We start from the raw sequence: 70,130 nt of genomic DNA, 5'->3' as shown, positions 1-70,130 counted from the left end.
GGGATGAAGAGCAGCATGGAGAGAGGTTGTGGCTTCTGTCAGGCTTATGACAAACTGATATCAAGGTGATTATTGATATTGAATAAGGAAATTCTTACAACATGGCAAGCCACAACTACATAGTAGCTGAAAGATGTTAGCTAAGTAGTAGAACATGCATCATGTGTAGGGATGCGTTTTCTACACCATCTTTTCTTCAGAAAAATATTTCAGGCTTGACCGTTTTTGGACAATTGCAAGAACACAGCAGCATACTGTACAATGGTCGTACTGAATATGGAATGAATATGACCTCAAATGGGAATTTCCAGCAACATGAAAGTGAGTATGTATGTATTGAACAGGCCAATACAAAGAAAAGTCACTCAGATTCTTCTCCCTGGAATCATATGCTCTCTTTGGAACATTTCCTGTTCCATGGCAATAGACATTTTCCACAGCTAAACGTTTCTATTGCATCACAACTTAAGACATTAACCCTCTAGAGGTAAATGGGTTGCGCTTTTAATAGGATTTCTTTCTTTTCCAAGTACTGTACACATTTCGAAAAGTACATCAAGAGTACTTCAAGTTAAATATACTTAATCAAATTTTAAGATAATAGCTTCTCTCTAATGATGTCAGTAACATAATCAGAGAAATCTGACAGTAGTTGTGGAACGCAGTTCATTTCTTTCATCTGTGCTTAGCGATCAGAGAGGCACCAGTACTCCCCGTGTCTTCGACTATCCCACCACGAACAGCAGAGCCCATCTATGTCAGCAGAGCCCATCTGTGTCAGGGTAAATACTTCTCTCTGGGATTTGTGTAATGGGGTTTACAAAATAAATCAAAGGTCAACAAGGATATTTCATTCTCCAGCTCCACATTCTCTTTACTGCAGCACCTCTCACTGCTGTTCAGACCCACGCAGAGAAACTGCAGCGGCAACCAAGCTTGTCTCTGACACCGCTCCACACACACTGAGCCCCCATCAAGACTCCACACACACTGAGCCCCCATCAAGACTCCACACACACCACTGTGGAGCTCTCCCATCACCCCAGAGTCTGCTGCTGTAGGGGCTGTAGTGGTCAGACTGTTGCTGTAGGGGCTGTAGTGGTCAGACTGTTGCTGTAGGGGCTGTAGTGGTCAGACTGTTGCTGTAGGGGCTGTAGTGGTCAGTCTGTTGCTGTAGGGGCTGTAGTGGTCAGACTGTTGCTGTAGGGGCTGTAGTGGTCAGACTGTTGCTGTAGGGGCTGTAGTGGTCAGTCTGTTGCTGTAGGGGCTGTAGTGGTCAGTCTGTTGCTGTAGGGGCTGTAGTGGTCAGTCTGTTGCTGTAGGGGCTGTAGTGGTCAGACTGTTGCTGTAGGGGCTGTAGTGGTCAGTCTGTTGCTGTAGGGGCTGTAGTGGTCAGACTGTTGCTGTAGGGGCTGTAGTGGTCAGACTGTTGCTGTAGGGGCTGTAGTGGTCAGACTGTTGCTGTAGGGGCTGTAGTGGTCAGTCTGTTGCTGTAGGGGCTGTATTGGTCAGACTGTTGCTGTAAGGGCTGTAGGGGCTGTAGTGGTCAGTCTGCTGCTGTAGTGTAGTGGTCAGATTCACAGACCTGTATATGGAAGCAGGGAGCTCTCCAAAATGAGTTTAAACACTTCCATGTCCTTTTACTAGGTTTCTTTACAGGACCAAAACGCTTTGAATCAAAAAATTGTGTTAAAAATGTTTTAAGAATATTGTACATTTGATCATAGACACTCCAACAGTTAGTCATGAAGAACTGAATGACACAGTGTATTTTGTGTATCTACAGACTGATTTATCTACTGTATACATTTACATTTAATTCATTTAGCAGGTTCTTTTATCCAATGGGATGCACAATGATCAGCCCCACAATCTGATCTACAACCATCTTTGGCACGTTAGCACACGCATGTCACTGAACTGGAACTGGACGCTAGCACAGTGAGCATCAGCCGTCAGTCACATGCAGTGTCAGAACAGCCTCACGTCAGTCACATGCAGTGTCAGAGCAGGTTAGGGTTAGGGAGCATGGCGCCAACGCAGCCATGCATCAGCTGCACACGCATGAAAGTCAAACAGCGTTCAGTGAGATAGAGCTGCTTGCCATTAAGCTCTGAGTTATACGCACCAGAGATCAGGGAATCCCTTTCAGCTCCAGCGTCAAGGTTTAATCCAATCATCTGGAAAACATGCTCTACAAATATGACTGATCATTCAAAGGATGCACATTCTGTCTGGGGACAACCAGAGAGGATCCCTGCTGAGACCCCCTCAGCTGTCCCACGACACCAGAGTTCAGGAGGTTTGGAGGGAAGATAGGATTTGAGGCTCAAATTGACTTACTTCTGAGATTGGGTTAGGGTTACTTCTCCAGGGTTAGGGTCCGGTGTATTCCTCCCTGCACTCTGAGAAACATGTTGAGTCCAACTGTAGAGAATGATGTTTGTGTAGAGAAGTTACTGATTCAAACCATTTATGACGCATTAAGTTCAGGTTTTAGCATTGAAACTATACACTTTTCTTTAAAATCCCTAAAATTCTAGGTGACTACTGGGAGGTACTCCTCATAAAGCCGTGTAGATCATGATAGACCTGCGACTCGGTGCTCAGCACTTAAACACTTATTTGTGTCTGATATTCTTGTACATGAACATGATTCAAGTCATTTAAACACTTCAGCTACTAGCTTGTTTTTCCTGAACTATCCTATTGTGCACCACAGGAATGTCAATAGTTTATGAAACTTCAACAGTTTAAATTCCATTGTCTTTCTTTTTCAAATCTAGTTCAAGTTCTGTAAAGTTGTGTGTAGGATTTGTCTTCCCTCCCAGCTGGTAGGCTGCAGCCTGTGGGGACTGTGCCATCCCAGCCATTCCTAAACCTTCTTTACTGTCAGGTGCCAGTAAAGAAACTAATTAATGGGTGTGCTTTTATTATCTTATCTTGGTGTATAAAGCAAAACCCTCCTTATTTACTGCCTGTTGTCACCAGTCCTTCCAGGCAATGTGTTTGCCAAGCTCTTAGTGCGCAGCATCAAAGACGAGATCTATAAATCAAAAGAGTTATGTTGCCACATGGCAGAACAGCACAATGTAAATACATGGAAAATGTTCCTAAGGCATTACTTGTGGATACTGTCAGTGCGTTAGAACCAATTATACATAAAACATGTTGTTGATGATCTGAAGCTATGGAAGCATCTTGTATTCTGACATAGAGAACATCATGTACGATACAGTACATTGATTGAAGCTGTGGGGGACACATCCTCTCCTTGCTCCCTCGTTGCTGTGGTAACGCTAAACACGTTCCAGGAGCCACAGCGCAAGGCAGTGTTGGTGTCTGGGAACACTGGAATGTTCCCAAAACACAGACGTCCAGACCTCTGCCTCCGACCAGCGCTTCAGCAGTCTGCCAGCGCTTAGCAGTCTGCCTGCCAGGGCCCACCAGCAGCTTGGAGAGCACTTAACGGGAACTGCTGACTACTGTTCATGCTCCGACCGTCTGGAACATCTATCAAGTCTTTGCTCTCCAATTCCCCTCAACTGCAGGGGGCCGGTCAGGGAGATGCAGGGGTTAGGGTTGGGGAGATGCTGAACCGCAAGTGAAGCAGAACCTTTCCTCAGTAAACATCGAAGTGGAGATTAATCCTTTCTACACGCAAAACAAGAGTTTTATTTTCAGAACATTTTGAGTATGATTTGCTTCTGAGATATGCACTAGCATGCTCACTGACAAATTGTTCTCAAATGCCTTTTCATTTAAATCCCCTGTGTATGAAATATAACTGTGTGTATAGTACAGGATTAATTACAGTTATACCCACAAGAAAAATACAATTGAACAATAAAAATGTGGTAGATTTTTATGTTGATCACTTTTGGTCAGCCTCAGGGTCATCCATCCAAACAGGTGTACCGTTAACCACAACACTGTATTTATGTTCCAGTGATAGTACAGTGACTCTCTCTGGACACAGATTAATCACACCTACTTCCCAGAAAAGGTACTTCCCTGGTATGAAACATAGTTCCTGTCCTCAGCCATCCATCACAGCTGACTGCTAAAGGCGCTAGACTGGAGTTCATGCATGTTCTGAACGTGATTCATGCTAAAGCTCAGAAAGGTCGCTATGGAACTTAAACAGAGACTGTGTCTCACCTCTAGTCATTTGTTAGGCAGAGAAGCAAGCTGGTGGAAGCAGATGTTCCCTGGATGAGCTCTGGGACTCCACAGAGAGACGCACAGGAGTGATCTAGCCCACGAGCTTGTTCTGGGATTTTAAACGTACATTCTAAGATACAAGATAATCCTAAACAGGTGCTCCTTGTGGCTTATACACATGTGACAATAAGGCTCAGTTGGTGAAGTTCCTTGTTGCTCGGCCTTCCAGCTAGTGATTAGAAATGTTCCTCTGTCAACACATCTATTAAATGCAGACTGTTAGTCACGAAAAACCCAGAATTGTCTCCAAGATCTTACTGACACACATATCAGCTATTTCTCCATCCCCACATTGGCGTGCTTGGTTTTCCTACACTCCGTGTTAGGAACAACTTGTGCTTTGCCTAGTTATGTTTCAAAACATAAACCCTCATATTAAGTCATCATTCCAATTGCCTCTGAAGGTATCATTCTCGTCATTTTTGTGGGATGATTCAAGGAATAGTTGCTCAGCATTGTTTGTACATTTGTAGCTCAAAGAAAGAACCTGAAATCCGACCAGGTGCTCTTCATGTGTAGGTTAAATGATCCTTTTATTCTGACTCTGAAATGTCCTGATTTCATGATTTTGTCCGGACTGTCATGCTGAGTGACACGGTGGAAAGAAATACGAGAAGCTGCGTTAAAAACATGTCCGATCCCAAAGACAACACACGGAACGCAACAATCAGATACCCTGCTGGTTTCACTGGAAGAAGCTGGAATCTGAGGAATTCTTCATGCTTTTGGTTGCTCACTTCCCTGAATGCTATAAAAATGGAGTAGTGAAAGAGTAATAGCTGTAGGGTACCGGGGACCCCTTCCTTGTTCCTGTCTTGAATCCCCCCCAAGTCTGCTCCCTAGAAGGAGACTGCTACTCCATTGGTGGAGAGGATGGAACCATTTCCTTCTGTCAGAGGTCTCAGTATCCCCCCCCCCTCTCTCTCTCTCTCTCTCTCTCTCTCTCTCTCTCGTTTCGGCATAATTCTGACGTAGGTCTGTGTTTTGTGGTTGATGGTGTTTTAGATTAGACGGATTTCTTATAATTTCTCGGATGTTTTTACAGTCTTCATCAAACCATTCGTCACCTTTGGGCTTCTGTTTTGTCTCATAACAGTTTTTAGTAACACCTGCTTTATTGTGGATTTGTGAAAGATTTTAATAAGTTCTGTAACAGCCCTATTTATTCCCGATTGATTTGTTTAGAAAACAAACCATGAATTATGTTGGTAATTTTAGGAGAAGTGAAGATATTTTTAAAAGTGTCGTCACTGTAGGCTGTGCTGTAACTGGTTCTGCTGTCCGGGGGCTGGAGAGTTGTTTGACTGTTTCATTAAAGGTGGACCTAAAGTACCACAGGAAACGTTGTTTGGTGAACAACCGGCGTTCATCTTAGTTTTGGTGCCCTGGAAATGTCATCAGCCTCGGCTCACGTTCTGCTTCCCTACCCCCCGCCCCCTGCCCCCCCTCACGCTCAGAGGGGATAGATGGTTGAGGAAGCTTGACTTTGAGAAACAAGGTTAGTGGTTGATCCTCTTGGACCAATATATCACAGAAAAGCTGTGTGGGGGATTTGTTTAGCAGATGATTCTTGCCTTGACTGACCAGGAGTCTGTGAGGGTCTCAGGAAGGGTGACGGATGAGCTGTGTTCTAAATCAGCTGTGCACCACAAGGTCAAAGCCTCTCTCATCAAGTTGCTCTAGCTCGCCCGATGAAGACAAACTGGTGAATCAATCAGGGAAATCTCTCCTACCTGGGAGCCTGCTGATGTTCCCTGCAGGCTCCAACACTGATTGGACTTTGGATTCGCCAGGAAACATTTAAAACCACTGTCAAAATGATTCATAAGATTCCCTGGCAAACTGGATCATGGATCTGCTCATCAAACCACCTCAGTCTGGCAGTGGACATGGAGGAGCATCAGATCAGCCCTCGGAGTTTGACGTTTCTATCGCCCGGGCTGCTTCGGTCGCCACAGAGCACCGTCTCGACCGCCAGGTGAACCGAGCGGGCTCGACTTCGGAACCCAACACACTGCGCGGCGAGTCGCCTCTCTGGAGGTGGCCCGTTTGCAGGTTAGAAGACTGTTCAGAGGAGGTAGGAAGGGTTAGGGTTAGACAGTGAGAAGTGCCTGGTGCCCCACAGCTGCCTCCAGACCCCCGGGGTCGGGAGTCTTGGCCCCCTTAGACATGTTGTTCCGCTGAAGGGAAGTGGTGGTGGGAGCCAGTGGAGGCTGATGGATGAGGCCTGCAATATGACGTGACACAGCGCAACAGCTCCTCTGAGCCAGCCAGTCCTATAATTACCTACACATTCATTTCCAAGTCCCACAAGGTTCGCAAGCTAGCGCTCTCCTGCTCTCATTCACTCACGCACACACACATGCACACACACACACACACACACACGTGCACGTCCCAGCAGTGGGCATGTGCCCTCTGAGTTATGCTGTGTCAGTGAAAGTGAAGAAACAGACATGGGTTGTTTTAGTTCTTTCAGGTTGCAGACCGACACTTCCCTGTGGTCCTGGAGGAGCTAGAGCAGGGGGGGAAGGGACTAGGACAGGGGAGGTAAAACTAGTCACACTTACTGTACAACATTTCCATTGTAGACATGGAAGAAACATAATCCATCTTCTTTCTTAAAGATCACCGTTATTGTAAAACAAACCCATGTCACACTTGTGAGGAATGCATTGATAAAAAGCTTTTCTGAGCAGTTCAATGATCAAGATAAGAACGTCCTTGTAGGGAAGGCATCCTAGACTCAAAACCAACCAGCTGCCAAGGTTTAGTTCATTACTAACCCTAACCCTCAGCGTTTCAGGATAACCACTTACACCTGAAGGTTGTTTGCTGTTCACGGGCCGCAGACACATCAACCAGGAAGCACGTGTGAAGGGGCCCCAGTGAGTTTGTCCCCTGTCCCTGTCCCCTGTCCCCTGTCCCTGTCCCCATCTCTGTCCCCGGTCCCTGTCCCTGTCCCCTGTCCCCTGTCCCCTGTCCCTGTCCCCTGTCCCCTGTCCCCTGTCCCCTGTCCCTGTCCCCTGTCCCTGTCCCCTGTCCCTGTCCCCATCTCTGTCCCCGGTCCCTGTCCCTGTCCCCTGTCCCCTGTCCCTGTCCCTGTCCCTGTCCCTGTCCCTGTCCCTGTCCCTGTCCCCTGTCCCCTGTCCCCTGTCCCCATCTCTGTCCCCTGTCCCTGTCCCCTGTCCCCTGTCCCTGTCCCTGTCCCTGTCCCTATCTCTGTCCCCTGTCCCCTGTCCCTGTCCCTGTCCCCATCTCTGTCCCCGGTCCCTGTCTCCTGTCCTCTGTCCTCTGGACCCAGCTCCATGGTCTCAAATGAACATTTCATCAAAGATCTCATCACAGAGAAAAAGTCTGAGAACATAGAAGCCTGTAGTTACAAGCAACACATTGAACCCACAGATAGAACAACCTAATGGGATGATTACAAAGAAGACAACCATTAGCACAGTAACCCAGGGGTAAAGAGTTGACGAGCCACCTCAGTGGTGGTTCTGGAAGCACGCATCGTGTCCTGTCAGCTGGGGAATCTTTCTTTGAGTGGGAGACGGAAAAGAACATATTTTTATCCCCATAGGATTAGGGAGTCAGACAACGTAAGCTGAGCTCAACACTTCAAAAGACTGCGCTGACTTTTGAAGTGTTGGGCAAGCCAAGAGATCTGGATGGTGCTGAGTTTGTTTTCTGATTAAAATACAGATCAGAGGATTGTTTATGTGTTTTGTCAGCATGGCGGTATTGAAGACAGCTTTGTCTACAGCCTTCATCAGCCTGGTTGTATTGTCACATTAATTATACAGGAGCAAGTCACATCTAGACGACCCTCAATTGTACAATGAGGGTGTTTGTACCTTGTTTTCAGTGATGCAAACAGTAGGGTCTAGCCATGGCAGAGTAGCTAGGAAGACTCGTTTTATATTTAGAGAAAAAGAGTTTTTAATTCATCATCAAACACACACACTTGTATAAACACAGCAAGGCTGAATCATGTGTGTTGGATGTTTATGTGTATCTGTGGTTTTGGGAAGATCAAGTGCAATCAAGGAAATAGAAAGTAAAGTTTGGCCTGTGTTTGGTTTTCTGATTATTCTTGACTATGATGGCTTTAGGGTTCATTGCACTATTAACATCGTGGATTTACAGTAGAAACCAACTAAACTCAACGAAAACTATTCAGTAATATTGTACTTTGAAACCAAAGTTTTTTTTTTTTACATTTTTGCCCTAGGAAAAGCAATAACAGTCAAAGTCTTGACATCCGGATCCTTCACTGTGCTGAGTACGAAGGTTGGCCAGGACAGCAGAGGGGTTTATAGACCTCTCTCACTCCTCACTCTCGCCCTCGTTGAAGGATTCATGGGTCCCTCTCTCCTCCTCAGGGGCAAGCAGTGCTGCTATAGGAGCACGCCCTCATGTGCTGCTTTACTTCTCCTCTCCCAGTCGCACACACTCTCAGGGGGTCCTGCTACTGTAAGACGACCCTATAAACAAAGAAGCCTCTGTTCATCGTGAACCTGAGACGACAGGCCTGGGAAGTAACAAGGCCAAACCACAGCCCACTTCAGGCAGTGATGCAGTAACACAGCACACATTTCTACAGCAACCGCTAAGGGTTCTCTGTCTTTAGCATTCACACCATTCAGAGCCTGATGAGTGAGCTCTGGGGACGAGGTTTTTGAGGCTGGGTCTGGGAGGATCTGGTGTCTGCACAGAAACACAGCTCTCTGAGCTCTAGACCAGTTCTGTTCCACTGGTTGTTAGAGGGCCATCGTGTTAGAGACTATCTGTCTCCTGTCTTTGTTGTCTGTCTGTGTTGCGTGCAGTCTCCCTTTGGTTGTCTTGTCAAACAGCTCAGCTCAGTCGTGTGTGTGGTGTGGGGTCCTCTGGAAGGTGGATGTGATGGTAGATTTGACACCGATGACACTACCGATGACACCACAGAAAGTCAACACTTCACTTTGGGAACATGATTCTAATGGAGCTGTATTTCATCCATCAACTCAACAGCAAGCCTGGGTAGGCGAATCAAACAGAACTGGTCATCAACAAATGTTGAAGATAATAAAAAGCTATCATGGGTTGTTCTGGTTTTAAATCTAAAGTTGTTCTTTACAAAAGCTAAAGATGTGGTAGTCTATTTGCCTAAAGTGTTTGGCATGATTAAGGATTTAACACACTAAATACAAACAATCACAACTAGCTGGGAGTGTCCTGTGGATCTGGACATCTGGAAGGTTCTATCTCTTCTCTGGTCCTTTGAAAACACTGAGCTGCTGGATCTCACCCAAACACAGGAGGGTTCCACACAGCTCAGCACGCCAAGAGAGGACAGAGGAGGATTGAGAGTGTGTGTGCAAGTGTGCATGTGTGCTTGGTGTATGTGTGTATGTGTGCATGTGTGTATATGTGGTCTTGAACAGAACTCTTCACCACTTCCAGCCATGCAGGGAGACAAGGCCAGTCACTAACTGATGTCCTTCCCACCCCTGACCAGCAGACCAATCACATGCTGGGGGAAGATCTTTTGCTGCTGTGTGATCTCCTCCTGCCCTCCTCCTGCCCTCCTCCTGTCCTCCTCCTGTCCTCCTACTGTCCACCTCCCTCCTCCTTCCTCCTGTCCTCCTGTTTTCTGAAACGACCCTCTCTGGAAAATAAACAAAGCCATCTATCTGTCAGAAGCTGGCTAGTTTAAAAGGCTGTGTTGTGAAAACCAACATTGATGGTCTCCTTTAACGGGCTCTAAACAGTTTTGAAACTAACACTTTGCCTCACTTTGTGGTTTCTAGGAATAAGGTTTCTCTCTGACACACAGGTGTTTAGTTTGTTTGGATATTTTTTGCATGTTTCATTTCCTTTGCAGATGTGTGTAAACAGATAGATGATGATTAGAGCTTTGGTGGTGGTACTGTTTACATCATATACATCTATTGGCAGTGAGAAATATGTCAACCTGAATGTATTCGTGAAAACAGACAGAGCATGTTTTGATTGGAAATCTCTAAAAAGAACAAAACAAACCTTATATTTGACTGAAGATTAAATCACTCAATGTTGCCCAATGTCTGTCATAATAGTATTATATGGGTTTCTCAGAATAACTAGACTGCACACTCTACTCCGAACCAGCGGAGCCAGATCGCCAATCACCTGGGCACACATGACATCCTGAACACACATCACCTGGGACAACATCCTGCTCAGAACTGTAGAACCACTTACGGATTTGGACTCATGGAACAGAATTTTTATATTGACAAGCCCACCACATCCACACCACTAGTAATCCAGTTGGGATCCAAACATGGTGTGGTTGTGGTAGAGACCGAAAGTCTGGGTCTCCACTAACCTTACCCCTAAAGTCTGGGTCTCCACTAACCTTACCCCTAAAGTCTGGGTCTCAATAACTCAATATCTAATATGAGATATCAGAGGCATCCCTCTGAGAGAGCCAAGGAAATCTCAATGTTGAATTGTCCAGTTCTAGAGTGGCCAACTGAATGATGCTAGGCCTCGTTTTCTGTCTTTCTTTTGTTGCTCAGAAAATGTTGCCAGGTGTCCAGAATATCACCTGGTTCGTGCAGTATTCCTCAGCCTCATGGATCATGTTACACTGACATAGATCTGCTTTATCTATACACTCTTTATTTTTTTATAATGATTATAAGTGGTTTTAAATCTGCATCCATTCTGGGATCTGTGAAGGAGGAGTGGGGAGCGGCTATCCTGCTGAGGCTGCAGTGTGAGGCTGCAGTGTGAGGCTGCAGTGTGAGGCTGCAGTGTGAGGCTGCAGTGTGAGGCTGCAGTGTGCATGCGTGTGGGGCTCAGGGGGGACTCGAACCTTCCCACCCCAGCCTCTGAATCCAGGAGAAAGTGACCCATGCAGAAACCTGCTGACTGCTGCAGAGGGCAGATCCGTCTGAGCAGAACGGCTCTCCTGTTCTGCAGAAGCGTTCAGCGTGCTGCAGCAGCATGCTGGAATCCCATCAAGGCAGTGTTGACTTAAGAGTTTGGATATGTACCTGAGACATAGGACTGGTAATGTAAATCCTTATCCTGGAGTATGCTGTGAGCCCTGTCTTCTGAAGAGTGCGTACTGTAACTCATACTGTACAGAAAAGATTTAATTGAATAAATACACACGTTGTCTGTGTGGAACGTAATTTATTACTTTATGTTTAGTTTGGACATTGTGTGTTGTAAAAAGATAAGGAATATCACACAGGAAGTTGTGTTGGAGACGGGATAGTCTGTTTGTAGCTGAGATGGGTGCATGGTCAGCCTGGTACAAACCCCATCACCATGACAACACCATGCAGGCGCTATTTACCTACTGACATTAAATCATCAGCTAGCCTGAGAGCTGGGTCTGAGCAAAAAAAAAAAACTAAATGATAAATAAAAATAAACCCAGACCATGTTGAAAGAAAAATGAGTTAAATTAATGCTGTGATCAACTCAACAGCTTCCAATGATTTTGTACCCGCTTCACACCTGATCCCACAATCCTCCAGAGAAGGCTGAGTCATAAACTGAATGTGGATCATTCATCCCAGCTCAGGATCCCGGCCTCTTCCTGTAGCTGTCTGAGATGACTTAACCCATCTCATGTTTCAGATGCAGTGGTGAGGACATCAACACCCCCTGTGGTCCGGCCTGAGCCTGGGCTGGGCTGATAGTGTGGGGAACTGGACGACAAACCAGGAGCAGCACCCAAGTGACCAGTCCTGGATTATGTTGCTCTCAGGTTAAGAGACCTTGTCTGAAAATCTACCTAGAGAGAAACTGTTTTTTTAGAGATGTGCAAAATTATACATTCACCTCATAACACATGTTTATCTTGAGAAACATTTAACTAATATCACATCAATACCCCTGCCTTAACTTGCAGCCATTAAGTTTGTCCTGGGACAGTATCCAGGCAGTATTCAGGCAGTATCCAGGCAGTATCCAGGCAGTATCCAGGCAGTATCCAGGCAGTATCCAGGCAGTAGCTGAGTCTGATGCACAAGCCAGGTGGGAACCAGCAGGGAGGTAAGGCCATGCTGTGTATTTTCCCCAGAATGCATTGCAAATGTCCCCACCGCAGTGATCGCCCCATGGTCCTAGTGCACGTGAGGGAAAGATGAACTAAACAGCACACTGTGGAGCTGTGCTGCTCGTCACAGGAGACAGTAAAGGTTGCTGACTAGCCATGATCTGGATGCTATTCTCATGGCAGAGAATATGCTTCCATGCAAGTCATAAACAACGACTATTAAATTCGTGTTTTCTCTCTGGCTTTCCCCTGTCCACTTTTGTCGTATTTGGAAGCATGTAAGGTGACTACATTTCATCAAGTCAACAGTGGATTAGGTGCCAGATGTAACAGGTCACTGAGTTCACAGTAAGCCTTCAGACTTGCTGAGGAAGTGAGCTCTGTCCTCATTGCATGGCAGTTATCATCAAGTGCAAAAGCAAACACCAGAAGGGTAAAGTGAAGATCATGGATTTATCAACAAGTAGGATGGTGCCACATGACATCTGTTTAGCTCAGTTTGCTCATGGTGAACAGAGACCATCACACAGTGTTTTCCCTGCATGTCCCTACTTGTTGATAATGCACCACCTCCAGCTGAACCTGGCCAAAACAGAACTTCTCATCCTTGGAATCAACTCCCCACCACACAGACATGCACCAGACACAGGCATGCACCAGACACAGGCATGCACCAGACACAGGCATGCACCAGACACAGGCATGCACCAGACACAGGCATGCACCAGACACAGGCATGCACCAGACACAGGCATGCACCAGACACAGGCATGCACCAGACACAGACATGCACCAGACACAGGCATGCACCAGACACAGGCATGCACCAGACACAGGCATGCACCAGACACAGGCATGCACCAGACACAGGCATGCACCAGACACAGGCATGCACCAGACACAGGCATGTACCAGACACAGGCATGCACCAGACACCTTTGCTGAGTTAGCTTTGCTCTGAACTGCAAATATTGATACATTTGTATATGTTAATGTGTCTTGTGGATCAAATCTTTGATCTTTGATCCTTTCATGGTCAAAATGTTTATACGTGTAAAACATGTTCCTCAGGTTTTATGAGAGTTCAACATGGCCACCTTTACCTAACAAAACTGTGTCATAGCCTTCTCTGTCAGGAATGTAATCTGCTTTTCAGAAGCATTACCACCAGCTGGCTGTAAATCTACAGATGTAAACTCAGGTGTACTTCTGTTCCTGTCAAGCATCTTCTCTGGCCTCTGCAAGCCAGGAATACATACCTTACCCTGCCTGAAGGAATACATACCTTACCCTGCCTGAAGAACAGGGATCCACATGTGCAGAGCACCTGTCTGAGAAGCACCAAAAACACTCAGGTGGTACGAGGAGAGTTTGGACACTTGAAGCAGCGTTTCACTGCAAGCTCGGAACGTGTGGTTCCCAGAACTACTTTTCATGGAACCAGAAGGTTCCTGCAGCCTGTTAGCTTTGTTCCCACCGCAGGATCTTTCCTCAGAAGTATGCTGACGAATGCTTCGTACAGGCCTGCATGAATATGATATAGATATATTTTGTGGTGTGAAAACTCTTCTGTTCCCTTACCATGCCAGAGATTTCAGAATACACTTTCATTGTGTGTCACAATGACAAATAAGAAAACATCAGTGTAATTTAGCTTAATTGATATGAATGCCGTATTGTGTAAAGACTGTCCACCCACATGAACAAGTAACAGCTTTTTCAGTGGTGTTGCTGGTTAAAGTGATGTCTGACGACATATGGTTGACGCGAGTCTGGATAACTGAGTTCACGCCCCAGTGCAGGGCACCTCAGACGTTATTCTTTAACTTTACTGTGAGAAAGTAACACAATTCTAACGGCCTACAGATGTATCACAACATTTTTATATGTGAGCACTAATATCAGATCAAAATGAACACATGTAGCCTTAATTAAAATATTAAATAACATAGGGTAGTCTACCGTCGGAGACAACCACTATGCCTCATTCAGCAAGTCTAAACGGCTGCTTGATGATGTTGTTTATTTTCAATGCGCCAATAGTTCAGCTCTTTGGGCCGGCACAATCCGGAAGAAACCACCAAAGCTTCACAAGGCATCGTTCTCCCATCCCTAGACAACGAGTACCCTGCAGCCGTCTTGTCTCCTTGCCGTAATTTCAGCAAACTTTCGCCGGCCCCATGGCCCTCCTCAGGGTGATTAAACCCTGCCCCAAACTGATCCATGAACAGGGCATAGTTATCTGTCTCCGAACCCTGTTGTTCCCATACAGCCGTTGCCCACTCAAGCACCTTGCCAGTTAGTAAAGAAATTAGGAAAGTCACCTTTGCTGTCTCGGAACGAGACTGAGCAGAGTCCTGTGAGAGGTATAACGCGCATTGCAGGAGGAAACCTCTGCATCCCTCCGGTGAGCCGCTATACCTCTCCGGTAGAGCTATTCGATTCTCTCGGTGTAAAGGTGGCACATGACTGCAGGGCTGTATTTGCCTGGGCCCTTTTCAAGACAATGTAAATAACAATTGCATATGGGGAACTTCTACGTGATCATACAAAACCATTGTGGCATATCTCTGTAGACAAGTAACTTCCTTCTGCTGAAACACTTAGCATATAAATAGCCAATAGACAGAATGTTGGTGTTGAGCTGGCCCTGGAGAGTGACAAGGTAGACAGACAGGCAAACCACAAGCTGCAGTTTACCCCCATGGATGGATGAGACTGAATTCTAGAATGCTGTTCCTCAATGATATATATCACCTGGAAAAACTAGTGATGCTGGTAACAGACGCTCTGGATAAGAGCGTCTGCTAAATGACTAAATGTAACTGCCACACAATTCAACATGTAAGTCTTTGCGAAAAGCAACCTCTCTTTTATCTGACGATGATATCACTAAGTGGTCTCCTGGCTGGGCAGTGTAAAACTTTGACCTGACAGGCAAGAAAATGTTAGCGTGTTAGATCATGTCTTTATTCTCCAACAAATTCCCTGTGGTCAGCCAGAGGAGCTTGTTAAAGGAGATTTAAAGTATTCTGCGTGTCCAGGTTCTCACCAAGCAGCCAGGTCTGAGGCTAAGACAGACTGCTTCATACCGGCGACTGTTTGTGAGCAATCTGGAAAGCAGCATTCCCCTCACACGGCCAGTCCTGGCCTCCTCTTTTTCCATCCTGTGGTTTCTATATAAACAGTCTGGAGAAAGGACACCACGTTTGGACGGCTTCAGTGTTTGGTTGAGACGTCTTCAAGTTGGCTATGAACGGAGAATATCAAAGGTGGTAATGTTATCATCTTTTTGATATTTTAAACATATGGTAATGTCATAGTTTCAATATCACGAGTATGTGACTGAAAATGCTCTTAAGATGTCACTGGGTAGCATCATCTTTGTCCTGATAAAACACCAAGTATTTCTAAATGGAAGGAAGGGTAGGGATGAAACTGGCTGCCAGTTCTTCAGTTGAAGCATATGGTTGATCTGATTAATTTAGGATGTTTAATCAAATCGAATTGAAACAAATGTGTACCTCAAGTGACATCTTGGCCAGATGTTTTGAGTGATTTATTCAAAAAAATCCCTCAAATGGAGATCATGAGATCACGTAATCAGGAGATCAAGATAATGACAAGGGATTGATGACAGCTCCCTACTGTGTGCATTAAGTGTGAAAATATTTTTCTCCGAATGGAGGGTAATTGCGAGTTATTCCCTTTATTAACCCAGTGGGATATTCAAGAACATTACATTCTGACAGAGGAGCGGGAAGATGGAGCAAATCTTCCAGGAGTTACTGTGTCAGTAAAGCTCTGCAGGTAAACAAGCTGCACCGTGGAGAAGAATGAGAGCACTATGACCGCTGAGGGCCGTTAAGAGAGAGTTTCCATGGCTTAACAGGCTTTTGTTAAATCACACCCAATTTTATCAGGAAAATGTCCTTGGCATGCTTCGTGTCTCTAGTGGGACTAAAAATAATGAGCAGCTTCTGAGGAATTTAAATGAGAAGTCTGGAGGAATCTATTACATAAGTACTGGTTTCGCAGAAGCTTTTGTTTTAATTAGAAAACATTGGTTTAACAGAAAGTGCTGAATAAAGTGTTAACCAAGTGAAAGTAATGACTTATGTAAACCTATCCGCTTCTCCTTCACCCCTGCACCTGAACGAGCTGCTCATCTCATTAATATTGAAGTCTTCACTGCGTTGGAGTCTTCACTGCGTGGGAGTCTTCACTGCGTGGGAGTCTTCACTGCGTGGGAGTCTTCACTGCGTGGGAGTCTTCACTGCGTGGGAGTCTTCACTAAGTGGGAGTCTTCACTAAGTGGGAGTCTTCACTAAGTGGGAGCCAGTAATGCTCATCTCAGTACTGGTGGACTTTTACTTTCTAGCATGATGCAAAAGTGTTACCAAAAATGTATATTCTTCTGATTATTTCTTAGTTATTACTGACTAATCTTCGTAGCAATACAGATAGAAGACATCATCTTGTATCTTAGTAGGTAAGTGCCATGTAGGCTACAGTGAGTGTTTCTTATAATAACACATACAGGGAATATTAAAAAAAGGCCAATAGACATCTGTGCTTCAGCTAAACCTGATACCCTGCTTGACAATTTCACTAAGGTCGATATGTTAGAAAGTCATTAGTGTCAATAATATTAAAACAATATAAAACTTACTTTTCAATAGCACGTGTCCCTTCATTGCCTGGCAACAAGCACAACAGTCTTTTTGAAAGTTAAATTTGAAACATTTTTCATTCTTTTATAACACTAAGTGAGGAATAAACATGTCACCCTGCTCTAATTTAAATTTAAATCATGAACCTCACTCTTAGTATAACTGAGTCCTCAGTGAAGCATTGACTGAAAGAATACTTAAAGATTTTTAGTTATTGCAACCTTCCATCTCGATTGCCTAAGTAAATATTATGGATACATGAAATAAAAGGGTTGTATTACTTGCATAAAAATACCTCAGTGACATCTGTTACTCAATCCTCTTTATGAAATATTCACATTTCAGAAACCATTGAAAGTCTAAAATGCTTATTTTGGCAAATTTCTATCTAACATATCAAACAGCAGTCTTTTCAGGGTCCATTTCTATTAATTGTCAGAAGTGCCCATGATCACACACAGGAAGTCAGGAACCTGTGCATCGCTGTTGATCCACCAAAAGCAGGTTCATCGAGATGCTTCCTCTCTGGGAAGACAGTTGGACATCAAAAACATGATTCAGTCTGAAGCATATTTATGCTATGTTGCTGATCCAACATCCCCATCAAAGCACCAGTGTCAAAGACAGAAACTTTACTCACAATTCAGCTTTGAAGAAAGTGTCAAGGTGCATACTGCCACCCTCCCCTGAAGGAGGGCGTGGTGTCTGCTGGGAGGGCATGGTGTCTGCTGGGAGGGCGTGGTGTCTGTTGGGAGGGCGTGGTGTCTGCTGGGAGGGCGTGGTGTCTGCTGGGAGGGCGTGGTGTCTGCTGGGAGGTGGTGGTGTCTGCTGGGAGGGCGTGGTGTCTGCTGGGAGGGCGTGGTGTCTGCTGGGAGGGCGTGGTGTCTGCTGGGAGGGCGTGGTGTCTGCTGGGAGGGATATGACGCTGAGAAGCATATTTTCACACAGGACCAGATCTGACCAAGGGCTGTATTTCCCCCCATAATGTTCTCTAATAATCTCTATAAAAATCTGTTACAACAATGATAATGTCAAATCTGCTTTTTCAATAAATTAAGATTACTTACATTTAGTCATTTAGCAGACGCTCTTATCCAGAGCGACTTACAGTGAGTATGGTGCCCTCCCAGCAGACACCATGCCATAATCAGAATCAGAATTCAGTTTATTCGCCATGTATGTTATACAAAAATTGAATTTGTTGTGGTAGGGAGGTGCAAAACACGAAACATATACAAATCTTAAATAAAGTGAAGTACAAAAGTTAAACGCTTTCTAAGAACTAAACAATCAAAGAATACAAATATTTGAATATAAAATACATATAAAAGTAAGAATAACAATGAACAGCATGAGTGATATTATGGCGATTCATACAAAATAATGAAATTAATAACATTCAAGGCTTTCAATCGGATGTAAGAAAATAAGAAAATGATGGTAAATGTTTATAAATCCCTGTTGTGATCATTTCTGTTCATCTGGTGTGTTAGTGGGGATATTGAAAGGTGCATACATCTGGACTGACTGAAAAATATTGTCAGCTTCAGTAGTGGCTGCAGACCTGCAGATATGGGCTGCAGACCTGCAGATATGGGCTGCAGACCTGCAGATATGGGATGCGTGTGCTTCCAGCATGGGGACTGTGGTAACCCACAGTTATGAAAACAGACAGACAGGCTCAAGATAAACAAATCTTCCATTTGAGTCCAGATCACTAAGGTTTGTTTTATTTTCCTCTCACAGTCCCATTGCAGAGTGCAAAGTCACAGGTCTGGGTTTGTAGTACATTCTGTGTCGGGAAGCCACAGCACACAACACTGACTCACTAAAGACAAATACAGTTGAACTATTGAAGTACTTTCCATATATTCCAGACGTTACTATTTTACGTTAGGTATTTTCTGCAAAATCCATGCTGACTCCCTACGCAATTTTCCTGTGATAAACTGCAATTATTACAATTCTTTGAAAGGTGAGTTATTTAGTTATTTTATTATTCAGTTATTTTGTCTGAAGCAGAAGAAGCTCTCCAGAAAGGCCCAATCCCAACCGACAGCACACAGCCAGTTCCACCAGTACCAGACAGCCGGTTCCACCAGCACCAGACAGCCGGTTCCACCAGTACCAGACAGCCGGTTCCACCAGCACCAGACTGCCGGTTCCACCAGTACCAGACAGCCGGTTCCACCAGCAGTAGATAGGATCAAGACAAAAAAACAAACCTGTCACAAACACTTTATTTTACTTGCAACTTAAAAAGACTGGGAGTCAGATGGCTGAGCGGTGAGGGAGTCGGGCTAGTAATCAGAAGGTGACCAGATCAATTCCTCGCCTTGCCAAATGATGTTGTGTCCTTGGACAAGGCACTTCACTCTACTTGCCTCCTGTACTTACTGTAAGTCGCTCTGGATAAGAGGGTCTGCTAAATGTAAATGTAACTCCCTGAAAAGTTTGGCCTGACTTAGTTCAGTTTTCTGTACTGTATCTAATGAAAGACAGTCCTTCATCCCCGCAACCAGATGAATCAGCATTAGAAGAACAGTGTGACCTCTGACTGACTTCTGGTCCAGTCTGTCTAACTGGAGGATGTGCATTTCCAGTCATCAATAAACACTGGACAGAAGGCCTGCTTCACTCTCTCTTTCCAAACACTTGTGTGTGTCATGGCAAATTCCAACAGAATGACTATTGAATATTGCACATAAAGATTTAACTGTTCACTGACAGACTAGTTGGGTAACGTTGCGCTTCCAGGACAGCTACTTGCTCAAACACATGAAACCTCGTTATGTCCAATCTAGTCTGCTTCTGATTACAGATTCAATAAAACGTTTTTGGACAAAAGAAAGCCATGTTCTGACTGACAGCATGTACAGGGCCGTACACAGTACCAGAGTATGGCAACATCGATGGGAAGGACTGAGTGGAACCTAGTAGGCAAGCACACATTCCCATTGTCCTTCCTGACCAAGGGTTTCCATGGTTTGGAAAACAAGATGCAAACAAACTATTCCAAACATAAACAGGAAGCAAAAAAATACAATTATCACCATTGGAGGCCTAAAAATCAAATCAAAATGCTTCAACTTGGCACCTAACAAAGGTTTAAGGGTTGAAGGCCTCAGGCCACAGTAAATCCTACTAGCAGTTCAACATACAGTGCCGGTCTACACTGTAGTTTAATCAGGAGAGACCTGGTATGAGTGAAAGATGTTTATTTACAGAATGATAAATGTACTACAGTGTTTAAAGCTTAGACCCCGGGGAATTATAGATCAACGGGCGCCTGCCCAACATCTGAAGAAGAATCCCCCATGGAGTCCAGACACTGGTGGCGGTGGCGGCAGCCGACGACCAACAAGTCGAAGAGCAGACGAGGAACAGGGTGGTGACGGGGTGGAGGGTCGCGCACTTGATAGAATGGACAAATTACACAGGGAGAGACTCGTATTTAAAAGGCGCGGGATCATGTGACAGCGTTAATTGATAGACGGGAGCGCAACTTGAATTGAACCCAGATTACTGCCCGACAGAGGAACAGAGGAAGTAGAGCGCTCTTAGCGGGAGGAGTGAGTAGTGTACATTATTGAGTTCGCCCGAGTGCAGGGATCGGTCTTGCCTGACTGAACTTGCGCTATGCTTCATTTTCGGATGGTATTCAGGGGAGAGGCTGGTATTGTGGGCCAAAAACAGAATTTTACAATCCTTAACTGGGATGTTTCCCAGAACACAAGGAGTGTGTGTCATTAAACAGGTTTACAGGATTCATTCTCCTGGTATGTTTGTATTTCCTGTTACAGTAGATCTTTTCTACTTATCACTTTTAATGTTGGGATTCTGTGCATATTGTCTGACAGACACTTTCTAACTACACACATTATTTTTATTGATGCAAAATAACAGATGAATGATGCAACGATAGACTGTTGTCACTAACAAACTAGCAAGGCCCCCATTTTCTGCATGTATATATATATATATATATATATATATATATATATATAGATATACATATGTATATATATACATCCATTTTCTGCATATATATATATATATATAGATATATATATATATATATATATATATATATATATATATATATATATATATATATATATATATATATAGATATACATATGTATATCTCCCAGAATGCAGCAGCACCCAACCAGGTGTAGGTGCTTAAGGCACCTGATGGAAGAAGCATTTAACACAGGTGGTGCCTGTTGTGAAGGGGTGAGCCACGAGAGCGGAGAGAGCCAGGAGGGAGAACAGAGAGCACTTGACTCGCGGGTGAAGCCTCTGTTGAGGTGCTTGCTGAAGCGCTTGCTTAAGCCCATCCGGAAGGGGGAAGGCTAGCCCCAAGCCGGGAAGGACCTGGACGGACAAGCTTTGAGTTTGCAACCACAGTTGGTAGGACTTAAGTTAGGAGCAACTTTATGAAGCCTATGTTTTGCCTTTGAAGAACTTTATTGTTTGCTTCCTGAAATACTTTGTGTTGGTGAATAAACCGGATTCCTCGTTTTAAAAACACTTTTGCCTGCTCTGTCCTGTTGATTATGCACTTCCCTGCACCCAGCTCAGTGGTAAAGCCTCCCATGATGCCACAATATATATATATATATATATATATATATATATATATATATATATATATATATATATATACATAAAATGATATTGTTGTTCTTCTAAAATGACAAATCCCTTTCTCAGGTCCATGAAATACTGGAGCTGAAAATGGCCGTAAGTGTTGACCCAAACATTGAACAATAATCAAAGAAACTAAACTTCTAATCAAAACCAGACTCCTGTTTTTTGGCAAGATCTCTTGGCTTGTGTATTTATGTAACTTTTTCGGCAAACAATCAGACACACAGAAAGCCTCATAAGGGGGAGCCAGTTGTGTGGAATAAGGTCGTTTGTCTTTTGACAACTTTGATCTTACAGGAAGCTCTAAAAACCTGTGATCATGTCATAATTGCACTGCTGAACTGACATGACTTCACAATAACACCGCATCCATGCCAACATGACCAAAGTCAACATACAGACACATAATGAACTGTGTGATCATCCTCATGTTCACAGTGTTCTGATTAAGTAGAGCTGAAGGCTCACCAGGGAGAACAATACTGGCTTGTTGGTTCCCGTGGATTAACAAACAGCAGACTGTTCTTAGAGCAACTCTGAAGTACAGTAGCCAAGCCATGCTACGCATTCCAACCCACTCCATTGACAAATCCCACGTCCAAGGTTCAGATGAGGGCTTTAGCAGTTCCTTCCGTAGCCAAAGTTGTTGTGTATGTTAACTGTTCCCCAGGATTCTCGTAATGCTGCTCAGCACTGGCTGGGTCTGTCAGAGGGGTTTCAGCAGCGAGGAAGCGAGCTGCCATATAAGGGAAGTGTACCTCGCCTCGTCAGAGCGCTTCCTCGAAGAGTCCCAGGGCAGAACTGGTATCTGGTCAGTGACTCACAGTCTTTCTTCTTCTGACCCTCTCTATCAGTGCTGTTGTACATCGTGTGTGTGTGTGTGTGTGTGTGTGTGTGTGTGGCAGAGGGATATACTTTGTTTAGTTTCAGATCCACTACTGTGTACGTTGTGTTTCTTTGGCTGTTGCTGAGTTACCATGACTGTTTATTTGATGGATTCCTAAGATTCAGCTCAAGGGAAGGGATATACTTAATATAAACAGGGTGTACAATGCTAAGAGTGTTTTAGCAATGGCTTGTTTCCCAGAGGGCTGTGTTTGTATCTGTGTTGCACACATCAGAGGGATGACATCTAAAATGATCTCAAATCTAGATGGAATCATGCTGCAGGGGAACGCTTGATGAATCCAGGAGCTACAAAATGCTTCTGTCATCCAAGTCCTTTTACATGAGAGAGAGAGAGAGAGAGAGAGAGAGAGAGAGAGAGAGAGAGAGAGAGAGAGAGAGAGAGAGAGAGAGAGAGAGAGAGAGAGAGAGAGAGAGAGAGAGAGAGAGAGAGAAAAAGAGAGAGAGAAAGACAGAAAGACAGAAAGACAGAAAGACAGAAAGAGAGAGAGAGAGAGGCCCAGGACCAAGGATGTTTGGGGCCAGAGTCTTGCTCTTCTGACTGATGGTGTTAGTGTGTTAGGGTTCATCAGGGTTCAGTTGCTGTGTCTAGTTAGGGTTCCTGATCTCTACCCTGAGAGGACAGAGACCCCAGTCTGCCACTTGTTATCTACAATTACCACACACACACACACATACAGTAGAGAGGCGTACACAGCTGAGGAACAGGCTTCTGCTCGAACACAAATGTGTGTCTAACTAGGCTGGTGTCCATGTCAAGCTGGCTGCGTCTGTCTCCTGTCTGGAGCATAGCTGGTCTCCTTCCATCGTCCTCCTCCTGTCTCTCTTCCTATCTCTATCCCCCTCCCTCCCTCCCTCCCTCCCTCCCTCCCTCCCTCCCTCCCTCCCTCCCTCCCTCCCTCCCTCCCTCCCTCCCTCCCTCCCTCCCTCCCTCCCTCCCTCCCTCCCTCCCTCCCTCCCTCCCTCCCTCCCTCCCTCCTCTTCCTCCCTCCCTCCCTCCCTCCCTCCCTCCATCCTCTTCCTCCTGTCTCTCCTCCTCCTCTCCTTCTCCTCCCTGCTGATTGAGTCACTCTCAGCAGCTGTGCTCCATCGCCCCTCACCTCATTCCACAGAAGACTCTTACAGCATCGTCACTTCCTCTTCTTCCTTTTATGGACGTGTCCACAACAGACTTCTCTGTAGGACTGAGGATCCAGACTCATTATTCAGGACTGCAGCCTTCTGGTACCATGTTTAAAGTCATGGAAATGTAAGGCGAGGACCAATAAATCAGTGTTCTTTGTTATTTTTCTGTGAGATCTCGACATTTTAAAGGTTTGTCTAAACAAACCCTGTGTTCCATGAAGTTAGAAAAGCACAATGCTGCACATTCTTGTATCCTTAGATTTACCATCTCTTTTGAAGACCTGCGTGCCAGTGTGTTTTCTCTGCTGCCAGTTCTACATCATGGAGATCACATGTGTTTTCTCTGGGAAACCCACCACAAGACCAGACAGGCATTAGCAGTAGGGCATGTCCCCAGGAAGAAGAAGAAGAAGACAGACACTCACTAACACAGCAGCAGTATTATGAGCAGTAAATGTTCCTTTGCTGAATCTTTGTGCACTCTGTACCCTGTATGTTTGGATTGTGATTACATACTCGATTTGAGGTGTTCAGGAGGAATAGATAACCCCACTGTTTAAGCAGTGCTGTTGAAGACAGCAGATCAAATCTGAGCATATGGTCAGGCTGTGAGTGGTTCACCCCTCCAGGTTGCTGGGCAGGGGGAGTGTTTGAGGAGGGACAGCCCTAGGGGGGAGACAGCCCTAGCTTGGCACATTATCACTGGACATGGAACTCAACTACCTATTTATAGGTTTCATCAAAAACCCTGAAAACCTTTCTAATTTATAGCATTTTTTATATCTTGTTACAAAGGAGGAAAATCCTCTATTCAACGTTTAAACTTACATATTTAGCTTTCCCATTCCTCTCTTTCCATCTCCTCTTCCTCCCTCTCTTCCTCTCCTCTAAGAAAGAGCTGCTTGTTCTGAGAGCCAGATTGGAATCCTGTCCCTTCTATTTGGACCTGGCATACCACTGAGGTGAGGTCAGATCACTGAGGTGAGGTCAGATCACTGAGGTGAGGTCAGATCACTGAGGTGAGGTCAGATCACTGAGGTGAGGTCAGAACACTGAGGTGAGGTCAGAACACTGAGGTGAGGTCAGATCACTGAGGTGAGGTCAGAACACTGAGGTGAGGTCAGAACACTGAGGTGAGGTCAGATCACTGAGGTGAGGTCAGATCACTGAGGTGAGGTCAGAACACTGAGGTGAGGTCAGATCACTGAGGTGAGGTCAGATCACTGAGGTGAAGTCAGATCACTGAGGTGAGGTCAGAACACTGAGGTGAGGTCAGATCACTGAGGTGAGGTCAGATCACTGAGGTGAGGTCAGAACACTGAGGTGAGGTCAGAACACTGAGGTGAGGTCAGATCACTGAGGTGAGGTCAGATCACTGAGGTGAGGTCAGAACACTGAGGTGAGGTCAGATCACTGAGGTGAGGTCAGAACACTGAGGTGAGGTCAGAACACTGAGGTGAGGTCAGATCACTGAGGTGAGGTCAGATCACTGAGGTGAGGTCAGATCACTGAGGGTAGGTCAGATCACTGAGGTGAGGTCAGAACACTGAGGTGAGGTCAGATCAGTCAGGGCTTGGAGAGTAAACACAGGTTGAAGGACCTGGCGATACCTGGAGATGCAAGCTGGAGTTGAGCTTTTCTCCATCTCCCCTCCTCCCCTCCTCTTCCTCCTTCTCCCCTCCCCTACCTCCTTCTGGTACTCATTCTCTTTCATTTTGACAGAAGACTTTATATTCATTTTAATTATCTTTAAAAAACTGTTAACTTGTGGCCAAAGTGATGTAACCACCTAAAACACAGAACTAATCCAAAGTTTGGTTTTGTTTGTGTGCCAGCACAGTGGATGAGTGTTTACACTCCTGATTGTATTGACAGTGAAACAGTCCTGAGAGAAGCCTGTCACAGCCACACCCGTCTGATCAACTACTAAACTGTGCCATGCCAAAATACAATTAGTTTCCATAAACAGTTTTTAGTTTTGGATACCAGACAAACATACGAGCCCGTTCTTGCAAATGACTATTGCCTAAACTGTGTGAAGAGCTGTTTCACTTCTGGGCCAGGACTCTCTGTGTACTTTACCTTTTGATCATTAGCACATCTTCATTACCGCTGACTCAAAACTGACTGTTTAGTTGCTCAGTAGGTAAACTACGGACATCGACGACTCCAAGGTCCAATCAGATATGAAGTTATTCCTTCATCCCATGTTCTCTTGTATGTTGATGGTATCAGTCACAGTGCTGGAAGGTGTGAGGGGTTCCTGAGGGAATCATTTTGGCATCCCTGGCCCCTCCCTGTCTTCCCATACAGGGCTGTAGTGTTACTGGGCCTCTGAGACCAGGTTTCCGGGCCAACTTATTTTCCTCCCTCATTTGAATTGTGTGATTCCATCGTGGATTCTCATAGTTTATGTGCACCAGGATGGGCTGGCTGAGGAGAACAAACTGATGAGGTGACTTCACAGCTCCAGGATGTCCTTGGGGTTTCTTCTCAACTGCCAGAATCAAACATCCACAACCCATGTGCATGAAGATTCTTGGATCATTACACTTTTCCTTGTGCGATCCAGGCAATGTCTCATTCAATAAAACAGCCCCACACCCTGATTCATCCATCCCAGTCAAGTCTGTGAGCTCCCTGCAGGTTTAGGCAGACAAAAGCCATCCTGTTTTGTCAGTCTTGCGTAATCCAGATCAATAGTGGTTCAATAAGCATCCTGGCCGGGCTGTCAGAGATACTAGCCCTCAGGGCAGCAGCAGCCTAAACATCTGCTCTCCTCTTCCCCTCTTCTCACTAAGGAGAGGAATGAGAAACCCCAGGTCTCCAGAACCTCTCCCCAAACCCTGACCAGAACCTGTCCCTGGTCATCTAGTCCTCTCTAACCCATGGGTTCTCATTCTGATGATATCCCAGGGACTGCTGTTGAAAATTAGCCGACTGGCTAAAACCGGCACTTTTACTGAAATGTTGATCAATGTGCATTGTCCCTGTAAAAATGAATGAAATAAACGAATATTGTGTGGGACCATTTTAAAAAGTAATTCTCAAGAGGTTTCTTAAGGTTTTCTCATGCATACTGTAGACAGAAACCCAGTCCAGTCAAGGACGTTCCTACAGTGAAGAACTAACAGTTGACATGCAGATGCTCAGCTTGTCTCACTGCCAAGGGTTGTTAGACTCCGAGGAGAATACAGAACCAGTGATGATACAGCACTGAGTCATGTTTACTTTACTTCCTTATATTCCATATTGTAAGCAGATGATGACTGGTACAAACAGACATATCCTTGATGTTTCTGAGTGTGTCTGATTGCAGCTGTGTACAATTCCACAGCTGACCGCTGGTGAGAAGGTCCACGCTGGTGAGAAGGTCCACGCTTGCAGAGTTTACAATCCCAGCACAAAGGCTTGACTGATGGGCCAGATCTGGGCTGGCTGACTGGTGTTTGGACTGGATACACAGCAGGGGAAATCCTTAGGCCTGACTGTGTGTACTTGACTTACAAACGTGTGTGGTGATCCCACACACACACAGACACACACAGCCAGACACACCAACGGTCATGTTCAGGTCATGGTTGTGTAATAAGCTTTACCATTTGATTAATTGACAGACAGCTTTCTTAAACAAAATATATGTATAATTTTTACCTAACAAAACATTACATTTTGTGGCTTTTAGTTTTTATTTGGGTAACCTTTTGTGACTGAAGAGGGCCTCTGTCAGTAAGAAATATCATAACTTCAGGAGTTATTATGTGAGAAAACACTGTTTACATAAGGAACTGTGATATCAGGAAATAGACAGTGACAGTGAAAACCAGCCTTAGTTCACCCAGGTGTGACACACCACACACTTTGAATGTGAACATCTCACACAGAGAAGAAGCACAAAACCAAACATCAGAGAAATATCTCACTTTTGTGTAAAGCCGAAATGTTCCCCTGTCTGGGCTCCCAGGTAGCCAGGAGCTCGCAGCACACACAGTGGGGATCTGAAACTCAGATGTGAGATGAACTGACATGGTGTTGATATTTTGTGAAAGGCAAATGTCCCTCACTCCTCAGCTAACGCATGGCATTCTATTATATTCACAGAATGACAGATTGTAATAAACTGTACATCTGTTTTTCGACAATATCTATTCTGCAGAATCTGAATGATATTTCAGTAATTACCTGAACCATGAGTCTTTCTCATGTGGATTATTTTTTGTTCAGGGAGATCAGTGTGAATTTCCAAAGACCTCTGGAATTAAGTAAAACAACTAAAAGGAATATTTTTTTATAATTCTAGTATTTTAGAAGAATAACCACAGAAGCAAAGAAGACCAGACAGTGTAAAAGTGTTTCTGCTTCCTCAGAAGACGAAATGAAGAAGATATTTCGTGTTATACAGACGGGGAAAGCCTTAAATCAGCTCCAGAAGTCGGATTTTGAATTTGCACTGAAATGTTTTTCAACCCTCTCTTTTTACTTATCTTCCTCTCTCTCTCTCTCTCTCTTTGTCTCTCTCTCTCTTTCTTTAAAAAAAAGAAAGGTTTAAAATATATTTTTGAGAAAAAGTTTTTGACCAAAACGTTTTTAAAGGTTGAAAAAATATTTTTTAGAAAAAGTTTTTGAAAAAAAGGTTTGAAAGGTTGAAAAACGTTCTTATAAAGGTTGATAAATATTTTCAATATAGTCTTTTTGTATTAATGTATTGTTGTTATTGTTATGTGAGGTCCAGCGTGACACTAAAACATGTAGTAGCATGGCCTACTTTTGACTTAAGCAGGGCCTATATGTCAGAGCCAAAATGAATACATTATAAAATATATACAAAACTTGGCGAGTAGAGTAGTATTTGTAAATTCAGGTGGTCAGCAGGTTTACTCTGCTGACTGGTAAGAACTTCTGGGGATGACAAATCAAACAAGTAAATGTATTTCCCAAAATGTGTAAGGTAATTGTCAAGACCCAACACCAATTAACTACTTTAAAAAAACATGAGCGCTCTCCGTCAGGTTCCAGCCCTGCTGCTCTCTGTCTCTGCCGCAGGGTTGACTAGAGATGACAGGGTGGAAAGGAAGGAACAGGTCAGGCGTCAGGATAAACAGTTCTGAGTCTTGTTGGAGGCACAGTCGTGTAACTCCATCGGTTTCAGTTTACAGTAAAACTAACAGAGAAGTTGAAGTGCTGGATAGAACGACTGTCTCACACGACTCCTTCCCCTGAGCTAGCAGATGCTGGTAACCCTCCCCCCTCTCCTCCTCCTCTACTCCCCCCCTCTCCTCATCCTCTCCTCCCCCCCTCTCCTCTTCCCCTTCTCTTCCTCCCCCTTCTCCTCCTCTCCTCCCCCCTCCTCCTCTTCTCCTCCTCCTCTCCTCAACCCACACCCTGCTCTCCTCTCCTCCTCCCCCCTTTCCTCCTCCCCTCTCCTCCCTCTCTCCTCCTCCCCCCTCTCCTCCTCCTCTCCTCAACCTTCACCCTGCTCCCCTCCCCCCTCTCCTCCTGCTCTCCCCCCCCCCTCTCCTCCTCTTCTCCTCTCTTCAACCCTTCCCCCCTCAGCTCCTCTCCTCAGAGCTCTGGACCACCACAGCCTCCCCAGGCTGTTGTCAGCACGGCCAGTTAGATTTAGCTGGAGATTACCACAAAATTATATATATTATATTGATAATCATCTGTCCTAAGTGACTCAACACTGAAGAATCTTCAATGAACAACAATCGTTTTTTTCAAACAACGTTTGAAAATACTTGATAGCTTTGTCAAAGTAAACTGTCCAGGCCCTGCTTAGATAGCCAGGGCTAATGTAACAACCTGGTCTAGACATCCAGCCATATCTTACGAGACCTGTCTATCTCAGTCTGGCTAGACAGGCCCTGGTCATGTCACAGGACCTAAGACCCACATGCTCTAATGGCAAATACTCCTGTTGTTGTCGGGCACATTCTTCAAATACCTTCATCCAGACGCCCGACATCTGTGTTCCTGTGGTTGAGAGGATGATCCTGGTCCACTGGAGAGCCACGCCACTCCTTCCTGTGGATCCAAAAACCTCCCCAAACATCTCCACCACCTTGGTCAATGTGATGCGGTTTAAACCGACATTTAAATGATCATTACCTTCACAGCCTCTTCCTGGTGTGTAAAAGTTGGAGCAACTTCCACAAGCCCCTGCTTCTCTTGCCTGTCTGTAAGCCTGGGTCTGTAAACCTGGGTCTGTTAGCATGGGTCTGTTAGCCTGGGTCTGTTAGCCTGGGTCTGTAAGCCTGGGTCTGTAAGCCTGGGTCTGTTAGCCTGGGTCTGTTAGCCTGGGTCTGTTAGCCTGGGTCTGTTAGCATGAGTCTGAGGATGAGGGTTAGAAGAGTGTTTGTGGTTCTGATGACTTCAGGAAGAGGAGAAGGGTTAGAAGAGTGTTTGCTTTCCTTTTGGACAGCTTTGACATCCCAGAGTTATCTTGGGAATTACCTGGCATAGCTTTCAAATTTTCCCAGAGTTACTTTCCTAGTCTTCTTTGGGGGTTTTAGGTTGGTTATTTGCAGTTCTGTGGGTGTCTGTGAAGCCCTCTGAAACATTGCATGCAAAGACAAAAAAAAATTGATTTGATTCTGAGAATCAGCATGAGGATTATAGACATGTCAAACAGAGATGTCATTGAACCACCGTCAACAAGACCTCACCCATTAAGAATGAAGTGTTGAAACCTCCCTCAAGCCTGGTGTCATTTTAGTCTCTGTCGACACTCTCACGGCTCTGGAGGCCCTGGTGGGCTCTGCTGGGACCGTAGAGACAGGTAAGATGTTGTCAGACAGTAGGCACGAGCAGAGCTTTGCTGTAGAGCTTCCAGCATCAAAGGCCCTGTGGTTGTGACAACTCTGTAACGTTTCCTGTTTTGAGGAGTCAGATGGCTGAGCGGTAAGGGAATCGATCTATTAATCAGAAGGTTGCCGGTTCGATTCCTGGCAGAGAAAAATGACGATGATGATGTTTAGTCCAGATTTCAGACACTCTCTCCGGGAGCATGGCTGGTTCCTCAGGGCTGGCTTTGTGGTTTGTAGGGACTTGTTGCTCTCTTACAGTAATCTAGTCACAAACACTTTATCGGGTCATTCCTATCTAAACGGCTTTCAAATATGAGACTCATGAAGGGGGATGGTGTGACTCTCTCTGTTCCAGCCTGACAGAGTAGATCTCCTCTGGTCTGCCTGTTATGCAGTTGTTACCAAACTGCGATTACCTGACAGTAACCTAGACCAGTAGTAACCTGACGTGGATCACATCCTCATCCATTCAGGCTTCAGATGTAACAGGGCTGGGACATCAGGCTTCAGATGTAACAGAACCGGGACATCTGGCTTCAGATGTAACAGAACCGGGACATCTGGCTTCAGATGTAACAGGGCTGGGACATCAGGCTTCAGATGTAACAGAACCGGGACATCTGGCTTCAGATGTAACAGGGCTGGGACATCAGGCTTCAGATGTAACAGGACTGGGACATCTGGCTTCAGATGTAACAGGACTGGGACATCTGGCTTCAGATGTAACAGGGCTGGGACATCAGGCTTCAGATGTAACAGGACTGGGACATCTGGCTTCAGATGTAACAGGACTGGGACATCTGGCTTCAGATGTATGAAGGCGCGTAGGGATAAACTAGCCTCTAGAACATGCATGTAGCTGTTTATGCTGTTTCTCGTATCAAAATAATTTGGGCCATTTCAAGAACATTGTCGGGCAAAACAGGTGGGTTGACAGGGTGTGGACGATCACAAGTAAATATCTGTGAAGGCAAACGTTATAGGTTAGAATGTCGCTTTCTTTTACGATGAATTTACTTTGCAACATTTAGTTCATGGTGGGCATAACAATGTGGACATTGTCCTCCATGGCAACATTGTGGATCCTGGTCCCTGCCAACCCCTGAGGAGCCAGCTTGGCCAGGCGGGTTGTCTGAGCCAGGTCACTTATTTCTGCAGGCATTACACAGCCCTGAGAGAAGCTGCAGAATGAATAGAGCAGTTATGTCCTGGCCAGGAGTCTCTCTTAGGACTCAGATGAACATTTGAAGCACTGTTACATTCACATGCTGTTAATCATAATTACAGCATTACTGCATTATTTGGCATTATTTAGCTTTTACTTCCAAATGGGAACAAGTATACTTGGTAATGACTGATTACGTGTTTGCTCTTACTGCATTTACTTGTTTACTCTCCCCTCTTTACAATCCAAACATTCATCAACTGCTCCTGTTGTAGAAGAGATGTTTCTCAGCATGACACACTCACACGTGTGTAGGCTGTGTCCGCCCTACAGACCTGTTCTGTTCATTTTTGGGGGAGAATTTGCCAACCATGCCCCATGCAGGAATCAAACCCAGAACCTTTTTTCTGTGATGTGACGGTGCGAGACCCGGTGACGACCTCCTGCAACTCAGCTCTGTGGATGGACAATCATTTCTAGTCACAGTCCAAAACAGACCAATCAAATCTAATCCAATTTTGTATTTGTAGATCTCTTTTTACAGGAACTGTCACAAAGGGCTCCATAGTTAACTACGGTACGATCCTCCAGCTCCTCTAAAGGGCTGTACTGGGGGCAGATCCTGTTACACTCCTGTTAACCTGCCTGTGGCAAAGATAATGGGGCTCCTCTAATGGTTCTTGTTGCACTTGGGTTCTTGATTGTCCAACAACTAAAGTAATGTTTCCCTGATCCATAACGGACCAAGATGGGGGGTTAATTGCATGTGCTGTGATAGTCAAAGCTCCTCTCTATGTTGGAGCTGCACTGTCTTGTCTCTGTGGACTGAACTGTGTGGAAACAACCATCTGTGAAGGATCTTCACTATAATTGCAAAGTTGGAAACAACTTCCGATTTTGCTTCTTCCAAACACGGAAGGTCAGGTTTTCTACATGCAGCTTGATTTGATAGAAAGCACACTGCATGGGCCCTAGACAATCTCCTCCCTTCTCTCAACTCACACACATCCACACAGTCCTTATTTTGACCGTGCGTACCTCACACAACCTCTGGGATAATAAACTGTTTTCATTAAAACCACCTCTCTTTGCAATCCTCTCACGGTCTTTTCCCAGTGAAACAGGAAGAAATGGTCACACGGCGCTCGCAGCCTGTCCTTTCTTCGTTCCGCCAGCAGACGAGTCAGTTTCAGATTTAGCATGGAGGTCGACGTTTCAAAGCGTGCGTGCTGAGATGTTCCAGGATCCTGCGAGTCAGTGGGATTGTTATTACTAACAGGAGAGAATGTCGGAGATGTGCTGCGCATACCAGGCCGCTGCTTTGTAGTGGGCTGAGGAGAAAGATAGTTCCAGAACAGTGGCCATGCGGTCTGTGGAAGTGATGCATTGTGGGCCTCTAGACTGATGAAGTCTCCCAGAAGAACAACACCAGAAGGCTTGAAGTCATTAAACTCACATCCCAGTCTCAACACACAGACAGGAGATCACCCTGGATAAACCCCTCTTTCTGCTCTCTGACGAGGCCTGAGGCTGCTCTCTGAAGAGGCCTGAAGAGGCCTGGTCTGATTGATTTCAGTAGTGGGGGAGGACATGTGCCTCTCTGTCTTGTCATGTGGTGTATCTGGTTCCATCCCTCCTGTTGGAGTGTGAACCCCTCTAGGACAGACGAAACGTTAGGCTGCAGATGTCTCAAGTCAGGTTACCCCAGAGACAATCCAAGTCCTGGTGAGAGATGTGGATCCAGCCCCAGGCCTGTGCAGGGTCCACAGGCATAACAACAGAGCCCGCTGTCTCACACTATCACGTTAACGCTGAGCCAGTCCTGTTCCTGCAGCCGGGCACTATGAGGGATATCAAGTCACTATCTGGTTGGTTAACTTGAGCCTAATCAAACAGCAAGGAGATCCTTTTCACTTCCTGTGCCTCATTGATGAGTATCTTAGTTGGCCAGCATCCCCTGCACCTCTCTCACACTACGACACCACACTGGCCGGGAGGGGCCAGAAGGGGTCAGGCTATGTTAAACTGCTTGTGCTCAAGTGGAAATAGATAGAGACACATGTACAACATCTTTGATCAGACAGATTAGATCCAAACAGGTTGGAGATGTTAATGACTCCCGTCTTCTCACCAAAGCTATTTCCATCCTTGGTTTTCACAATGTCCTGTATAGTGAGAGATAACAAGGTCTTGCTTGAAAATACAGGGCTCCATAAAAAAAAAAAAAAAGCAAAACTGATTTCTGTCAACAAAGACCTTTGACCGCAAGGCCGCAAACCTGCTGTATACCGCCAGTCAGCGGTAATAAGCACATAGTATTTCAGAAACAGGCGTGCAATGTGAACTGACATGTTATTTTCTCTCTTCCCTTTTTTTTCCTGGATTGTGATCAATCTTTTTCTCTTTTGCTTGCTGAAAGTCACATGAAGTCAGCGACAAAGACACGTGTACAACACATGATACTTACAGAAAGACACCTCCCCTCTCTTTTAAAGAAGATATATTATACTGTCCTCTGATGTGCTGTATATTACAGCTGGATAATTGACTGGGAAAACAGTTCTGCTTTGTAGGATTTATTAATGTGGTCACTGCAGTTAACTAATCACAGTATACAAATACAAGCCCAGAGTTAGGCTGGCTGGTCTGGGTTACTGGAGCCCAGAGTTAGGCTGGCTGGTCTGGGTTACTGGAGCCCAGTAGGCTAAGTTAGGCTGAGTTCTCTGGAGGTGAACTTAAATCCACCCTCGGTCTTGCATCATTTCAGTCCACTGCAGCCTCTGACTGGAATGCTCTGCAAAAACACCTCAAACTGGACAAATTCATTTCCATCCCTGCCTTCAAAGAAACCATTTCACGCATCCTCACTGAACCTTGTAAATGCTTTCTCGACTTTTAACCCCAGAATCTTGTTGTTTTTCTCGACTTTTAACCCCAGAATCTTGTTGTCTATTCATCCCCATGGCGTGTCTTTTGTCTGTGGCCAACTGCCTGTTTTGTCCTCCTGTTGTACTTATGCTGCCTGTTTTGTTCTCCTGTTGTACTTATGCTGCCTGTTTTGTTCTCCTGTTGTACTTATGCTGCCTGTTTTGTTCTCCTGTTGTACTTATGCTGCCTGTTTTGTCCTCCTGTTGTACTTATGCTGCCTGTTTTGTCCTCCTGTTGTACTTATGCTGCCTGTTTTGTTCTCCTGTTGTACTTGTGCTGCCTGGTTTGTTCTCCTGCCTGTATCCTTTGTTCACACCTACTCGTGTCAGTCTGTCTTGATTGGGGTTGTTGTAAATAATCTCTGTGCCTTGCTTTGTGCTTTTAACATTTTTATCCCCCCTGACTCCCTATGTTACTAATGCCCTGCTTTGTTTAGCCTGCTTGTTTTTTTTTTAGTTTTTAAAGCTTTTTTACTCTATGTTGTACTGCTGTGCTTGTGTGCCGTTGTGCTTTTTAACCTGATTTTTCTTCCTTAGCCCCCTTCCCCTCAAAAAGCTTGTGCTTTTTGCCAGGCCATCACTGGAAATAAGAATAAATACAAAAAATGGTGCAGCAGAATGTATTGAGGCTCATTACAAATAATGCTACAGATTTGAGGTGCACTGTTTATAACACAACATTCACAGACAGCAGAGCTGTAGTGCCATTAACATTCCTATTCATATTCACTGGATGATTTACATTAATCTTCACTGGATTATAAAAAGCTTGTTGGTCCCATTCTGACACACATGAAAGAAGACATAGAAAAACATATAAAAGACTTTAAAACAGAGGTTCCTGATCAGGTTAGAGTCTGTTGGCATCCATCTTTTTAAGGTTCATGGAATTATGATAGGGGTCAGAGGGCTGAGCGGTTAGGGAGTCGGGCTATTAATCAGAAGGTTGTTGGTTCGATTCCCTGACCTGCCAAATGACGTTGTGTCCTTGGGCAAGGCACTTTACCCTATTTGCCTCGGGGAGAATGATAGCATTCTTGGAGAAGATAAAGAGGTCTTCAGATTTCCAAGTGGGTCAAACTGATTCATCCTGAGTTTGGTAATTACAAATTTCCTGTTTCCTAAAGTACAGCAAACAATGTAAATGTAAGCAGTTTCCTCTGACCTCTCCTCCCCAATAATAAACACATGGACCTTATTACAGCTGTGGGTGATCATCAGCCACAGTGCATAATCAGCTGTTATATTCTTGGGGAATCACAGTCTCTTGATTGCTCTGATAGGAGTTAAAGTGCAGTTTAACTTTTTAGGTTATTAAAAGTGCGTTTCCGGAGTGGAGTAGATTTTGGGTTGGGATGGAGAACGATTCAGAACCGGGAGAACGATTGAGAACCAGGAGAACGATTCAAAACCAGGCTGAGAAGCCATGCTTGTCCTTCACCACCCAGATGCTGTCAATCACCTGGCCATGCTGGAATACAGGAACAGCAGGGTTAGGGAGGAAGCAGCTGTTTCTACAGTGTGTGCAGTATCTGAGTGTGTGACAGTGTGAGTGTGCTTGCAGTGTGTGTGACAGTGTGAGTGTGCTTGCAGTGTGTGTGACAGTGTGAGTGTGCTTGCAGTGTGTGTGACAGTGTGAGTGTGCTTGCAGTGTGTGTGACAGTGTGAGTGTGCTTGCAGTGTGTGTGACAGTGTGAGTGTGCTTGCAGTGTGTGTGAGAGTGTGAGTGTGCTTGCAGTGTGTGTGACAGTGTGAGTGTGCTTGCAGTGTGTGTGACAGTGTGAGTGTGCTTGTAGTGTGTGTGAGAGTGTGAGTGTGCTTGCAGTGTGTGTGACAGTGTGAGTGTGCTTGCAGTGTGTGTGACAGTGTATGCCGTCTCACCTGGTCGTCCGACACCTGCTCCAGGTACAGGTGTGTGTGGTTGACCACCTGCATGCGTGTGTAACCGTAGTCCGTGCTGCGCAGGGCACTCCAGTCTTTAGGGTTGGGGTTGAACTGGTCGTGTTTCTCTCTGCAGCCCTGGAGACCAAAGAGTTTACCAGCATCAGTCCCCACCCATCCTCTCTGGAGAGACCAAAGGGTTCAACAGCCCTCCTCTATGGGTCTCCTCTGTCTGCATGGTGGGGAGCCTGGTTCTTCATGAGGTCCTGCAGGCCCGGGTGATGTGAGGAAGGTGATGTGAGGAGGGTGATGTGAGGAAGGTGATGTGAGGAAGGCACGACTGAAGCTGTGATGCTGGCCCTGTTTGCTGTGTGTGTGTGTGTGTCTGTGTGTCTGCTGTGTGTGTGTGTCTGTATGTCTGCTGTGTGTGTGTGTGTGTCTGCTGTGTGTGTCACTGGACAGGTCATCAGCATGTTTGCATTGTCATACAGGGATTATCCAGGGGCTGATGGCTCAGAGTATTGGTATGTGGATGATGGACGTGAGAAAAGTCTGCGTTTGGTGTTGCGCTAAACTTACAGCAGAGCCTGTTATAATGTGGACAGGAGCCTTGGGGTTCACATACGGCAGATCAGTGCTCCCATTCAGTACCTGGGGAGGGAGAGAGGGAGAAGGAGGGAGAGAGAGAGAGAGAGAGAGAGAGAGAGAGAGAGAGAGAGAGAGAGAGAGAGAGAGAGAGAGAGAGAGAGAGAGAGAGGAGAGAGGGAGAGAGGGAGAGAGGGAGAGAGGGAGAGAGGGAGAGGGAGAGAGGGAGAGAGAGAGAGAGAGAGAGAGAGAGAGAGAGAGAGAGAGAGAGAGAGAGAGAAAGAGGGGGTGAAGGAGATTTCTCTCTGGAAAAAATATGACAAATTCTAAAATTTTTCCATGTTTGACATGGAGTGGTGATAGGACAGGAGGAGAGAGGAGGGAGGAGAGAGGAGAGGAAGAGAAAAGAGGAGATGAGGACAGAGCACTGGAGCTGACCTTGTCACCGTAGACGGGCCACAGCCTCTCGTAGGTGTGCTCATGGGCCCACAGTTCCACGTCCACCCCTACAACACAGGCACGTCCCAGGTCATCATACCTCCCTGCACATGCCTCATGCTACAGACATCTGTCATTTGGCTATACTGAAGTTATACTGAAGTTATACTGAAGTTATACTGAGAACAGAAGTCCTTGTGTGGGTCTCTTTCAGGGCAGAGGTGAAGCTGGATGGATGACACTTGGCTCTCTCATCCTCTGCCCACCAACAGATTTTCCACTCATTTCTGAACACTTTACATAAGTACTCCCCAAGCTGCTCCCTACTCCAGACGCCCTCTGACAGCAACAAACAACTTGGAGAAATGTGATATATGGAAACATTTGGATAAGGGCTGTTGGGATGCCGGCCAAGCCAGACGTCTGCTGTTGTAATAAAGGATGTGTTTGGTTTTCTCTGCGTGTGCTAAGACGTTGGTCTGTCAGATCTTGTGTGTGACAGCCATGAGTGTGCAGGGCAGGGAAGCAGCAGTACCGTGCAGGTAGAAGAGGTCCTCCAGACCGGGGGCCGGTGGGCTGATGTCCTTCCGCCCCCGTCTGACCTGGGAGAGGAGAGAGAGATGAGGGAGGGAGACAGAGGGAGAGAGAAAAGAAAGATAATGATGTGGGAGCGAGTTAGGGAGAGAGAGGGAGTTAGGGAGATAGAATGCATGCACTGGAATTAAAGGTCTGACCCTTCTTTGAGGGTCTAAAAACATCTTGAACCTTCTTAAAGCATCTTGTCAAACACTCCCTGTCCCCCACCCATCCACCCCCCAGACACCAGGTCTGACTGGAGACCAGCTGACCATGCTGGCCGTGTGTTCCTGACAGCCTCATGCTGTTGCCACCACTGAGGCTGGCCACGCAGGGGACAACTACCTCTGCTCAAGTCTTCATGACGTAACAACGGAACACAGCCAAGGCTTGCTTTGTACAGCTGCAATGTCCTAACGATACCTGGCCAGATTTACACCATATGTGATTTAGGGCCCGTTATGTATGTACAAACAGTAATACAAAATGTTATACTATGTAGATTTCCTATTTCTCAGATTTCTTGTTGCTAAAGGTTTCCCATCAGTTTTTGGCAGGATTTGGCTGGAATTGAGAAACATATGGACAAACAGTGTGGCTGGAGACAGGCTGAGACTGCTCTATCTCTGGGGCTGCTCTGGACAGTGGGGCTGCTCTGGACAGTGGGGGGGCTGCTCTGGACAGTGGGGCTGCTCTGGACAGTGGGGGGGGGGCTGCTCTGGGCAGTGGGGGGGGGGGGCTGCTCTGGGCAGTGGGGGGGGGCTGCTCTGGACAGTGGGGGGGGGCTGCTCTGGACAGCGGGGGGGGGCTGCTCTGGACAGTGGGGGGGGGGGCTGCTCTGGACAGGGGGGGGGGGATGCTCTGGGCATTGGGGGGGGGCTGCTCTGGACAGTGGGGGGGGGGCTGCTCTGGACAGTGGGGGGGGGGGGCTGCTCTGGACAGTGGGGGGGGGGCTGCTCTGGACAGTGGGGGGGGGGATGCTCTGGACAGTGGGGGGGGGGATGCTCTGGACAGGGGGGGGGGCTGCTCTGGACAGTGGGGGGGGGGGCTGCTCTGGGCAGTGGGGGGGGGGCTGCTCTGGACAGGGGGGGGGCTGCTCTGGGCATTGGGGGGGGCTGCTCTGGACAGTGGGGCTGCTCTGGACAGGGGGGGGCTGCTCTGGACAGTGGGGGGGGGGCTGCTCTGGGCAGTGGGGGGGGGGCTGCTCTGGACAGCGGGGGGGGGGCTGCTCTGGACAGTGGGGGGGGGGGCTGCTCTGGACAGGGGGGGGGGGGATGCTCTGGGCATTGGGGGGGGGCTGCTCTGGACAGTGGGGGGGGGGGCTGCTCTGGACAGTGGGGGGGGGGATGCTCTGGACAGTGGGGGGGGGGGGCTGCTCTGGACAGTGGGGGGGGGGGCTGCTCTGGACAGGGGGGGGGGCTGCTCTGGACAGTGGGGGGGGGGCTGCTCTGGGCAGTGGGGGGGGGGCTGCTCTGGACAGCGGGGGGGGGGGCTGCTCTGGACAGTGGGGGGGGGGCTGCTCTGGACAGGGGGGGGGGATGCTCTGGGCATTGGGGGGGGGCTGCTCTGGACAGTGGGGGGGGGGGCTGCTCTGGACAGTGGGGGGGGGCTGCTCTGGACAGTGGGGGGGGGGCTGCTCTGGGCAGTGGGGGGGGGCTGCTCTGGGCAGTGGGGGGGGGCTGCTCTGGGCATTGGGGGGGGGCTGCTCTGGGCATTGGGGGGGGCTGCTCTGGACAGTGGGGCTGCTCTGGACAGGGGGGCTGCTCTGGACAGTGGGGGGGGGCTGCTCTGGGCAGTGGGGCTGCTCTGGACAGGGGGGCTGCTCTGGGCAGTGGGGGGGGGGGCTGCTCTGGACAGTGGGGGGGGGCTGCTCTGGACAGTGGGGGGGCTGCTCTGGACAGTGGGGGGGGGGGCTGCTCTGGACAGTGGGGGGGGGGGCTGCTCTGGACAGTGGGGGGGGGGGCTGCTCTGGACAGGGGGGATGCTCTGGACAGAACGTACAAAGCTGTCAAACTTGGTGCAGTCATCCTGGTCGTCGTCAGAGCAGTACATGGGTCTGTGTCCCATCGTGATGATCCAGGGACGAGCCATGCGGTTCTCTGGCTTGTTAGCTTCCTGAGGAGACACAACCACAGGAATTAAGTCTGTGTGTGTGTGTGTGTGTGTGTGTGAGAGAGTGTGAGTGAGTGAATATAATGAAAGTGAGAGAGTGTGAGTAGGTGAGGGAACCTCCAGGTCCATCTTCAGCCAGGCATACTGCTTGAAGATGAGCTCTTGGCTGTAGGAGAGGTAAAAGTACACCTCTGTAGAGAGGGAGATGATGTGGGCTGGTCCTATGTTCCAGCTGCAGACATACAATATTACAAAGATCAACCTTCTGGACTGGAGTAGACTAACCTCTGGGTGGAAGCAGATGTTCATCCTACCTTGTGTACATTTACATTTATGCATTTAGCAGACGCTTTTATCCAAAGCGACTTCCAAGAGAGAGCTTTACAAAAGAGCATAGGTCACGGGTCATAACAACGAGGTAGTCCCTAACACTGCGAGCAGCCAAAACATGAAGCATACATTGTGAAAAAATAAACAAGTGCCAAAGGGAAGACCCATAAGAGCATGTAGTAATGTGTACCATCATTTCCAGTCAGACTGCCCTGAAACTGCCAGTTATACTAAAACCTCAGCAGGTATTGGCATAGAAAACTGCTATTTGATGCTGTGCCCAGCTTAATTATATAATTCTGTTGCTTCGCAATAATCTCTGTTTGTTAGCAACTGATCTCACAAACATTGACTAACATGACTGCATGATAGCTTGTTTAATGGGATCAGTGTGTGTGATTGAGGCTCTGAACTTTGAGCTCCCAGGACCAGACCAGGGCCAGGGCCAGGGCCAGGACCGGTGTCTGCACGTGGCTCCTTCCCTGTGGCTGGCCTGTACAGTTTCTACAGTGGTGTGTCCCCACCACCCCCCCTCCATGTCTCCTCGTGTGGAGGTAACAGCCCTCTCCCCCAGCACGTGCTGAGGGTCTTGGCCCAGCGTCCTGTCTCTCTCCTGGGCTGAGAGGCGGCCTTCCTCCCCATTGCAGAGCTGTGGTCTGTGGAGGGATCCTCTTACTGTCTCAGCAAACGGCCATAACGGTGTGTTATGTCAGCCTCTTGTCGGATGTGGAGCTCCTTTGTGCAGCTCCCTCAGAGCGGAGCTCTCTCTGCGGTGCAGCTCCCTCAGAGCAGAGCTCTCTCTGAGGTGCAGCTCCCTCAGAGCAGAGCTCTCTCTGAGGTGCAGCTCCCTCAGAGCAGAGCTCTCTCTGAGGTGCAGCTCCCTCAGAGCAGAGTTCTCTCTGCAGTGCAGCTCCCTCAGAGCGGAGCTCTCTCTGCTGTGCCCAGTTCTCCTGGAGAGGCTCTCGGTTCATTACCGGCTAGCGTACAGTAGGAGGAACTGGACATCTGCACGTGACCCTGGCACAAGAACTCTCCTCCACAACACCCTCTCTTTCCTCTCGCTACTTATTACAAACCTGGAGTTAAGGAGGGTTTCCCTTGAAATGTGATATATGGCTGTGACACATGGTTACAGTAGGTGTGTGTGTAGCATGGGGCTGCTAAGTAACTAAAGGCTGTCTTGTGAGAGAGGCTGTGTTTGTCCTACCTGTACCACAGACTCTCTGTCTGGCCGGGCATGCTGAATCGATTCCTGTAGTTTGAGAAGTTGCTGTAACAAGAGACAGGAAAAGGCCTGTTAGTGAGGGAAGCTTGGTCCTCCATCACAATGATTTATCCACTCAGCGGACACTTTAATCAAAGCAACATACAGCGAGGGATTTGAACCTGTGACACCATGATCTGCGGCCAAAGCTCTGACCACCAAGCTACACACATCCTCATGCAATCTGCATGCCTTGAATATCTTAGCGACACACTTAGCACCACAGACCTCTATCATTTTGTGGTCTGCTTGCCAGCGCTCGTAAACAAACCTAATCTCAGACTACGAACTACACACAATGGAGAATAAAACAATGCACTCATCCAGAAACTTAAGGACCTGCCATTTTGTTTAGAACAGGCTGCCGATGGCGCCTTTCCAGTGTCTTCTCCTCTGCTCTTCTCCTGTGTGTAGGAGTCCCATCGATCACAGGAGAAGGCTATAAGGCTGTGGTGACAGGAGCTAAGCATGGGTTTGAACCCTGTATGAAGCACAGCTAGCCTTGAGCCAGAAGGTAACCTTATCCTGGTGAACTCCTGCAGCCTAACTAGGACCATCTGAAGCCTCCCTAAACACTCTAGCAACCCTCCCCACCCTCTCTCCCTGCCCCAACCCTCCCCACCCTCTCTCCCTGCCCCAACCCTCCCCACCCTCTCTCCCTGCCCCAACCCTCCCCACCCTCTCTCCCTGCCCCAACCCTCCCCACCCTCTCTCCCTGCTCCAACCCTCCCCACCCTCCCTCCCCCACAACCACCACCCTCCCTCCCCCACCAACCCTCCACCCCACCATCCCTCCCTGCCCACCCCCACCTCCATCCTCCCTCCCTGCCACAACCCTCCCCCACCAGCACCCTCCCCGACCAACCCTCCACCCCACCCCACCCTCCCTCCTCCCCCTCCAACAGTCTTTACTATTCATGTATCAACGCCAACACACTGGGCCAAACCTCTGGACCAGGACACACACAGACAGAGCTGCTTCCCGTAAGGCAGAAGGTTCCTGACCAACAAGTGCCCGTCTCTAAATATTTCAGTTGGCCAAACCGGTGTTGAAAAGAAGGAAAAGTCTTTCTAGGAAAGCAGTCCCAAACGAATACTGGGACCTGTGCTTTTTCTTTATGGGGTCGGTGATTTAAATTTCCCCCATAAAAGTGGAAGCCAATGTTCCCTCCACTAAGGTGAGAAGGAGGGGTGCATGGTGCAATGGTCCTGTCATCGTTCATGTCTGAGGGTCGGGGTTGGGAACAGACAAGTTCGCCCCAGGGGAACTGGACGGTCATATGACAGGGTCAGTGCAAGGTTAGGGTAACCAGAGAGGGCTGGGGTCAGAGGTCAGAAGAAAAGAGAGGGTTAGTGGTGGATTGTGTGTTTGACAGGAATTAAGCTAACGAGATCACCCCTGGTGTGTGCTCAGGTCAGGGTTTCATGGTCAAGGTTGTGACAGATCCTGGCCAATGGGCATTTGATTTCCAGGCAGTGTCCTAAGTTAGCATATACAGACCTGCACTTGAACTCAATGATTATTATTTGATTATTCAGATTAACACAAGCTTGCTACTGTACCTACAGATGCAGCACTTAAAATAACCTGTAAGCACCCTCTGTTTTTATGAATGAGTTAGCCGATCAACATTCTCAGAGCCCAAAACTGTGTTTGTCATAGCAAACACCAACCCCAGATGAATGTGGTCAGTGCTGGTGTGGAGGTAGCTGATCTCAGACAGCAGTCAGGAGCTGCATGTGTTCTTCTGCTCCAGCACCTGCCTGCCAGCAGACCCACATCACAGGTGCACATCCCCATCTTGTGGTTGGGCAGGGAACCAGCAGGGAACCAGCAGGTGTGAGGCCCAGCAGGTTCAGGGGGCCCTTCAGTCTCTGATTCATACGGCAACAGACATTTAGGAGGCCCAGGACAGTCGAAACTGAACAGAAGTTGTTACTTATTTTGATTTGGAGCTCTAATACAAAGGCTATTCCTGGGTCTAAGGGATGATCTCCAGTCAAGTTGTTGTGGAAAACATTACGTTGACTACAGAGGTCCGACACAACAGAGGAACATATGATATGATATGCTTTAGAATGATATGCTTATTTTGGTTTGATTTGTCTAAATTAAATTTAATAGAAAGAAGATCTTGTTCAAGTCTGAGGGAGCCGCTCTACTGCAAGAAGACGCTCTGCTGCAGGGAGACGCTCTGCTGCAGGGAGACGCTCTGCTGCAGGGAGACACTCTGAGATGTGACCTGACACGCTCCAAAGCTTCAGTCCTGTCAGGTGGCCAGGGCCACTCCTAACAGACCCAAAAAGAACCTTAATCCAGCCCCCCTGCCCCCTGCAGGTGCCCTGAGGGACACGGGCATGTAAACTGCTGCTTTTAGATCTCAGGATCTTCTGTCAGGTGGTGGGGCCAAGTTAAACAGACGCTCAAGCACTCCTAATATTTTTTTAAAATATTTTCTTAAATATATTGTTTATTATCATTTGATGCTGGTAGTTCATGAAGAAAGGGACATCCTTAGTTTTTTCATTCAATATTTTGCATAATAATACATAAATGTATTAATTGTTATCCAGTGAAATTAGGGATTTATATTAGCAAGGGGGTTTACGTTTAGCTCTTTTGCAAGACACTGTATTCATGTCACATTCTCATTGGGGGCTGAGCACACCTAAAGGTCTGATCCTAGAATCGGCCCTGCAACTCACCATATAAGCTTGAGTTTAAATACATTATTTAATGTGACATTACGTACTGTACATGCAAGTCTTAGCTCAATGACTCAAATGTATGATGCACTTTTCGATCAGTCCTCCGACACCACAACACGATACTTGCCGAGTATAACAGCGCAACAGCTCAAACACAGGCAGGGATACAGTAGCAATGCTAGTGCTAAATAAGTATTTAGCTGCCCGGCTCCATGACGCCGGGTAAGAAAGACTCGTGAAACTGCTCACCAAAACAACGAAGGGGAACCCACTTGTCTGGCAGATTAAGACATGTTCGTAGGAGCCTAGTGAAACATATCCTAAACTTTCCAAGACTTTTAGCTAGGTTTATAGGTACCTAGCGAAAAATAGCCTCAACTTTCCTAGACTTTAAGCTACGGTACTAATGCAGAAGGAAAGCTGATATCGCTGTCTTACTAGAACGTTGTATCTGCGTTTTTGCCAACGTGTGCTGACATTGTGCACACCCAATGAATTCAAAATTTGTAGGTCGCACATGCGCGAGTGCTTGTAAAAAATGCTTGCACTGTCTCAAAAACTGGTCGCAAAATGCGACCATTTGGTCGCAGTCTGGAGCCCTGGTTTGACAGTGGGATTACATTCATCGATAAAGATACACAGCAACACAGTCACTAGTTGTGATCTGCTCCAGAGCCTTCCTCCTCCCCTGACGTGCGACACACAGAAGAAGAGAACCAAGACAAACAAGCAGCACTTCAGGGAGCTCCTGAGTAACCATGAGACCCTCTGGACAGGCGCTCATGTGTGTTTTGGAGAACATTCCCTTGTTTAGATGTTGGTGGTGGGCTCCTGACGCCTCTGAGGGAAACAGCTCCCATCTGCTCCAGGGCGTACTGTAGCTCTCTGCAAGCCAGACTGTTTTCTACAGTGGAAAATCTGTGGTTTCTCTGCTGCAACCGTGCAGATTGTTTTTTCTGAGCTTCCAGTGGTCCTCCCGGTGCAACAGCAGCAGGTCATGGATACTGTGCAGTCTGCCCTTTACCACTGAGAAGCACGCTCTGGGTTTCAGCCCAAACCCTAATAATAGCACTCAGCACGCGTGCTCTGTGTGGAATCCACCAAAACATTTGCTAACAGGGAGCAGAAAAGGAGCAATATTTGCTCACTGTTGATGTGAAGTATAAACTATTTATAACACACTATAATTATTATTGATTATTATCATTATCAGTTATTGACGTAGCCCTGAATAACACGTCTGGAGTGTGTGTGCAACAGAGTAAAAGGAAAGAGGGAGGGGAGAGAGGGAGGGGAGAGAGGGAGGGGAGAGAGGGAGGGGAGAGAGGGAGGGGAGAGAGGGAGAGAGAGAGAGGGAGAGAGGGAGGGGAGAGAGGGAGGGGAGAGAGGGAGGGGAGAGAGGGAGGTGAGAGAGGGAGGGGAGAGAGGGAGGGGAGAGAGGGAGGGGAGAGAGGGAGGGAGAGAGGGAGGGGAGAGAGGGAGGGGAGAGAGGGAGGGGAGAGAGGGAGGGGAGAGAGGGAGGGGAGAGAGGGAGGGAGAGAGGGAGGGGAGAGAGGGAGGGGAGAGAGGGAGGGAGAGAGGGAGGGGAGAGAGGGAGGGAGAGGGGGAGGGGAGGGGAGAGAGGCAGACAGAAAGGCAGAGAGAGGCAGACAGGTAGACAGGCAGGCAGAGAGAGGCAGACAGACAGGCAGGCAGAAAGAGGCAGACAGACAGGCAGACAGACAGGCAGAGAGAGGCAGAGAGACAGGCAGAGAGAGGCAGACAGGTAGACAGGCAGGCAGAGAGAGGCAGACAGACAAACAGGCAGACAAACAGTAAGGCAGAACAATTAGTGAGTAAAGGTTCCACCTACTATGAGGACTCGTGGTTGCCAGGGCAGGTCATGTAGGGCAGGTAGGCAGCGATGGACTGAATCTGTCTCATAAACTCATCTCCTATCCGGCCATTATCCTGGAACACCAACAGCTGGTCACTACGCAGCACACACACACACACACACACACACACACACACACACACACTATTCCAGGCTAACATATTTATTTGTTAATGTAACTATGTCAGTGTAGCTTCTATTTTGCTGACAGGATCAAAGCTGACTTTTCCTGCATTCACTGATATGAAGCCAAACTTGGTTATAAGAATCTGGTACATCAATTTTCCAGACAACTTCCGAATGTGCCATCTGCACTGTACATGCCCATGAAACTTGCATGCCCATGTCTTATGAAACCAGAACCACTTATTTCTTAAATATTCAAATAGTGCCACTGATCTTAAAAACACTCTGTGGTTAATGGCTGTCTTCTCTGTTTAAGTTGCCATGGCCCTTGATTAGCTTTCAGACAGAATCTTTATTTCAGTTTTTCTATTTATAATATCAATGAGTCTAGGGACTGAGGTAGACATTCCAACAGAAATTACATGAATTACAGCGATTCATTTCTGTGGTTGTCTGCTTTGAGCTTGCAGCATTTGTCTTTACTTTAAAGTACTAGTATGAATGGTGCAAGGCAGCAATCCTGCTCCCCATTTCAGGGAAAACACATTAGCTAGTCTTGACTGATGTTGATGACAGCTGAACATCCATGTAATGTCATGGTGGCCCTGGGGAGAGGGGGCCTGAGGGAGAGGGAGCCTGGGGAGAGGGGGCTTGGGGAGAGGGGGCCTGGGGAGAGGGGGCCTGGGGAGAGGGGGCCTGGGGAGAGGGGGCCTGGGGAGAGGGGGCCTGGGGGAGAGGGGGGCCTGGGGGAGAGGGGGGCCTGAGGAGAGGGAGCCTGGAGAGAGGGGGCCTGGGGAGAGGGGGGCCTGGGGAGAGGGTGGCCTGGGGAGAGGGGGGCCTTGGGACAGGGGGGCCTGGGGAGAGGGGGCCTGGGGAGAGGGTTGCCTGGGGAGAGGGGGGCCTTGGGACAGGGGGGCCTGGGGACAGGGGGGCCTGGGGACAGGGGGGCCTTGAGAAGGGACTCATTTGGGCCAGTGCCATAAAAAGATAAGAGAGAGTATTTTACCTCATCCATATCATATGCAAAGTCCCCTAGAAGACAAAAGAACATAATGTCGATCATGCACAACTATTATAGACACCGACTGATTCACGGTTGTGTAACTTCAAGTGTTCCCAGTCTGACATGCATTTCACTGGCGTCTTGGTTAGGTGGACTCACCTATGTGCAGGATGGCATCATACATGCCTTGCTGGGTCTCCTTCTGGAGACGAGCCAGGGACTGGGGGTTGGCGTTGCCCAGGTCCCCGTACAGGGCTAGCCTGGGGCTGAAGCTGCTGCTGTCATTCAAGGCTGTGAAAGCAAACCTGTCGCTCCAGCCCAGGTCACTGCCACAGTGGTACACTGCAGCCAGCACAGGGAAGCAGGCACACACACAATGTTAGTTCGAAAACCTCACAGAGAAGTCAATGAAGAAGTCCTTTTCTAGTCGTGTCAGTGCGAGTCACAGAGAGTGAGCCACAGACCCACCGTAGGCTGCCGCAGGTCTGAGGTCTGTGAGCGTGACTCTGTGGATGTACATCCTCCTCTTCTCCTCTCCCCCGTCCACGAACAGCGTGGCCCGGCCCTGGGCCCTCCTCTGGAGCACGCGCTGCCCCCCCAGCCCATACTCCACCCAGCTCTCTGTCTGGTTGAATGTGGTCCAGGTGACCAGCATGGAGCCAGACGCTCCTGGGGAAAAGGAGCAGATCCCCAGAAACACAGTCTGACTGGGCTGCTAACTGCTCGTACTGGTTTAAGATGATGTGAGACAGTTCTGGTAGAGGTGCTTTTGAACTTTCTTTTAACAAGCTGATAAAAACAATAATAAGATATATGACCTACTTTTTCAAGAGGCCTAGAATCATTCATCTGACCTGCATACTCTAGTTGGTAGATGCAGTTACGACAGCATCTGTACTGTACTGCACCATCATAGGTGACACATCAGACATGACTTCTTAATATGTCACAACATTTTAGTTGATCAGCTTTCCCACATAGAAATGTAGCCAATCTGTCAGACGGTGGCTAGCAGTGCCTTGTACACACGTCACACATGATACAGCCTAGCCAGAACCATCAACAAAACCTCCTACCAGCGATGAGAGGCCTGCATGTGAATGCCTCCACCTGAACAGCACACCTACCTGGGTAGGACAGGTGAACTTGCTCTGGCTGGGTCCACACAGGAGGCACAGCCAGCCCCCACACGGGAGCGCCCAGCAGCACCAGCAGCACACACACACGCTCCATCTCAGCTCTGCTCCTGGTCAGGGACACGGATGAAACTGTGTCTGTCCAGTAGTAGTAGTCCCATGACATGTTCAGCTCTTATCAAAATGTCACATGATATTATTCCAAAATGTAAGTCCCTCCCTGACCATTTTATGAGCTGTCTCTTTAGCTGACTGCAGTATTATAGTCGTACACACACACACACACAAACACACACAAACACACACACAGAGTGTTGTCTCATCAAACAGCACACAAAAGCAGCCTTGTCAGCAGGAACGTTAGTAAAAACCAGCTGATGTTCTTGTTTGACATTATTCTTGTTCAATCATGTAGGAGCTACGGGACTGTGCTCTTATCATATTTTACAGTTTGTCGTTATGTCTCAAAAGATCAGCATTGTAAATGTAGTATGGTAGTCGTTGCAAGGTTCCTTTTATTATCCATCAACTTCTTTTTTTCATGTTTCATAAATAATAGTTAGCTCAGATAAAACTAGACTACGAAGTAGTAAACAGCACGATAGTGAAACAGTCTGGATTTGAATGTGTACTGTACAGTATCATCTGGCCGCTAGAGGAAAATGGGCACTGTACAGTATCATCTGGCCGCTAGAGGAAAATGGGCAGTGTACAGTAGCCCCAGCAACACAGCGGATAGCTAGGGTGATGTATCTGACCTAACTACCTAACTAGCCATCCAATATTTGTAAATTAATGTCAAGTTGATTACCAGAAGGCAATATGTGATTATACCAACTCAGTTTCTACAGTCTAATGAGGTACATAGCAATGCATTCATGTGTAATGAGCAACGAGCTGTCAATACACAGATCGGTAGAAGTTTACTAATTCGTGGGTAAACTAGTCAACAGCATTTAGAAATGTTATTTCATGCTTCAAGTACCTGAATTGGATCATGCCTGACTACTGCTAGCGCTGTTGTTTAGCTAATCCTTTCATTTTGTGTAGTCAGCTAGCATAAGTTAGCAAGAAAGACGTCGACAAGGTTTAGAAACACAACATCTTAAGCTAACTTAACTACCTAGGATCTTTTTGAGAGTTTAAATGTAGCTTCTATTTTGTTTTTGCCAACCGAGGACTGCAGCTGTTAAAGTACTGTATGTATCATGGTTAATGTAGACAACACGATATTCATAACAACACTTACCTGTCTGCTTCTATACCATAACAACACTCACGTGATGCGCGCATTGTGGGTAAATAAGATCACTTCTTAAAGCGCTTGAGGTGACCAGCATGGGATTCCAGCATGGGACAACAGTAAGAATCGCAGTAGAAAAACAAACGTTTACTTGTCCTTTCATTGGTACATAAGCTAAATTGGTTAGGTACATGTGATTACACATTACAACCCCAAAACAAACCTAAGCCGGCAGGAGTGTAGGCCTACTTGTACACCTCCACTAATGTTTTCTGTCGTGCTTTGAAAGCGCCAGTAGCCTGTGTTGTAAAAGGCCATGCATGTATTTAAAAATATTAATATATTTCCAGGTTTTCCGTTGGTGATGGCATCAGAGGAGCAAGACAGTGAGGAGGGGGAGTACCAGAGTGTTGAGGACAGCCTGCCTCGCGACATGGTTCAGTACAGAGTACGCTACTCTCATGCTAGGAACACAGAGAAGGTATGTATTTATGATCTATAAAAATGTATAAGTAACACTTATGCCTTTAATTTAAGCTGTACCGTTTTCTGTTATGTTATTGCCACCTTTAGTTCGACTTCATGGAAGACACCAACAAAAAGAGGTGAGGTTCATGCCCACACCATACAGATGCAGTATCACCAACTTAACAAGTGTTGACATCAAGTATTACGTTGAGGCTGTAAGGTATAACATGTGTGTGTGGCTGACCTCCTCCCTGTGTCCCAGGTGTCCAGCTGGCCGGCCAGGCGCTAGCAGGCTGAAGAGGGTGGTCTCCTGCAAGAGGAAGACCCACCGCCTGGTCGTGGCTCGCAGGAAGCAGAACGGACCGGGCCGGGCCGGGGACACGGCTGGCAGGCACGACCAGTCAGCCCCTGAGGAGGACCAGATCTTCCACATGGACCCTTGGGAGCTCCCACACGCCAGTCACCCAGGAAGTCCTGGACCGGAAAGCTCCAGAAACACAGACTACTTCACTGAGGTGCATGGTGATCAACTCTAAATTGTTTTTCTGTCTTGGATGTGGAAGTTTCCAGAAATGTGATGTCAGGTGATGTATGGATCCCGTCACTGTGACGCTGTTTTGTAGATGTCCAGGAATCACAGCGCTATGATTGAAGTGCTTTTCAGCAGGAACCTGCGACTGACTATAGCGATGACCCTGTGGAGAAGAAATGTTGGAGAATTCCTTACATACCTTGTAAGGTAAAATGTTTCAAATGTCAGAGAAGTTCTCTGGATTAGGTCTGATTAGGTCTGATTTGCATCCTGACGCTGGTTCCTCCCACAGAATCCAAGACACTGCTGTGTTTGTTGACTGTCTTCCTATCATCACTGAAAGGTACTGAAGCGTCACACCTGTGTGGGGTCAGGAGCAGGGGTGCAGACCACAGCACGCCTGTGTGGGGTCAGCAGCAGGGGTGCAGACCACAGCACGCCTGTGTGGGGTCAGGAGCAGGGGTGCAGACCACAGCACGCCTGTGTGGGGTCAGCAGCAGGGGTGCAGACCACAGCACGCCTGTGTGGGGTCAGGAGCAGGGGTGCAGACCACAGCACGCCTGTGTGGGGTCAGGAGCAGGGGTGCAGACCACAGCACGCCTGTGTGGGGTCAGGAGCAGGGGTGCAGACCACAGCATGTCTGTGTGGGGTCAGGAGCAGGGGTGCAGACCACAGCACACCTGTGTGGGGTCAGCAGCAGGGGTGCAGACCACAGCATGTCTGTGTGGGGTCAGGAGCAGGGGTGCAGACCACAGCACGCCTGTGTGGGGTCAGCAGCAGGGGTGCAGACCACAGCATGTCTGTGTGGGGTCAGGAGCAGGGGTGCAGACCACAGCACGCCTGTGTGGGGTCAGGAGCAGGGGTGCAGACCACAGCACGTCTGCTTATTTATTTACATTTACATGTATGCATTTAGCAGACGCTTTAATCCAAAGCAACTTCCAAAAGAGTGCTTTACAAAATTGCATAGGTCACTGATCATAACAACGAGATAGCCCCAAACATTGCGGGTAGCCAAAACATGAAGCATACACTGTGAAAAATAAATAAGTCCCGAAGGGAGGAACTATAAGAGCATAGTTGAACAAGTTACAATTAAACAAAAGAGATTTATGGCCCAGTAGGACGACTGTTCAGTATTCCTAGAAATAAACAAGACCTGAAATAAACTTGCACTTGTGTTATTTGTTCATCCTTACAGCATTAAAGAAGAGTCACCACTCCTTTCTATTGGCTGTTGTGTCGACCTTTTACCACTTGTGAGAACAGCCCTTAAAAGTCCTTATGAAGGGTGAGTAAGGTACTGTATCACCAGTTCTGCTTTCAATAGCAGGACTCATGAGCCCATCTGCACTGATCCCATGCTATCATCCAGGTATTTGACGGCAGGGTTAAGCTGGCTGGAGTCTGTCCTGAAGACCAGATGGAAGGATCTGGCTGCCTGTGGCTGTAGTGGAACTGGCACCCAATCATCAGATAGGTGTGTTTACTGGGTTGTGAGAGAGATGTGTGAATGTGGGTTGTGTCTGAGAAGCTGTCACACCTATGTAGAAACTGAAAGCATGTCCTTAACGTATGTTGCAGAAATATCCAGGTTTTTAAACAGCAAATACTGGCCTTGTGGACCCAGGAGGCGTGTTGGCCTGGGGCCCCTGGGGCTGCCGGGGCTGCAGCAGCGGTAAGGGGCTCACCAGTTGGTCACCAAGATTACATTTACATTTATTCATTTAGCAGACGCTTTTATCCAAAGCGACTTCCAAGAGAGAGCTTTACAAAGTGCATAGGTCACTGATAATAACAGCAAGATAGCCCCAAAAACATTGCGAGTAGCCAAAACATGAAGCACATATTGTGAACAACCAAAATAAGTGCCAAAGGGAAGAACCATAAGAGCATGTAGTTAAACAAGTTACAATTAAACAACATGAACCGCTATAAGTGCAAGTGTACCTGTAGAAAAACAAGCAACAATAATAAAAAGAAGATATCACAGCGAGTACAAAAATGTTAATCAGTTACCACTAACCACAAGAGCAACAAGTCTCTAAGCAAGAGTCATTGTGACCCTTGAGGAAACTAGCATTGGGTCAAGCAAACCATTCCTAAGTACCGTTGTACTCCCGTAACAAGTGTGTCTTGAGCCTTTTCTTGAAGGTGGAGAGACAGTCTGTGTCTCTGATGCAGGTGGGGAGTTGATTCCACCACTGGGGGGCCAGACAGGAGAAGATGGCTTGAAGCAAAGCGCAGTACTGATGATCTCCTCTCTCCCCAGGTTATACACACCTACCTGTCTCACCTGTCTCACCTGCCCTGACGAGAAGCAACCGCATGCTCACCGGAGGGCTTTACTAGCAGATGTCGTTGCTATTCTTAAATGTTTTTAGATATACAGTATAAACCTCATCAGATTATGACTGCTCATCAGAATCAAAGAGATTGTTCATTATGTTTAAATTTTACTTGACAGTTGTGCCTTTTTTCTCATCGTGAATATGTATAAATCATGCATACATTAACGATCCTGTGAAAATACAGATATTGACTTCATTGTGTCCATTTAGGTTGAAGAACTGTGTGATAGAAAACTACCCAGTTACTATCTACTGTAGTGAAAACAAAACATTAAAGTCGGTGATTAAATAAAGGACACTTTCTTCGCTCGCTCTCTCTCTCTCAGTTCAGTTCAGTATGCTTTATTGGCATGACAGTTCGGGTTGAGCAGTATTGCCAAAGCAGTCCATATTGATTGGACATCTTAACATCCATATAACATTTAACAAGAAGTGTAAGGACTAGACTTGCAGTAGGCCCTACGCCCAGAGATATCCTTATTTTATTTTATATCAAGCTCTGTGTAGTTTTCAATTAACTGGTTACATTTTCCAGATATTGATCTCTTATACTTTTATACTTGTGACATTTAAGTAGAACATTTTTTCAGTTTCAATTTCCCCTGCTGTACAGTGCCCACATGTCTTCCTTTTTCATTTGCGAGGGTGTGGTCACTCATTCTGGATTAAGTGAGCAGCTGTCTCTGCTTTATGTTCTAATATATAGATATTCAGCCATTTCATAATTGTGATTAGTTTGATTCTGTTTGGTGTTAGTAAAGGAGAAGGAGGTGTGCCGGGCGGTAGCTGGTTTGTTAGTCTCATAACCAGCTGGCACAGGGGGCTCCTCTCAGGGTTACCTTCATGGACTGCAAGGGCTTTAGATTGGAGGGTTTCCTCAGGACTTGATTTTAAATGGGTGTAAAATTGTAATGATCCTTTCTGGATTTCTAACTCTCTTCTCTATTCTCTCTCCCTCTTTCTTCTCCTTCTCTCTTCTCCCTCTTCTCTTCTCTCCCTCCTGTTTATCTCTTGACTCATGTCAGCACTGCTGGTGATGATGTCATGCCTGAACAGGAAGCGATGAACGGTCCAACAGTGTCCATGCTCACTGGTTGGATTGAGGGCACTAGCATTCATTGCTGTTGTAAACCCGGGGTGATTAACTTTGATATCTAGCACTTCAATATAATTAACCATAACCAAGTTCCACAGCCATGTGAGTTATCCAACAGTAGTAGAAGAACCTTGTTTGTTTTTCCACTAGTTCAAATACACCGAACTAGGACAGTCATTTCAACACCAAGACAAAGGTTGCCAGGAGGGGGTCTTAGTCAGGGAGGGTTATGAGGTAATCCTCCATCTTGACACAGATAAGCAGAATCTCGTCTTCAACCTTTGATGTTTTTAATAGTGAAGTGATGTAGGTGCTGAAGTCCAGCTGTGTTGGACTCTGGAGGGCTGGGTGGTAGAGCCACACTGGATTCTTGTTTGCTCTCTAGCTCTCTCTCTCTCCCTGTGTAGAGCTCTCTCCCTGTGTAGAGCTCTCTCCCTGTGTAGCTCTCTCTCCTGTGTAGAGCTCTGTGAGGGTCCACACCACAGGAGACCTAGGAAGCACTTCTTACTCACAAGGCCCAGAGTAAGTACTTTGGTTCTTGAATTGGTAACTAGTTAAATTGAATTAGTTGATTATTTCAGTAGGTTTTTGTTAGCTAGTTTCTCTACAGAGTATGATGACTGCCTGACGAGTTTTCAACAAAAGTGTGTGTGTGTGTATGGTGTGTGTGTGCGTGTGTTTGCCTGTGTGTGCGTGTGTGAGAAGGGCAGCTGAGCAGCAGGATGGCTGGTCAGATCTGCTGGCTGACTGCAGCGGTGCTGCTGTGTGTGAAAGGATCCTTCTCCATTGACCTGCAGGCCAGCAACCTTCACCTGCTGCCCTCGCAGGACCACCGCCTGCTCCTCAACAAGGGCCTTAAAGGTGCCACCCGCGTCACCCACACAACCACATTTCACACCTGTAGAGTTTTACATGTAGCAAGTGTGGATACACACGTGTAGGCTTTTTTGCTATGCGCGATCAAATGTTATTTTAGTTAATGATACTCATTATTATCTCAGCTTTTCAGAGAAACCTCAAAAATTCCTGTGAAGTACTCTATCTCTTGTCTTATCACTGTTTTGTTTTGATGCTCAAGGTTCAAATTCCACAGCGTAGACCTAGTGGCTTAATGACCAAGACATGATGAGTGACTCTGCAGAGAAAGACCATATGTCAATGCTAGTGATTATGTGAAAAATATATAATAACATGAAAGTACATGAATGAGTGTCTATGTTCATGAGATTATATTAAACAAACTAAGTTTCTTTGCCTGTTAGTATCTTTGCCACTCAGTCACAGAGGTCATAGCTAATAGGACAAGGTGTGGTTAATCACCTTCGTTCATCAACATACAATATATATACAAAATAAAGCTATAGGTAAAAAAGCAGTTTATCAAACAGTAACAAGGGTAATCACCTTAAACTCAGACTACAACTGTAATCACATTAAACTGACTCTGCTATCTGTGCTGTGTAACATTACTAGAGTGCTAATCAGTGTGTTCCTTGCAGCCCCCAGGGACTGCCATGAGCTGTGGCAGGGCTCAGGGAACCAGGCCAGGGACGGCGTGTACCTCATCCAGCCTGGGGAAGCCCCCATCCTGGCCTACTGCGCCATGCAGGAGGGGGGCTGGACCGTGGTGCAACACATCACCGTCAACAGCAGCGTGGACTTTGACCGCAGCTGGTCTGAGTACAGGCAGGGCTTCGGACTCCTGACCGGGGACCACTGGCTGGGGAACCAGGCCCTGCATCAGCTGACCCGGGGGCCAGGCCACTACACACTGGGGATAAAGCTGGTGGACAAGGATGCCGTCACCAAGACGGGGCAGTACGATCCCTTCCTGGTGGAGGGGGAGGCGGCGGGCTACAGGCTGAGGCTAGGGCTGTTCCAGGGGACCGCCCTGGACGCTCTCACACAGGACACCGAGAACTATCTCCACGACAACCAGAAGTTCACCACCAAGGACCGCGACAACGACAACTACTTCCAGAACTGTGCCAAGCTGGAGTTCCAGGGAGTGGCGGGGGGTGGGTGGTGGTATGATGCCTGCGCTGGCGCCAACCTCAACCGCAGGAATGTGATCTACTGGCAGAAGGACTGCAACAAGGAGCACCTGTGTAAGTACGCCTGGATGATGGTGAGGCCCTCGGAGACTGTGAAGGTGGTCCACACTGGAGACTGCAAGAAGGATGAGCTGTAAAGGAGTAGGGGACTGGAGGCCGGATTCAGTTACTACAGTATACAGTATACATACTACCAGGGCCGGCCCAAAGCTTAAGTGAACTAAGTGGCTGCTTAGGGCCCCCGTGGCCACCGGTGGGCCCCCAAAAGCACATAAAATTACAGTTTAATGTAATTGTAATAAATAAATAAAAAACTTTTAAAATCAATTCTGCTTAAGGCCCCGTAAAGGCTTGGGCCGGCCCTGCCTACTACAGTATAACAGATTGAAGGAATTTTGAATATTGTTTAAAACAAGGACTAATTACAAGTTCTTCTTTCTTTTTTTGAAAGCAGAGAGGCAAGCCCAGCCAGCTAGTTAATAAAATGATAGTTAAGTACCAAAGGAAGATAGCTGGGTAGCTAGTGAGGCAGGACTGGAGCTGCTGTTTAGTGACCCTCAACAATCTGAGATAGGTGTTCCTGCTTTAACAAGTTTAATTCATTAATTAAAATACAGAAACATATGATCACATAATACTGTAAACATACTGTATCAACGTATTCATTGCACATTTTTCAAAATAACAAAAGGTGTATCCATTTTTTGTGATACTTTGTACACCAACAAGACTCCTTTCCGCAGTTTTTTGTGTTTCTATTTTATCACAAAAAAAAGTTGTTGTCAAGCCATCGTACTATAGTTTACTAAAGATGTAAAAAAGCTTTTGCAAATCAGTATTTGGACTCCTTCAGGTGTTGTTGAATGTTGTATGGACGGGTGTCAGGAGTATATGACATGAAGTGATTATACTTTGATACCTTAATGACATCATGAACATGAAGTAAACTGACAGCTGAGTTCCTGGCCTAGTCAGAACATGTGTTCTGTGTTCATGAAGAAGGTTCAACACAAAATAACAAAGAGCACATTGAATTCCCTCTGACGACAGAGACCATGAGGGATTAGGAACGTCAGGCCAGGATCAGCAAACTGGGACACACAAATTCGCTTTTCTATTTGTTTAAAACATATATAGCAGTAGACTGTGTTCAGATGTTCAAGTTTGTATGTGCCGGATGTGAATGAATGGCACACGTGGAACAGGCTTGTACAATCATTTCTAAGCAAGCCAGCTCTTACATCAACACAGTTAGAGCCCTTCAAAACTAAACTAATACCCACATTTGCATAATACCAACACAATACATTTAAAACAATGCGTACATGTACTTCCATGTCATTTTTTATGCTTACAGATGTAAATTGATTTCAGTGTTAACGTCGTGTAAATGTACAATGTGAATGTTTATACTGGGTCTGGATCATCTTGTCATTTCTATACCTTTTAAGCTGTGATCAACAACTGATTAAAGAAACGCATTTGCTGATTAACGTCTGTCTGGTCTGCTCCCTGTCCCATCAGGAGAGGATCTGAACCATCTGAACTGGGGGCCAAGCTGGGGCCAGTTGTACTGTTAGAGGGGCCAGTTGTACTGTTAGAGGGGCCAGTTGTACTGTTAGAGGGGCCAGTTGTACTGTTAGAGGGGCCAGTTGTACTGTTAGAGGGGCCAGTTGTACTGTTAGAGGGGCCAGTTGTACTGTTAGAGGGGCCAGTTGTACTGTTAGAGGGGCCAGTTGTACTGTTAGAGGGGCCAGTTGTACTGTTAGAGGGGCCAGTTGTACTGTTAGAGGGGCCAGTTGTACTGTTAGAGGGGCCAGTTGTACTGTTAGAGGGGCCAGTTGTACTGTTAGAGGGGCCAGTTGTACTGTTAGAGGGGCCAGTTGTACTGTTAGAGGGGCCAGTTGTACTGTTAGAGGGGCCAGTTGTACTGTTAGAGGGGCCAGTTGTACTGTTAGAGGGGCCAGTTACATTAAACATTATTTTCACATAGTTTTCATCACTGATACATTGCAGGCATTAACAAGTAAAAGATCAAGTAAAAAATGATTGAGACTCTTCATTTAGGGGGGCCACAAGGGAGTCCAAACTTGTCACAGGGGGACTGGCCCCTGCCCCCGCTCCCCCCCAGAACAACCCCTGCTTCACATCCTTCAGAAAGACCCTCCAGTGGGAGATATGCCTGCCCTACACCTCCTGCACCTCAGTGATATGGTCAAAGAATCTGACTCCAAGTCACCACAGTCGTGGATGTCTTTCCAGAAGGATGAAGTGAGAGGTTTCATGTGAGTTTGGTGTTGACCACAGGGTTCTGTCCATACCAGTAGAGCTTCTCCTCCTCTCTCTTCTTCCTCCAGTGACAGAGAAGCAGCATGCGAAAGGTCTTCTGGAAGGTCTTGTTGCAGAGCGCGTAGCACATGGGGTTGACCGTGCTGTTGACGTAGCACAGCCAGTATCCCAGGTGCCACAGTGAGAGAGGGATGCAGTCCGAACAGAAGGTGGAGATGAGCACCATGATGTTGTAGGGCGTCCATGTGAGGATGAAGGCTAGTAAGATGGCGCTGAGTGTCTGGGCAGCCTTCCTCTCCTTGATCAGCACCATCCTCTTCCTCTTTGTCATCTGGATCTTCAGCGTGACGTCCGTGGGCTTGGAGGAGGGGCACGGCGCGCTCATGGACTCAGCTGAGGAGAAAGCTGTTTTGGCGTCCCCCCCGTTCTTGCTCGGAGGGGCACCGCTGTCTTTTGGCGGCACGGGTTTGAACTTATAGGACACGCACTTCCTGCTTTTGTGAGAGGTGTTTCTGGGGGGAGACCCGTCCTCGTATCTGCTGAGCTGCTCGCTGCCCGCCACACTCTGCCCACGCCCGCACGCCTGCATCTGATAGGACGGTTGGAAGGGCCCTGGGGACACTGGACGCTCCTCCTCCTCCGAGGAGCCGTAGCTGTTGAAGGTGGTCAGCTGCTCAGCCTTGGACCACTCGTCGCTGGCGGCGGCCGGTTTGGGGCCGTGGTTCCTGCTGGAGGAAGACCAGGAGGCCTGGGCCCGGTCCTGGGGCCCACCTGCCGGTTTGCAGCTGAAACAGGAAGTAATGATGGTGTTCTTCTGGGGCATGGGGACCCCCACTGGGTCTGTGGAGGAGTTGAGCCCCTGCAGCTCAGCCAGGTCCTTGGTGCGGCGCTCCGTCTCCTTGTAGATCCTGCAGTACAGGATGGTCATGATCGACACGGGGATGTAGAAGGCTGCAATGGCCGTTCCAAACGTGATCACAGGCTCAGAGAAGAACTGAATCTGGCACTGCTTCTCCGGAACGGTTCGCTTCCCTACAAAGTACTGCCAGCACAGGATGGGCGGGGCCCACAGGATGAGGGACACCAGCCAGGCCAGTCCAATCATCACCCCGGCCCGCCTGGGGGTCCTCTTGGCCCTGTAGGTGAGGGGCCTAGTGATGGAGAAGTACCTGTCGAAGCTGATGACCAGCAGGTTCATCACCGAGGCGTTGCTGGCCACGTAGTCCAGAGCCAGCCACAGGTCGCAGGCCAGACTCCCCAGCGCCCAGTAGCCCATCAGGATGTAAGAGGTGTAAAGGTTCATGGAGAAAACACCAATGATAAGGTCAGCCACAGCCAGACTCAGTAGGTAGTAGTTGTTGACGGTCTTCAGCTGGCTGTTGACCTTGAAGGAGAGCATCACTAGAACGTTCCCCACGATGGTGACCAGGCTGACGGCGGCAGACAGCGTGGCGATGGTGACCACCTCCCACAGGCTGTGTGGGACCAGATGCAGGCCGGAGCTGCTGTTGGTCCACGAGGCATTCTGGAGACTCGCGCCCGCCATGCTCCTTACAGGGCCTCAGCTGGGAGGAGGGGATTCATGTTGAATGGGGGGTCCTGGAAAGAAAAGGAAAAGCCAGTCAGATGAAGAATATATTCTTATAGATTCTGTCTATAAACTACCAAACACACACGGAGAAGTTCCACCATGAACCACTAGATGTCCTCATGTTGTTGTCAATCGGAGCACCGCTATCATTTGTAAGAAAGCATGCACTGTGTCAAGCAGAGGGTAGATCAGGAACACTAAATCAAAGGGCAATAACGTTCATCAGTTAAGTGTAGCATACAGGTCCAGGGTGTTTTAATAAAGTCTATCCTACATCACAGGTTGGTCAGAATTTTGCACAGAATGTGTTGCTTAGAGACACAGAAACGTTACATAAGGACAAGAGACAGATTTAGGGTCTCTGATGGTTTGCTACATGAAATGAACAGCGTTCTGCAGCTCCACAACAGTTTACACTTTGAAGCACATGTGGGGTCTCTCAAGCACTCTTCAGAAACAGCTGTGGCACATCCAGAAATATCCAGGTCATCGCAAAACTCAGTTCCTCGCCTCCTAATACTTAACTCCTGTTTAGTTCTAGTTGTGACAGTCGAAATGGGATGAAAATGACATCTGTGTCGTTCAATGTTACCATGGAAACAGTCAAGGGCTGGTTTTACGGTGAGAATGGATATTAATCTGTATAAAGAGACGCTGAGTGGGGGAACAATCAACACGGACAAAGGAGGCGGCCGCGTCTGTCCCAAGGGCATGTTTGGTTTGTCTGAGTTGCTGTTCCAGGTGTGTGCGTGCCAGAGCTGTTTCCCCAGGAAAGAGCCTCCTCTTACTGAAACAGCTCCGGTCACTTAGCCTGCGGCCCCGCGGGTGAAAACACGGGACAACTGGGATTGATAAAAGCAAATAAATCTGTGTCTGTTCGCCTCGGTGTGGACTGACTGTATATGCCGGGGCTGTGGAGACACTGGTCTGAACGCAGCCAGGGTGACCAGCTGCTTCCTGGTTTCCCCTGACATTGGTTAGTAAGTCCTGAACCATCTGAACTATCATCAGACGCGCTAACTGAGAGAGGAGAACAGAGTTATCAAAGGAGATGGACAAATAATTTATGTCCTGAAATCCTTTCTCTGACCCAGCAGGGTGTGTTTCCAGAGAGTCCACAGACCAGACAGTCCCCTGTAACAGGTGACCTCCAAACGGAGACACACACACACTCTTGCTGTGAGGACAGTCATTGAGACGCCCTGTCACATTATGCCTATTTCTCCTGTCAGAGTGTGCATTTTAATGATCCCAGACTGCAGTGTGTCAGTGTAGCAGCACCCCAGTGATGAGGGGAGACAAATGGGTGCGATTGCTGTCATTTTTCCATTCCCTTTTCAATCACATTGGACAGCATATGGATAAACCTTCACTTCTCTGTGTCTGTGGATACCAGACATGACATGAGGGTTGAGACGATGGATGATGTTGTTGTGAAGTGAAGTACACTGTGTCGATGGTAGGGCTGGCTGGTGCAGGACAACGATCGGTTAGGGTTAGGGTTGTTAGGGTTAGGGGTGTTAGGGGCGTTAGGGGTGTTAGGGGCGTTAGGGTTAGGGGTGTTAGGGGCGTTAGGGTTAGGGGTGTTAGGGGCGTTAGGGTTAGGGGTGTTAGGGGCGTTAGGGTTAGGGGCGTTAGGGTTAGGGGCGTTAGGGTTAGGGGCGTTAGGGTTAGGGGTGTTAGGGTTAGGGGCGTTAGGGTTAGGGGTGTTAGGGTTAGGGTTAGGGGCGTTAGGGTTAGGGGTGTTAGGGTTAGGGTTAGGGGCGTTAGGGTTAGGGGTGTTAGGGTTAGGGGCGTTAGGGTTAGGGGCGTTAGGGTTAGGGTTAGGGTTAGGGGTGTTAGGGTTAGGGGCGTTAGGGTTAGGGGTGTTAGGGTTAGGGTTAGGGGCGTTAGGGTTAGGGGTGTTAGGGTTAGGGTTAGGGGTGTTAGGGTTAGGGGTGTTAGGGTTAGGGGCGTTAGGGTTAGGGTTAGGGGTGTTAGGGTTAGGGGCGTTAGGGTTAGGGTTAGGGTTAGGGGTGTTAGGGTTAGGGGCGTTAGGGTTAGGGGCGTTAGGGTTAGGGTTAGGCGTGTTGACAGGCGATCAAGCCCTGCTGGGGCCTTAGTCCCTGGCTGCTGCTACTCTCAGGCTCACTCACTTCAATGTTTCAAACGATCATTTGCCAGAGAGAAGTCTTCCCAGTGCCCCTAAAATCAAACTCAGGGCCCCACTAAATAATGACACTGCATTTTATCAGTGGATTTAATTGATTTCAATGTCCATTTTGTTCCAAAAGGAGAAACAAGAGGTGAGGACGAGCTAACAGTTGCCAAGTCTGGAACACGGACAGACGGCTCCTGCACTGGACCACGCAGATCTGGAACACGGACAGACGGCTCCTGCACTGGACCACGCAGGTCTGGAACACGGACAGACGGCTCCTGCACTGAACCACGCAGGTCTGGAACACGGACAGACGGCTGCACCACGCCAGGCATCACTGGGACCACTGACGTGTACAGAGAAAGAGAATTGTTGACACCTGCTCAGGGATGATGGGTAGATATTACAGCCTCTAAGAGCATCTGGGCGATGAGTTGTTGGTTCCACTGGGACCACTTATAGGCGCATGAATCATGAGCCATCTTCTCCTTCCAGCCGTTCCTCCTCCAAGGCAAGTTAGCATCACTAGAGAGCCTGAGTACGCTGCATCCTGCTGCTTGGCCTTTAGAGGGAGGCTTATGAGTCACTTCAGCATATTTTGTCTATTAAAAGGATGTAACTAAATGAGATGCTCTCCCACTTCCACTCTGCTGACCCTGCATGTGTAGTCGGCTGTAAGAACTCATCTGTCATCACCTTAGCTTCAGAAGGAGGAGTCTGTCTCCCCCCCTCGTCTCTCTCTCTCAGGCTGTCTCTCTCTCTCAGGCTGTCTCTCTCTCTCAGGCTGTCTCTCTCTCTCAGGCTGTCTCTCTCTCTCTCAGGCTGTCTCTCACACTCTCAGGCTGTCTCTCTCTCTCTCTCAGGCTGTCTCTCTCTCTCAGGCTGTCTCTCTCTCTCAGGCTGTCTCTCTCTCTCAGGCTGTCTCTCTCTCTCAGGCTGTCTCTCTCTCTCAGGCTGTCTCTCTCTCTCAGGCTGTCTCTCTCTCTCAGGCTGTCTCTCTCTCTCTCAGGCTGTCTCTCACACTCTCTCGCTTTCTCTCTCTTTTTCGTTCTTAGTCTTCCATGTAGGCTCTTGTGTGTGACCGCCTCTCATCCCTTCCTCTCATCCCTTCCTCTCATCCCTTCCTTCCATCACATGGAACAGTAACCCTAACAGTCATTGATATTCAGTCGGTGCTCCTGTGTTGGCAGGCTTACCTGTGCCAGCCTCAGGCATGCTCAAATAACATTCCCCTCTCCACAGGACTCCTGTCCAGGCCCTTGATCGCCCTTCGGCTTATTACTGTGGCATTTCACATCATATCACTCATACAATCAGCATCCCTCCATAGGGGGCCCTGTGACCCCTGTCATCTGTTTTTTATAAGTACTGTCGTAAAAAAACAACGTAATCTCTTAACTTATCTCACTTCCTCCTTCTGTTTTCTTACTACATATAGATCTTTCTCTCTTTCTCTCTCTCCCCCCCATCTCTCTCTTTTTGTTTCACACTCCCTCCTTGCAGCATGTGTCGCTACCTCGAGCAAAAAATACACCTCTAATCTGAGGAGTGAAACCACACCACATTCTCAGCTTCTCAACGTGTCATTATTCCAAAAGTCTTCCAACAAAAAACACTTCTCTTTCATTAAAATGCTAAACAATCTCAACCACAAAGCCCATGCTTTAAAATAGGCCCTTGTATCGTAAGTAGAAGGAGCTCCAGAAGAAAGACGTCTCCTGGTGGTAGGGGGTGTTGAGGAGGAGATCCCAGGATGTGTGAATGAACCATGACTCTTCTACATGGACAGGCAGAGGTGAGGTGTTCACACACACACACACACAGACGTACACGGGAATGAGGGCTAACACACACACAAAGAAATACATTCAAGAGCAGCTACTTTCAACCATTTCCTTCATTTTCTGACACTTCCTAAATGTTTGGGCTACTGTTGGAGATGTTCACAGTGCCTATATGGATGGCTGCTGCTCACAGCTGGTCTGATGGGGCTTCAAAAGAGGAAGTCTCCACCAGCTCAACACTTTCCTCATAACAGCCTTTCACTGGGAGAACCTGGTCTGCCCAACACATGGTAGAGCTGGCACCAGCACTTCTCATCGTGAACCTTAGTCTGCGTTTTCTATACATTTGAGTGGTATTCAGTCTGACAAGAGGAAATACTTTAGCCTAATAACCCTGTCTGGCTCTGAGGAAAAAGCCCTTACATGAAGATATACAAGTTGGGCTGGTTCAAACTCTCTCCACCTTCACTTCAACTTTGAGGCTACATGGATATTTCAGAATTTGTTTGTAACCAGATATTTGATGTATATTGTTATGACAGTAGTTTGTCCTTGAGGAGTTTCTGTTTACGAGAGACATAACAGAATTCCTGCTGTGTTCAGGGAGAGTGTGAGTCAGGTTAGAGGAGGGAGAGTGAAGCGAATGAAAGGCCTCTCTTTGGCTCTCAGCCATCCACCCTGCCCTGCCCTCTCCACCCTCTCTGCCCTGCCCTCTCCACCCTCTCTGCCCTGCCCTCTCCACCCTCTCTGCCCTGGCCCCTCCACCCTCCCTCCCTCCCTGCCCTCTCCACCCTCCCTGCCGTGGGCTTGTTGGCAGAGCCTAGCTGCCCCAGTGACCCATGTTGAAGATGACCTCCTGACCGGGGGGGTGGTGGAGAGACAGAGTACTCTACAAATACATGGTGCCCGCATGAATCTGGACACAGTTCATGTGCAGCTAGATATAAACAGCAATTTGAATAGAAATGTATGTATATATTTATATTTGGCTCAAATCTTAGTAAACTTGTTTTTCTTTCACCATTCTCAACATACAATAGAATCGTTATTATCTTCCATTGTGCAATGTGATAGATTTCAGATTTAATTTATTTTCTCATCAGCACTCAATGCCATTTTCACCACAAACTGTGTGATGGTCTCTGTATTCAGATGTGAGATATACCCCCCTATTTTGACGATCTGAAACGCAAGTATCAAAACGCAAAGCGCAAGTAACTTTGTGGGCGGGACTCCACCGCTGTTGCTATTATACCGGCAGGATAAATGACTTTGCGTCTGGCGCAAATCTAAAATGGGTTGGTCTGAAGGAGCTACATTACTAATGGGTGTGGTTTGGGCGTAACGTGCAATAAACCAATCAGAGCATCATCTCACATTCCCTTTAAGAGCAGCGCTTGTTCCATGGCGGATTGCTATTAAAATAGCGGATTTGCCAGGCGCACGCCAGGAGCGGTTCACAGCCGAGGAGACCGACATTCTTGTCAGGTCCATAAAAAATTGAGAGATGACATTGTATGGGAAAGGCAGAGCAGTTTTCTCACTGCACTAAATTGCCCGCTCATGCTGCTCATTCAAATTCTGACCCTGGCCTCGCTAGTTGTGCGCATGAGCCAAGCTTACAAAGGGGCGGTTTAGCTAAATGGAGGCCCTGGGCAAAGACCAATGTTTTGACCCCCATAAGGTGCAAACCCCCAAAATGAGCCCTTTGTTTATGTGAAGCGGAGGAGCAGGTCACACGTTTAGCAAAGAACATTACCGTCGGGCCTGCCCACACGCACTGAAATGCGGACAGCTTGGATACCGATGTAACTAGACAACATTTGCAATGAAGGTGAACACTCGAATTATTTAAACTATAGACCATAGCATTACACATATCAAAACAGAGCAAAGTCAACAATAGAACTCCAAACAACGCTTATTTAACTAAACTAATGCCCTTAACTTAGTAGCTTTTTCAGCTTGCCGCAGGGCATTCTGGGTACCAAGAGCAATGCACAGTATAGTTGATCTTACAGCATTGTGTAACACACTTCGGTTGTGGATAGTATGTCGGCTTTGCGTCGAGTGCAAACTAGGAATGACACTTGCGTCGTTGACGAAGTCAATTGCGCTGGGTGCAAGATAGGGCCCTATAATGTCTCTGTTTTAGGGTTAGGGCTCTTAGTTGGATACGACACCTGGACATTATGTACTGCTGTCCAGTGCTGCTGTGTCTTAATGGTCAGATCCAGCCTCTCTCTCTCTTTCTCTTGGTCTCTTTCTCTTTAGGTGTCTCTCGCTCTCACTCTGTCTCTCTTTCTGTCTCTTTCTAATAATAATAATAATATATTAAATTTTCCAAGGCGCCTTTCTCAGCAGTCAAGGACACCATACAGAGGTATATAAAAAATATTAAAAGCAGAAGAAAAATTAGAACTACAACATTAAAAACAACAGACGTAAGCAGTGCAAATGACATTACGTGGAATAGGCAGCAGTAAAGAGATGTGTTTTGAGTTGTGATTTGAAATGGGGGAATTAATCAATATTTCTGAGTTGGGGTGGCAGAGAATGTCAGAGACGGGGAGCAGAGTGGCTGAATGCTCTACTCCCCATGGTGGTGAGACAGGCAGAGGGGCTGAATGCTCTACTCCCCATGGTGGTGAGACAGGCAGAGGGGCTGAATGCTCTACTCCCCATGGTGGTGAGACAGGGAACAGAGCGGCTGAATGCTCTACTCCCCATGGTGGTGAGACAGGCAGAGGGGACAGACAGGTGTGTGGAGGAAGAGGATCTGAGGGAGCGGGAGGTAGTGGGACCCTGGAGGAGATCTGACACATACAGGGTGAGGTTGTGGATGTTTATGGAGGGATTTGTGAGGGAGACCAAAAAGGAGGGAGTTGCAATAATCTAAACGGGAGGTGATGAGATTGTGTACAAGAATGGCGGCAGTGTGGGGGGTAAGGGAGGGGCAGAGACGGTTGATATTTTGCAGATGAAAGTAGGCGGACCGGGTGATGTTATTGATGTGGGGCTGAAAAGATAGTGTGCTGTCAAGGATGACACCCAGACTCTTAACCTGGGGGGATGGTGAATCTGAGGAGTTATCAATAATGAGAGAAAAACTGTCGGTTATGGATAAAGTGGAGAACCTTGGTTTTATTACTGTTTAATTTGAGGACGTTTTGGGTGAACCAGATTCTTATTTCAGTGATGCATTCAGTAAGAGGGCGGGAGAGTGGACGAGGGTTTGGTAGAAAAATAGAGCTGGGTGTCATCAGCATAACAGTGAAAGTGAATGTTGAATTTGCGAAAGATATTGCCAAGGGGAAGGAGGTAAATGATGAAGAGTTGGGGCCTCTCTCTCTGTCAGTTTTCTCTCTTTCTCCCTCTGACTCCCTCTTTCAATTCAATCAAATGAATTATCTCTCTCTTGCTCTCTCTCTGTCTCTCTCTCTCATGTTGTTAAGACCCCTAGATTCCTGCTGTTTGCTTTAGGCCCAAAACAAGACCAGCACAAGATGCTGTTTGTGTGAAACACTGTGATTGGTTCAGTGCATTCGGAGACACAGTGGGGGCAGTTTGAACATTATACTACCCAATCAGGCAAGAGCCGAGTCACTCTTTCTTTTCCTCCCAGGTCTTTCTTTCTCTCTCTCCCTTCCTTCCTCCCTGAAACACACTTATACACACACACACACAGACAAATACGAACATTCTTTCTTCCTTTCTGACACACACAGGCATGCACTCACTCCGTCTGCCAAGGCCTGTAAAGGGCTTAAGGACACAGTCAACAAATTCAGGTCGACATCTCAATTTCTCAACACGCTCGCAGTTTGCCTCCTCTGACCCTATTACAGTGATGTACTGCATGAAACATGGAACAAATATGTGATCAGGTTTCACATACCGCCTAATCATCAGAGAGACCGGAAAAAAGAGAAACTGGCAGCATCTTTAGTAGAGAGTGCTGGAGAGGTGAGGCATTAAAGGTCTGGTCATATATAGTCCAGACCTGTCTGCTCCCTAGACACCATTCCTAACTGCTTCCTAATAACTACTGAGGCTTTATGTTATCATCACGTGAGGCTTCGCTGGTTACAGGGAACACCAGCTCTTCACAACTGAGGCTCTGACAGTCATCATCCCTCTCAGCATGGAGAATGTTTCCTGTTCTGTGGCTACCTTCCCCCAAATTCTCAGTAGCCGTGAGCTCCTTAACGCTCCGCTGACCAAGGGTCTCGCAAGGACTCGTTAAAATCACGCTTCACTTGCTAATCCTTTTTTTTGTCATTTTCGTTCAGTCACAAAAAGTGGGACAAAGACTCAGGACAAGTGGCTATTTAAATGGATGAAGCCAATCCTAATTTTTCCAGGTATTTTCCAAAAATTCTTCCTTTCGTCAAAAAACACAAGAATACTTAAATCATACATCAAGGTGAAGAAATACCCCCAAAACTGATCTTGGTTGGAGGTTCATTCTGAATAAAGGTGTTTGATTATGTGTGGTGTGGAGCCCCTGTGCTCCTCATGGGAGCAAACAGAGATGCGTCGCAGAGAAGATAAAATACAGAATGATAGAGAGTACATTAAAGAGTTTTTAAAAGATACTGTAATAAATGTAAGGTAAGCTGTAGGAATTGAAAAAGGGTTTTGTGTAAATGAGTGTGAGGAATAGACATGACCAAACAGAGACTTGTGAGGGAGAGAGGGAGAGAGGGAGAGAGGGAGAGATGGAGAGAGGGAGAGAGGGAGAGAGGGAGAGAGGGAGAGAGGGAGAGATGGAGAGAGGGAGAGAGGGAGAGAGGGAGAGAGGGAGAGATGGAAGGGAAGACCGACGTAAACAGATACAGTGTTAGAGATGTAAACAGATAGGGAGGTGGTTCTGTTTCTCCCTGCTGTCTTTTAGTGGTGACTCACAGTCAAAACTCTTACAATACTGTGTGTACGTCTTGTTATTTGAAACCTGTGCCGTGAAGTGATCATACAGGAACCATGCCTTTTTTTCACAGGAAAAACAAACACATTTTCTTTCTTTCTTTCTCTCTGTCTTTCATGAACTTAAAAGGCGACATTAAAAATACATGGCAGGACTCACAGACATGCTCCTGTGCACACGTGATGTAGTTAGGGTTAGGGTTAGCACTCGTCTGCATCAAGGCCATGCTGCTGTGCATCATCAGAAGCCTGCCTCCCCACAGCCCCCCACAGCCCCCCAGAGCCCCCCTGAGCCTCCTACAGCCTCCCACAGCCCCCCAGAGCCCCCCACAGCCCCCCATGCCCCCCACAGCCCCCCAGAGCCCCCCACAGCCCCCCTGAGCCCCCCACAGCCCCCCAGAGCCCCCCACAGCTCCCCAGGACATGGCAGCAGAACCACAACAGAGACATATGGACTCACCGCTGCCCTCCTCCACAGCCCGTCTGTGTTAGGGCTGGCCTCTCCTTATCATGGAGGCTCTTCATGTTAATCCCTTTGTTTTGCCTCCAGCCCGGTAGGTCAAGTAGGGGGCTGAAAACCAGAATCAAAACACTGGAGGACAGAGTAAGGCGGATGACAGGACCAACATTTCCACACAGCAGATCAGCCTCAGGAGTCCAGATGACCAGCCATCTCAGAGTAGAAGAGGTGGACCAGGGTTTCCCTCGTCACCGCTCAGACCCAGACACTATCTGAGGAAAAACCTCCTCGGAAACATTCAACAAACATTGCAGTCCAACACAAAGAAGTATCCACAAGTTGCCAGGAGACCCGTTCAGAACACTCAGGACACTGTAGAGGAAGACCAGAAGCTTCCAGACAGGAGAGGAACTTTCCTCCTGACCTCGAGCGTGATGCTGCCTTCCTCCCTCAAGTAGAGTCGCCTCTGAAAGTCTGTGTGGAGGAGAGATAGAAGGAGGGCGAGGCAAAGGGAGAGAGAGATGCAGCTTGCTTCTCGGCTGCGAGTGCCGCTACTACTGACAGACACAGATGCAGCCGCTGCTGGAGGGAGGAGGGGGGAGGGGGAGGAGGGGGAGGGAGGAGGGGGATGGAGGAG

At 47.3% G+C, this 70,130-nt stretch overlaps 4 protein-coding genes across 13 annotated transcripts; 2 read left to right on the top strand and 2 right to left on the bottom strand.

The window, feature by feature from the left end:
* Positions 1–22,298: 22,298 nt before the first annotated feature.
* On the top strand, positions 22,299–53,463 carry LOC146300260 (KATNB1-like protein 1). Of its 9 annotated transcripts, none has more exons than XM_084682284.1 (10): positions 22,299–22,402; positions 50,153–50,283; positions 50,376–50,407; positions 50,541–50,785; positions 50,894–51,009; positions 51,095–51,145; positions 52,004–52,093; positions 52,178–52,282; positions 52,387–52,480; positions 53,075–53,463. In XM_084682284.1, the coding sequence occupies exons 2-10, from the start codon at positions 50,264–50,266 to the stop codon at positions 53,114–53,116; spliced, it is 795 nt and encodes a 264-aa protein (XP_084538410.1). In that variant the 5' UTR covers positions 22,299–22,402; positions 50,153–50,263; the 3' UTR covers positions 53,117–53,463. The 9 variants fall into 9 exon arrangements, with proteins under 9 accessions (XP_084538410.1, XP_084538365.1, XP_084538402.1 ...); XM_084682239.1 differs by having other exon boundaries at positions 50,533–50,785; XM_084682276.1 differs by lacking the exon at positions 22,299–22,402 and adding an exon at positions 49,175–49,303.
* acp7 (acid phosphatase 7, tartrate resistant (putative)) lies at positions 35,128–49,835 on the bottom strand. 2 transcript variants are annotated; one of them, XM_084682211.1, is made up of 14 exons: positions 49,809–49,835; positions 48,551–48,669; positions 47,892–48,092; positions 47,583–47,765; positions 47,427–47,452; positions 46,271–46,368; positions 41,653–41,715; positions 40,233–40,347; positions 40,005–40,118; positions 37,963–38,029; positions 37,428–37,495; positions 36,984–37,055; positions 36,405–36,542; positions 35,128–35,994 (listed from the first exon to the last, which is right to left on the bottom strand). In XM_084682211.1, exons 2-14 carry the CDS (start codon positions 48,654–48,656, stop codon positions 35,929–35,931), a joined length of 1,317 nt encoding a protein of 438 aa, XP_084538337.1. In that variant the 5' UTR covers positions 48,657–48,669; positions 49,809–49,835; the 3' UTR covers positions 35,128–35,928. The 2 variants fall into 2 exon arrangements, with proteins under 2 accessions (XP_084538337.1, XP_084538329.1); XM_084682203.1 differs by lacking the exon at positions 49,809–49,835 and having other exon boundaries at positions 48,551–48,875.
* A 1,212-nt stretch (positions 53,464–54,675) lies between the features above and the next one.
* On the top strand, positions 54,676–57,792 carry LOC146300259 (fibrinogen-like protein 1-like protein). The gene is made up of 3 exons (XM_084682306.1): positions 54,676–54,771; positions 54,955–55,110; positions 55,749–57,792. The coding sequence occupies exons 2-3, from the start codon at positions 54,972–54,974 to the stop codon at positions 56,438–56,440; spliced, it is 831 nt and encodes a 276-aa protein (XP_084538432.1). The 5' UTR covers positions 54,676–54,771; positions 54,955–54,971; the 3' UTR covers positions 56,441–57,792.
* A 792-nt stretch (positions 57,793–58,584) lies between these two features.
* chrm5a (cholinergic receptor, muscarinic 5a) lies at positions 58,585–60,138 on the bottom strand. The gene has a single exon (XM_084683336.1). The coding sequence runs from the start codon at positions 60,136–60,138 to the stop codon at positions 58,585–58,587; it is 1,554 nt and encodes a 517-aa protein (XP_084539462.1).
* Positions 60,139–70,130: the final 9,992 nt, after the last annotated feature.

This window comes from Hypomesus nipponensis, chromosome 3, assembly GCF_054491055.1.
Source record: "Hypomesus nipponensis isolate SF chromosome 3, ASM5449105v1, whole genome shotgun sequence".
Classification (NCBI taxonomy): domain Eukaryota; kingdom Metazoa; phylum Chordata; class Actinopteri; order Osmeriformes; family Osmeridae; genus Hypomesus; species Hypomesus nipponensis.
This window is presented reverse-complemented; position numbering and strand designations above follow the sequence as displayed.

Excerpts from the sequence above, each read along its gene's own strand:
- LOC146300259 (XM_084682306.1), top strand. The coding sequence starts at position 54,972 with ATGGCTGGTCAGATCTGCTGGCTGACTGCAGCGGTGCTGCTGTGTGTG. Across the intron at positions 55,111-55,748 it reads CCTCAACAAGGGCCTTAAAG|CCCCCAGGGACTGCCATGAG; the intron begins GTGCCACCCGCG and ends TGTTCCTTGCAG.
- acp7 (XM_084682203.1), bottom strand. The coding sequence starts at position 48,725 with ATGTCATGGGACTACTACTACTGGACAGACACAGTTTCATCCGTGTCC. Across the intron at positions 46,369-47,426 it reads TTGCATATGATATGGATGAG|GATAATGGCCGGATAGGAGA; the intron begins GTAAAATACTCT and ends TTGGTGTTCCAG. Across the intron at positions 40,348-41,652 it reads ACAGAGAGTCTGTGGTACAG|CTGGAACATAGGACCAGCCC; the intron begins GTAGGACAAACA and ends GTATGTCTGCAG.
- LOC146300260 (XM_084682239.1), top strand. The coding sequence starts at position 50,167 with ATGGCATCAGAGGAGCAAGACAGTGAGGAGGGGGAGTACCAGAGTGTT. Across the intron at positions 50,284-50,375 it reads ATGCTAGGAACACAGAGAAG|TTCGACTTCATGGAAGACAC; the intron begins GTATGTATTTAT and ends TGCCACCTTTAG. Across the intron at positions 51,010-51,094 it reads TTCCTTACATACCTTGTAAG|AATCCAAGACACTGCTGTGT; the intron begins GTAAAATGTTTC and ends TTCCTCCCACAG.
- chrm5a (XM_084683336.1), bottom strand. The coding sequence starts at position 60,138 with ATGGCGGGCGCGAGTCTCCAGAATGCCTCGTGGACCAACAGCAGCTCC.